The 72,089-nt window shown below is 42.8% G+C and overlaps 1 protein-coding gene across 1 annotated transcript; it reads right to left on the bottom strand.

The window, feature by feature from the left end:
- Window positions 1-27,649: 27,649 nt before the first annotated feature.
- LOC120993241 (venom peptide SjAPI-like) lies at window positions 27,650-35,193 on the bottom strand. Its single transcript, XM_040421789.1, has 4 exons — window positions 35,050-35,193; window positions 34,133-34,196; window positions 31,780-31,818; window positions 27,650-28,099 (listed from the first exon to the last, which is right to left on the bottom strand). The coding sequence occupies exons 2-4, from the start codon at window positions 34,167-34,169 to the stop codon at window positions 27,771-27,773; spliced, it is 405 nt and encodes a 134-aa protein (XP_040277723.1). The 5' UTR covers window positions 34,170-34,196; window positions 35,050-35,193; the 3' UTR covers window positions 27,650-27,770.
- Between the last annotated feature and the right edge of the window lie 36,896 nt (window positions 35,194-72,089).

A 72,089-nucleotide genomic window follows, 5' to 3' on the forward strand; every position in this document is an offset into this window, starting at 1 on the left:
GAAAGGGAATTTGATCCAAAGTTCAGGGAAAATTTGTTTTGTTGCGAAGCCGAATTTCCTCGTGCTTTGTGGTAGCGAATTGATTTTCCCTGAATGGCGGTAAAAAAATCATACTTACCTAAACTATTTGAGCGTGAAGAGCTGGCCATCTTGATTAAGGACCCTGCTCAAAATCCCATGCCCGGTGACGTATGACGGCACCACGTCGGCCGACTTGGTGACATCATCATGGGCTGCTCGAGATTTTGCACTGGATCTGCAATCAAGATGGTGGTGGCGATATCTTCACGATCAAATGGATGAGTTATTTTATTTATATATTTTCTTATTTTACTCTTTAATATTAATGTCAGATGCAGCAATCAGCTATGATTTTGGCATCTGAGGGGTTCAATGACAGAGGACGGTGCAATCGCTGCTCCCTGTCATTGCACCCACTACTTACACAGAAATGCGCTTTATGACAAAGTAATTCATCACAAACCAAATTTTTTTTTTAAGATTCAGTGAAGCGCGTTAGATGCACACCTACCAAAATAACTGTGGTGCAAAGAGACTGTTCAGCAAGCGGGGTCAAAACCTGGAGAGACAAATAGTGAAAACACATGTGATGCGGGGTTAATCCAGAAACAAGCAACAGTAAGTGAATGGTTAATACAGAAAGCAAGCCACAGTCAAATTACCATGAGTTCCAAAGCAGTAGTACTGAGTAGAAAAAACACAGGAGCCATGAGAAACAAAATCACAGGCAATTGCAATCGCCTCTAGTCTGGAGCTTAATATGCACTGTCTAAGCAAAAGTAGTTTAGAACAATAAATGGGTGTCACCTGGTAAAATGAACATACTTCATGGGAATACATTTCAATTTAATTCTCTTCTTAGAAAAACATTCCGGTGAAAGGAACTAGCAGCCAAGTTATTGTTATAAACATAGAGTATACCTGTAATTCTGTAACTCTTCTCAGTATTAAACTGATGCAAAAATTAGTGGAAGAAGGTGAAGGATAATTAGACTTTGCTTGATTCAGCCATGCTGTGTTTGGTCAACCATCTTGACTATCCTATTGAGCATTGTATAATGTTCAAGCTCACGTACATGAAGTATTTCATGTTGGCATATTCCCATCTTTGTATTAATTAGTTGTCTTGTAAATCCTCTCCTGAGCCAAGCGCCAAGAAGGAATTATCTTGTTCCTGTATCTTCAGGCTTCTACACTGTATTTCTACATGTGCCTGATGGGACCTCGAAGAAGCATTATTGTGAGAAACAGAAGATCACAACCCTTTTTTAGTGTGGCTCTGACAACCAGCCAACATTTGACAGGTTGGCCAATCAGAGATTTGAGACACTAAGCCATTAAGGGCTCTGGCTTGGCATCCAGTAAGGGAGAGTGGAGGGTATATGCCAGGAAATACTAGGTCAGTGCCTGTGATTGTGTATTGTGTCCTGGCTCCCTTGTGTGTTTTTGTGCTTTACTGCATTCTGATGACCCTGTCAACAGTGATGTGTTTTTATGCTTTCTCCCTAAACTCTGTATCTGCTTGTTAACCCTCTGCATACCAAACTCTTCTGTTTTGAACTTCAGCTTGTTTTGCTTCTAACCTCTCGTCTGCTGATTTGACTGTATCCTTTCCTTCCTGGTTTTAATTTTGACTTGTTTACTTGTTCTCTCTGCTTTCTGTCACTTTACTTTGCAGACACAACTTGGGTCCCTAACAATGAAATCCATCCTGTTTTGCAGCGGGCTCTGGTGAATGCCAAGGAGTAGCTTAAGTCTTCTTCTACATGAGCGATACAGATTGTGTCAGGATCTGTTCAGGAAGAAACTGATGGATTTGCACGCATGTTCAATCAGTTGTGCCTGTGATTGCATCCAGTGTTTGCGTTTTTTTCTTCCAGATGTTATTTAGATTGCATGCGTTTTTACGCCCATGGAAAAACAATTGAAGAATAACAATCTACTGTACATCTCCTAGCAAAAAATCAGTGAAAAACGCATTGCATCTGGAAGCCTACTGTTTTTCACACAAGACTCATTTTTTATAAGGATTCAGAGCTGCAAGAAAAACTTACAATATAGAACATGCTGCGATTTTTTCTGAACCAGTGAAGATCAGTAATGAATACTGTAATGCTCATGTGCACAGACCCATTGATATAAGTGGGTCAGGAATCAGTCTAGATGCTATGCGTTCATCCAGACAGAAAACTCGCTTGTGCGAAACAGCGCAAAGGCCTGTATCAGATTATCAGACAGTTTTTCTGACCAATCATTGGTCAGATGGCCTATTTACACACAAAGATCTTCTGTTAGACACACCAACTATTGTTCTGATTGGACAGATATTGGTCAGATAATCTGTTGGTGTAATACAGGCCTTAGCCTCTGCTAACCGGATTGGTGTCTGATGACAGATAGCTGCTTTGAGTTTGTTGGCTATTGTTCTGGCCAGTGGTTGCTAGTTCATTAATTACATAATCACAGTCACAAATATTTTCTCCATCACTGAACAGATTTGAATGTTGTTTGAGGAAACGTAGGGATTGACACAGTTGGTCCAATAACTTGCTCAGAGGGCTCAAGCCCAAGAGGCTGCGTAAGCACAAGGTGTTACTCCTATGAACTTGCCAGCCCCAGTAGAACCCAATGTAAATCTTCCTGATATTTCTTCTGGAAATAAAAAATACTTTGTTACTTTCTGGGAATGCTGCAAATTATATTTTTGTCTAAAGGTGGATATAGATGGAGCAATTCTGCAGTCTTCCCAACAGTCAGCTGCTCGTTCAGTGGAGGAGACACATTTACATGCAGCGATCTCCTTCACTGTATGAGGACAAGGAATCACTATTGCGATCTCTCGTCCTCATATAGATTCATGGTTTCTGAGCAGCAGATCGCTGTTTAGAACGCACGATCTGCTGCCCAGAAACTATGATCGGTGGTGCCCGCATGTACGACCGGATAAGCCGATGAACGAGCATTTCTTGATCAGTGGCACATTTACACGGGCAGATTGTCAGGAACGACCATTCGCAGGAACGGTTGTTCCCGATAATCTGGGCTATTGTTGGCTCGTGTAAATGCAGAAAGTTGGGGCTCACCATGTCTCTTCTGCAGGGAGATCTGGAAGCCTGGGACTTCTCCTTGAAACCTTTTGCTCCTGAACTTTCATCTGTAGAAACATTTTTTGCAGCTTTAGGACTTTCCAGATCGGATTGATGTAGCTGAAGATAGTCTCCACACCCTTCGTTAGGATCATCGTCCTGTCGAGAAGTTTTGTTCTGACTTTAGAAGATGGCCAATAGCCAAGAACCCTGCTTCCGTTTTTGCTAAGGTCTGTTGGACATACTAAAAATCTTCTGGTAAATTGTTTACAACCCATGTCTTTTGAGAAGGTCATGACTTTAACCATCTAACTTGGCTGACATCTAAGAGAGTTCAAGAAGCCGGTACTCCATTGTCTTTCACTTAGTCTAAACCTATGACATATCCTGAGTCATCTGAGGAACCCATGTTTTTGGATTCCACCTTGTCTTTCCAGGTTCAGAGAATTTAGTAGGGACATTGGGGACTGTGCCTCTATAGAATCAAGAACTGCACCAAAATCATATGATGTTAAACTCCAGCGCCTAGGTGATTCTTAGGAAGAACAACTAAATGGGTGGGTATTTCTGATTTATTGTAAGAGACTTATTTTGCCTATTAGTATTCCATATGTTATCTATTATCTTATGACATTTATTTATTGTGGGTCTGCAGCTAATCTTCCAAGAAGGCTGTGGTGGCGATAAGTGGGCCATAATCCCTTCGGCCAAGACTGCATTGGTTGGCGGAGGCTTGGGGCCTCCTGTCTGGCGGTGGCTGGGGTGCCTTTCATGGTTAATGGTTGGCAGGGTGCAAGGCACGAGGGCAGGTTTCGGGGGGCAGCGGATCATGGAGGCAATGACCCGACTAGCAGGCTAGGACAAACAACAGGCTCTTTACTGATGATGATGGGTGGCACAGTGCAAATGTAAGCACAGTTCTGACATATATAACAATGCAGGGTATACACTCACCTAAAGAATTATTAGGAACACCTGTTCTATTTCTCAATAATGCAATTATCTAGTCAACCAATCACATGGCAGTTGCTTCAATGCATTTAGGGGGGTGGTCCTGGTCAAGACAATCTCCTGAACTCCAAACTGAATGTCAGAATGGGAAAGAAAGGTGATTTAAGCAATTTTGAGCGTGGCATGGTTGTTGGTGCCAGACGGGCCGGTCTGAGTATTTCACAATCTGCTCAGTTACTGGGATTTTCACGCACAACCATTTCTAGGGTTTACAAAGAATGGTGTGAAAAGGTAAAAACATCCAGTATGCGGCAGTCCTGTGGGCAAAAATGCCTTGTGGATGCTAGAGGTTCAGAGGAGAATGGGCCGACTGATTCAAGCTGATAGAAGAGCAACGTTGACTGAAATAACCACTCGTTACAACCGAGGCATGCAGCAAAGCATTTGTGAAGCCACAACACGCACAACCTTGAGGCGGATGGGCTACAACAGCAGAAGACCCCACCGGGTACCACTCATCTCCACTACAAATAGGAAAAAGAGGCTACAATTTGCACGAGCTCACCAAAATTGGACTGTTGAAGACTGGAAAAATGTTGCCTGGTCTGATGAGTCTTGATTTCTGTTGAGACATTCAAATGGCAGAGTCCGAATTTGGCGTAAACAGAATGAGAACATGTATCCATCCTGTGATGGCTACTTCCAGCAGGATAATGCACCAAGTCACAAAGCTCGAATCATTTCAAATTGGTTTCTAGAACATGACAATGAGTTCACTGTACTAAAATGGCCCCCACAGTCACCAGATCTCAACCCAATAGAGCATCTTTGGGATGTGGTGGAACAGGAGCTTCATGCCCTGGATGTGCATCCCTAAAATCTCCATCAACTGAAAGATGCCATCCTATCAATATAGGCCAACATTTCTAAAGAATGCTATCAGCACCTTGTTGAATCAATGCCACGTAGAATTAAGGCAGTTCTGAAGGCAAAAGGGGGTCCAACACCGTATTAGTATGGTGTTCCTAATAATTCTTTAGGTGAGTGTATATTGTGAGGGGTTATGATCGTGATCGCCTTCGCCGCGGTCAAAGGACACTTGTCTGTTCCATCCAATTTAGATCAAACAGCGAGGAATAAGCTGACTTGTAGCCAGGTTTATTGATAACAGCAAAAGAAAACCTTGCCTGTCCGGCACTTACTATACATTTGATGACCGTGCCTACCTGCTGGAGGGCTTCTCCCTCTCAGCTCACAAAACAAGACTTTCAGCAACCTTTTAGTCACGTTTGGCTCACACACCCCAGGCAGAGAGAGACTGACTGACCTCCTGGCTCTGTTATATCCCCACCCTCAGTGCAGCTTCATTAATTATCTCATAGGTGAGAGTCTTCCACCTGCTACTTCACATAGGAGAGGAATCTTGTGAAAATATACCTCCATTCCACCACCAATCCTGCATTGGTGTCACATACCCCCCCCCCCCCCCCTCTGCTCAGGAAAGTGGTACTGAGCAACTGAAACCAACAGACGTTGCGGCAACATATAGATGCTGTGTGTAGGGGTGACAGAGAGGTTCACATGATGTTCCATTGCAAGTTTTATCACTAGAGAAAAGGAGACCTGGAACAAGATACAGTAGCATGCTATACAGTTTGGGCACTACTGGTCAAAATTACTATTACAGAGTGTGAACAGTTAAGCAAGTTGAAGACGAAATGATCTCCTAAAGGCATTACGTTAAAGATGAAACACTCTTTTAAGCAACAACAGTGTATTATTTTGGTTTTGTACAATTTTAGGGTCCATTCACACGTCCGTACTGTATTGCGGATCCGCAATACACCCGGCCGGCACCCCCAACAGAACTGCCTATTGTGGACAAGAATAGGACATGATTTATTTTTTTGCGGAGCCGCGGCCCGGAAGTTCGGGGCCGCGGCCTGCAAATGCGGATGCGGACAGCACACTGTGTGCTGTCTGCATCTTTTCCATCCCCATAGAGAATGAATGGGTACGCACCCATTCCGCGAAATTGCGGAATGGATGCAGACTTATTTGCGGACGTGTGAATGGACCCTTAGAGTGAAAAAGGAAAGGGGTACCTTGCAAAAGTGTGGGAACCCAAAGAGATTTCAGCACTCAGATAACTGTGAACGAGGTCTCAGACCTTAAATAGCCTCTTAGGGTTAAGGCTTGTTCAGGATCATCGGAAAGGCCAGGTGATGAAAATTTCAAAACTTTATATATACCCATAATAATAGAACTCTTTGCCCACAATAAGCAACGGAATATTTGGAGAAAAAAGAGCAGAGAATTTCTCAAAAAGAACACCTCTCCAACCATTAAGCATCATGCTGGATCAGTCATGCTTTGGGGTTGTGTTGCAACCGATGGCTTCACGGGTGGCGGGAAGAACGGATTCAAAGAAATTCCAGCAAATTCTAGAAGCAAACATAACACCAACTGTAAAAAAAGCTGAAGTCTAAATGAGAATGGCTTCTACAAATGACAATGATCCTAAACATACCTCAAAATCCACAATAGACTAACTCAAAAAGCACAAGCTGAAGGTTTTTCCATTGCCCTCATCTGAACATTGATCGCAAAACAGCAGTACATGCAAGACAGCCCAGGAATCTCACAGAACTGGGAGTCTTTTGTATGGAAGAATGGATGAAAATCCCTCGAACAAAAACTGAAAGATTCCTGACTGACTAAAAAAAACTTTACAAGCTGTGATACTTGTCAAAGGGGGTGCTACTAAGTACTAACCATGCAGGGTGCTCAAAGTTTTGCTTTGGGCCCTTTTCCTTTTTTGTTATTTTGAACAAATAAAACATGAAATGCAGTGTAATGAAGATAAAGCGGTGCTTGAACAGAGAGCCGCCTTCTCTTCCAACAGCTGATCGCCAGGGCTGCCAGGTGTCGGACCCCCGCCGATCAGATATTGATGACCTATCCTAATGGCCGTTCATCAATATTAACGTCTGGACAGCACCTTTAACTGTTCACAGTAACAGTCATTTTGACCAGGGGTGCCCACCCTTTTGCTTGCCACTGTACAGAATATGACGGGATGTATCTTGCTTCATCAATTATAATACACATTGCGTATATTGGTGCATAATAAGAAAGTCTAGTAATAATCAGTGTACATGAGAGCAATGAGCCAGTCTGCAGTGACGTAGGCTTGTACTTTGTATATCACATTAATATGGTAATATCATATAACTAGTGCAACACCCTGTTCTCTTCCGGGTCTGTGCTTCTTCTGCAATGATGTCAGTGCTCGGCTTTGCATAGTAAATGTTGCAATAGGAACATTTCTTAACACAGATTTAAAGGGTTGGTCTAGTTTAGGCTGGTCAAGTCCTTCTCATGTCTTCATTTAGGACAGGAATGCCCAACCCGCAGCCCTCCACCTGTTGCAAAGCTACAACTTCCAGCATGCCCGGACAGCCTACAGTTATCAGGGCATGCTGGGAGTTGTAATTTTGCAACAGCTGGAGGGCCACAGGATAGGCATCCCTGCTTTAGGATATATGAATATAATAAAGATGAGATCCATTAAAGGGAGCCTGTCACTGTGAACTTCACTGATAAACTAGGCACAATACCTTTCACGACCACATCTGTGTTATGGTATCGCTCCCTGCAGGTTTTCTTCAATAAAGACGGGAGCTGATGGCCTCTCCGTGACCAAGTGGATGAGGTGAGTATCATTTTTTTTTGTAACCCCTGAATTTAGACGATCCCTTTAATTTTTAATAACTTTCTTGGTGGTTGAGAAAAAACATCAATACTTTCACTGAATTTATACGTTGTATATTTTGTGACATTCAGTTTGCGGAGTAAATAACATGATAACTACTCTCTGAGGCAATATGATTTATATATATATATATATATATATATATATACACACAGGTGAAACTCGAAGTATTAGAATGTCGTGCAAAAGTTCATTTATTTCAGTAAAGCAACTTAAAATTTGAATATTGTGAAAAGGTTCAATATTCTCGGCTCAAAGTGTCACACTCTAGTCAGCTAATTAATCCATACCCCCTGAGCAAAGGGGACCTGAGATTATGACATTGGGGTTTTCATAAGCTGTAAGGCTTGGAATATCTCGCTTTGCATGTAATGAGTCTATCTCATATATTAGTTTCACCTTTTACATAGTAACATAGTACATATGACATAAGGCCGAAAAAAGACATTTGTCCATCCAGTTCGGCCTGTTATCCTGCAAGTTGATCCAGAGGAAGGCAAAAAACCCCTGTGAGGTAGAAACTAATTTTCCTCACTTTAGGGGAACAAAAAATTCCTTCCCGACTCCAATCATGCAATCAGAATAACTCCCTGGATCAACGACCCCTCTCTAGTAGCTATAGCCTGTAATATTATTAAGCTCCAGAAACACATCCAGGCCCCTCTTGAATTCCTTTATTGTACTCACCATCACCACCTCCTCAGGCAGAGAGTTCCATAGTCTCACTGCTCTTACCGTAAAGAATCCTCTTCTATGTTTGTGTACAAACCTTCTTTCCTCCAGACACAGAGGATGTCCCCTCGTCACAGTCACAGTCCTGGGGATAAATAGATGATGGGAGAGATCTCTGTACTGACCCCTGATATATTTATACATAGTAATTAGATCTCCCCTCAGTCGTCTTTTTTCTAAAGTGAATAACCCTAATGTTGATAATCTTTCAGGGTACTGTAGTTGCCCCATTCCAGTTATTACTTTAGTTGCCCTCCTCTGGATCCTCTCCAGCTCTGCTATGTCTGCCTTGTTCACAGGAACCAATAACTGAGTGGGGCTAATAATTACAAAAGCCTCACCGATATTTCAAGATTCTATATGTGAAGGGGCCCACCACAGAAGGTGTGGGGAAATATCCTTATTAAAATTTAACTTTTATACGGTATGCAATAAAATACAATACACCAGAGGATGCATCAACATAACACACATACAAACATGTAAAGGGGTCCATACATAGCAAGGATAGAAAAATTGATCTGCTGCGCCTGTGTGGACGCAAGCAGTCTTACCCGACCAACCAGATGGCTAGGATCAGCTTGGCTGTGGTAATGCCTGAGTATTAGTACTGTACCCTATCTCACCCTGGACACTTGGCGGAAGGGGACTGCTCCCATACTGCCTGTCTACACAGAGCACTCGCCCTGAAAAGGGCTACCCCGTCAGGATACCTGTCCCTAGTTATGGACCTGATCACTGGCCTAAAAATGCAGATTCTTCAGACCTCCCGACGTGGCACGTTTCTGTCGTGTCGACTCCTCAGGGGAAGTTGGTATATATAGGAAAAACAGCATATAACATATGCGACCGCGGGTGCAAAAGGGAAGATAGACCCTGCAGTCAAAAAGGTTGCAAAAAGGCTCTATCAACTTGGAGTGAGAGCCTGTGGGCAAACATCCCTGGTGTTGGAGTGCCGTGCTGCAGAGTAATAGATGTTCCTCTGCACCTTGGTGTGTGGGGATATGGTGATCCTCACTGAGGATGTCCCTCTAGTTCTGGGGGTTCCTTGACATCTACCAGCCACCCACACAGGCGCAGCAGATCTATTTTTCTATCCTTGCTTTACCAGCAGTGGGGTACCTATGTATGGACCCCTTTACATGTTTGTATGTGTGTTATGTTGATGCATCCTCTGGTGTATTGTATTTTATTGCATACCGTATAAAAGTTAAATTTTAATAAGGATATTTCCCCACACCTTCTGTGGTGGGCCCCTTCACACTTGTTCACAGGAACCCACAACTGTACACAGTACTCCATGTGTGGTCTGACTAGTGATTTGTAAAGTGGTAGGACTATGTTCTCATCACGGGAATATTTGCCCCTTTTAAAGCAACCCATTATCTTTTTGGCCTTGGCAGCAGCTGCCTGACACTAGTTTTTATAGCTTAATTTGCTGTTTATTAGAATTCCTAGATCCTTTTCCATGTCAGTGTTACTGAGTGTTTTACCATTTAGTATGTATGGGTGTCTTGCATTATTCCTTCCCATGTGCATAACCTTACATTTGTCAGTGTTAAACCTCATCTGCCACTTCTCTGCCCAAGCATCCAATCTATCCAGATCCCTCTGTAGTAGTATACTGTCCTCTTCAGTGTAAATTACTTTACACAGTTTAGTGTCATCTGCAAAAAAAATTATTTTACTATGCAAGCTTTCTACAAGATCATTAATAAATATATTGAAGAGAATAGGGCCCAGTACTGACCCTGAGGTACCCCACTAGTGACAGTGACCCAATCTGAGTGTGTACCACTAATAACTACCCTCTGTTTTCTATCATTGAGCCAGTTACTTACCCACATACAGACGTTTTCTCCCAGTCCGAGCATTCTCATTTTATATACTAACCTTTTATGTGGTACAGTGTCAAATGCTTTGAAGAAGTCCAGATATACGACATCCATTGATTTGCCGCTGTCAAGTCTAGAACTTACCTCCTCATAGAAACTGATTAAATTAGTTTGACATGACCGATCCCTCATGAAGTCATGCTGATATGGCATTATTTGATTATTTTTATTAAGGTTCTACAAACAGTTTACCCACGACAGATGTTAAACTTACCGGCCTATAGTTTCCAGGCTCTGTTTTTGGACCCTTTTTGAATATTGGCACCACATTTGCGATGCGCCAATCCTGTGGAACACTCCCTGTCAGTATAGAGTCCGCAAATATCAGAAATAAGGGTCTGGCTATGACATCACTTAATTCTCTTAGGATACGGGGGTGTATGCCATCTGGGTTCGGCGATTTGTCTATTTTAATCCATTTAAGACGCCGATGTACTTCATCCTGGGTCAGACAGGACACTTTTATTGGGGAATTTACATTCTGCATTTTATGTAAAGGGCCGACACCTTCAGATTTATACTTTTTACCATTTATATAATTGAAGAACATTTTAGGGTTAGTTTTACTCTCTTTGGCAATTAATCTCTGTCTCTAGTTTGGCTGCTTTTATTTGTCTTTTACATATTCAATTTTTTCCTTATAGTTTTTCAGTGCTTCCTCCCGTTTTAGTGATTTAAATGCTTTCTTCTTGTCATTTATTGCTTTCTTTACAGTTCTATTTATCCACATAGTTTTTTTCTTGCTCCTTAACCTGTTATTCCCATAAGGTATGTACCTCTCACAATTAGATTTTAGGATGCTTTTAAAAATATCCAATTTTGAGGCTGTATTTTTATTTTTGAGTACTTTGTCCCAGTTAGTTAGGCCTATGGCCTGTCTTAGTTGGCTAAATTTTGCTGTTTTGAAATGTGGTATTCTTGTTCCTCCCTGAAGAAACAATATTTTGAATGACAATTGGAAGGTTATTACTTTATGTCATTTATTTTCAAAAACCGCAGCACTCACTTGTCTTCAATTATGCAGGATTTATTCACCAACACAATGCAACGTTTTGACCGTCGCATCGAAACGTCGCATTGTGTTGGTGAATAAATCCTGCATAATTGAAGACAAGTGAGTGCTATGTTTTTTTTTTATATAAATGACATTTTGAAGGGGAGCTTCAGACTGGCTCCCAACACTGCCGGCACCACCACTAGAAAGGTTCCGTATTCACCATTTTTTCATTGTGCTGCTACAAACTTTTCTTTTTTTCTATTATAACTTTATGGTCACTATTTCCCAGGTGTCCCCCAACCTGCACATCTGTTGGTTTTGTCCGGTCTATTGGTTAATACTAAGTCCAGTATGGCCGTCCCTCTAGTCGGGTCCTGAACCAGTTGAGAAAGGTAATTGTCTTTAGTTATTGCCAAGAACCTGTTTCCTTTATGAGATGCACAGCTTTCAGTTTCCCAGTCTATATCTGGGTAGTTGAAGTCCCCCATAATAACGACATCATTGTGATCTGCCGGCTCGTCTACTTCTCTTAGAAGTATATTTTCTGTGGACTCTGGTATATTAGGTGGCTTATAATACAAACCGGATTCCAAAAAAGTTGGGACACTATACAAATCGTGAATAAAAACTGAATGCAATGATGTGGAGGTGCTAACTTCTAATATTTTATTCAGAACAGAACATAAATCACGGAACAAAAGTTTAAACTGAAAAAATGTACCATTTTAATGGAAAAATATATTGAATCAGAATTTCATGGTGTCAACAAATCCGAAAAAAGTTGGGACAAGGCCATTTTCACCACTGTGTGGCATCTCCCCTTCTTCTTACAACACTCAACAGACGTCTGAGGACCGAGGAGAGCAGTTTCTCAAGTTTAGAAATAGGAATGCTCTCACATTCTTTTCTAATACAGGCCTCTAACTGTTCAATCGTCTCGGGCCTTCTTTGTTGCACCTTCCTCTTTATGATGCGCCAAATGTTCTCTATAGGTGAATGATCTGGACTGCAGACTGGCCATTTCAGTACCCGGATCCTTCTCCTACGCAGCCATGATGTTGTGATTGATGCAGAATGTGGTCTGGCATTATCTTGTTGAAAAATGCAGGGTCTTCCCTGAAAGAGATGACGTCTGGATGGGAGCATATGTTGTTCTAGAACCTGAATATATTTTTCTGCATTGATGGTGCCTTTCCAGACATGCAAGCTGCCCATGCCACACGCACTCATGCAACCCCATACCATCAGAGATGCAGGCTTCTGAACTGAGCGTTGATAACAACTTGGGTTGTCCTTGTCCTCTTTGGTCCGGATGACATGGCGTCCCAGATTTCCAAAAAGAACTTCGAATCGTGACTCGTCTGACCACAGAACAGTCTTCCATTTTGCCACACTCCATTTTAAATGATCCCTGGCCCAGTGAAAACGCCTGAGCTTGTGGATCTTGCTTAGAAATGGCTTCTTCTTTGCACTGTAGAGTTTCAGCTGGCAACGGTGGATGGCACGGTGGATTGTGTTCACTGACAATGGTTTCTGGAAGTATTCCTGAGCCCCTTCTGTGATTTCCTTTACAGTAGCATTCCTGTTTGTGGTGCAGTGTCGTTTAAGGGCCCAGAGATCACGGGCATCCAGTATGGTTTTACGGCCTTGACCCTTACGCACAGAGATTGTTCCAGATTCTCTGAATCTTCGGATGATGTTATGCATAGTTGATGATGATAGATGCAAAGTCTTTGCAATTTTTCGCTGGGTAACACCTTTCTGATATTGCTCCACTATCTTTCTGCGCAACATTGTGGGAATTGGTGATCCTCTACCCATCTTGGCTTCTGAGAGACACTGCCACTCTGAGAAGCTCTTTTTATACCCAATCATGTTGCCAATTGGTCTTCTAGCTCTTCGTTATGCTCAAATTTACTTTTTCCAGCCTCTTATTGCTACTTGTCCCAACTTTTTTTGGGATTGGTTGACACCGTGAAAATTGGAATCAACGTATTTTTCCTTTAAAATGATACATTTACTCGGATTAAACGTTTGATCTGTCATCTACGTTCTATTACAAATAAAATACTGACATTTGCCATCTCCACATCATTGCATTCAGTTTTTATTCACAATTTGTTTAGTGTCCCAACTTTTTTGGAATCCGGTTTGTAAACTCCTAATAGTATATTATTATATTGTTTTCCTCCAGGTATTTCTACCCACAGTGACTCTACATGTTCATGTCCCTCACTTATATCTTCTCGGATTGTGGGCTTTAGACAGGATTTAACATAAAGGCAGACCCCCTCCCCCTCTCCGGTTTTCACGATCCTTTCTAAACAGACTTTAACACTGTACATTAACTGCCCAGTCATAGTTATCATCCAACCATGTTTCATTTATTCCCACTGTCATATCTATCATCCAGCCATGTCTCAGTTATTCCCACTGTCATAGCCATCATCCAGCCATGTCTCAGTTATTCCCACTGTCATAGCTATCATCCCGCCATGTCTCAGTTATTCCCACTATGTCATAGTCCTCCTCACACATCACTAATTCCCGCTCACCAGTTTTATTAGTCAGGCACATTTCTTAAGAGAGATTTAAAGGCTTGGTCTAGTTTAGGCTGGGCAAGTCCTTTCCATGCCTTAATTTAGGATATATGAAGATAACAGGAAAGAGATGTATCAAAGGGAGTCTGTCTCTGTGAACTTCACTGATAAACCAGGCACAATACCTTTCATTTAGGCTACGACCCTATCTGTGTTACAGTATTCCGATAGTCTGTTCCGGCAGAGGAGCGTACCGTATCATGGCCAGACACTGCCGGGGGCTGTCAGATCCACGTTCACTATAATGGTCTCTGATGAGTTCCCAGCATTAATGCCCTGCAGAGTGTAATAAACCTGAAACTGCTCCCAAAAAAGCAATTCGGAAGATACTATAGGGGGGTCATTTATTAAACAGAAATATTTATTAAATTAGGCGTATTTCTGGTGCAAATTGTAACACAAAGGTTCTTCCAGCAATCTGCGAGTTTTCCTCGCTCACGCCAGGTCTAGAAAGGTGGCGTGGTGTGGGCGGGCCCATCTCATTTACCATTTTCTATGCCTGTTTTAGGCGTAGAAAATGGTCTAAATGTAAGACGGCTAGGAAGCTCTCTTACATTTAGAAGTGGCAGAGGCTCATGCACACGAACATATTTTCTTTCCGTGTCTGTTCTGTTTTTTTGGGGGGGACTATATGCGGAACCATTTATTTCAATGGGTCCGCAAAAAAAAACGGAAGTTACTCCGTGTGCATTCCATTTCCTTTTGTCCATTATTGTCTGCAAGGACAGGACTGTTGTATTAGGGGCCAGCTGTTCCGTTCCGCAAAATACGGAATGCACACAGACGCCATCCGTATTTTTTGCGGATCTGTTTTTTGCGGACTGTAAAAAAAATACGGTCGTGTGCATGATCCCTTAATCTGGCGGATCCACCACTAGTTCAGGGCTTTATTAAGACTGGTGTCTTAAACGCCGGTCTTAATAAATGTGTCCTTATGGAAAGAGCCTAATCACCGTGAGGAGTCTTATATGCCAGACAACCCTCCTCTGGAATTCTGGGAAGAGAGTATGCAAATGAGCTCTTATCTATATCTGACTCCACCAGATGTAAGGGACCTATCCTATAAGTCAATGTGCGACCTTTTAAACAGGCTTTGGGGCATGAACATTGACTTATAGGATAGCTGCCTTACATCTGGTGACATCAGAGGCGGAGCTTGCTAAGAGCTCATTTACATACCCTCTTCCCATATTACACAGGGATGTGTAGACTTTTTATATCCACTGTATATTTTATTGAAAATAACACTAAGCCTGTCAGAATTTTCTGCTCTTCATCTGTCTACTGGTACTGTATCTATTATACATGACTGTGCTTACACTTTGTATTATTGTATTACTTTTCTATTTGTATGAATAAAATAATTTGTTTCGCAACAAGGGATAATTTTAGAACTTTTTGTTTGAAACAAACCATAGCTTCTTCCGTTACCTCTGCGAGTGCATAAGTACCGGCATAAATCTGCCCCCAATAACATAACAAATAGGACAGTACAGTGTGTTATTAACCCCTTGAGAAGACTGTTTTGGGCCTTAGTGACCAAGCAATTTTTTCATCATCGCATTCCAAGCAGGGGCGTAGCTAGAAATGACTGGGCCTCATAGCAAAAAAATTTTATGGGGCCCCCCCTCCCGGATCTCCCACCCCCACATACCTCTCGGACCTCGCCGCCACTCCCGCAGCTCCTCATGCATTGCAACGGTTACGCGTAGGTCTGAGCACAGACAGGTGGTCACTGGCAACGCAGTGTAGGAAATGTATGAATCTAAATGTCTGTGTATTAAAGAAGATTGATAAATTGTACAGGGGTCTGTAACACAAGAAGGTGAAAGAACATATTGTGGGGTGTGTATATGTATTAGACAGAAGGTAGGGATATGTATCTTGTGTAGTTTGGGTATTAGGGAGAGTAAGGGGTATATATCTAGTGCTGATACACGTGTAGGTGAAGAGCCGCTCTGACATAATTTGTCTCTTTCATATTATAAGCTCCCCTTATATATAATTTACTTACAGTTCTGAAGACTCAGGGGTGCTGGCTAGCTTAGCCTCAGGGGTGCTGGCAGGCTTGGCCTCAGGGGTGCTTTATAGGCTTGGCCTCACGGGTGCTTTGCAGGCTTAGCCTCAGGGGTGCTTTGCAGACTTGGCCTCAGGGGTGCTGACAGGCTTGTCCTCAGGGGTGCTGACAGGCTTGGCCTCAGGGGTGCTGACGGGCTTGGCCTCAGCTGTGCTGACAGGCTTGGCCTCAGGGGTGCTAGCAGGCTTGGCCTCAGGGGTGCTTTGCAGACTTGGCCTCAGGGGTGCTGACAGGCTTGTCCTCAGGGGTGCTGACAGGCTTGGCCTCAGGGGTGCTGACAGGCTTGGCCTCAGCTGTGCTGACAGGCTTGGCCTCAGGAGTGCTGGCAGGCTTGGCCTCAGGGGTGCTGACGGCTTGGCCTCAGCTGTGCTGACAGGCTTGGCCTCAGGGGTGCTTTGCAGACTTGGCCTCAGGGGTGCTGACAGGCTTGGCCTCAGGGGTGCTGACAGGCTTGGCCTCAGCTGTGCTGACAGGCTTGGCCTCAGGGGTGCTGGCAGGCTTGGCCTCAGGGGTGCTGGCAGGCTTTGCCAGGCAGAAGGAGTGTGGGAGATTGTGAGGCCTTTTTTCTCCAAGCTGCTCCGGAAGAAATATATTTTTCATTACACCTCAGGTCAGACCACCAATCAGACCCCCCAATGTTAATCAGACCTCAGCTAACAACCCCAATAAGATCCCCAATGTTAATAAGACCCCAATAAGACCTCAGATAACACCTCAGCTCAGACTCCAATATGAATGACCCCCAATCAGACCTCAGATAAGAGCCCCTCATAGCAGCCCCCAGTAGCCTTAAAGCAGCCCCCAGTAGCATTATAGCATGCCCAAGTAGCCTTATAGCAGCCCCCAGTAGCCTCATAGCAGCCCCCAGTGCCTCTCACCAGCCCCCAGTGCCTCTCCATCAGCCCCCAGTGCCTCTCACCAGCCCCAAACCAGTACTCCACCTCCACCTTGCTGGCGTCTGAGTCGGACTGGAGCTCTCTGCCCTTTACCAATCCAGCCACGGGCCCATCAAGACTCACTCTCATTTCATCAGTCCATAAAACCTTAGAAAAATCCGTCTTGAGATATTTCTTGGCCCAGTCTTGACGTTTCAGCTTGTGTGTCTTGTTCAGTGGTGGTCGTCTTTCAGCCTTTCTTACCTTGGCCATGTCTCTGAGTATTGCACACCTTGTGCTTTTGGGCACTCCAGTGATGTTGCAGCTCTGAAATATGGCCAAACTGGTGGCAAGTGGCATCTTGGCAGCTGCACGCTTGACTTTTCTTAGTTCATGGGCAGTTATTTTGCGCCTTGGTTTTTCCACACGCTTCTTGCGACCCTGTTGACTATTTTGAATGAAACGCTTGATTGTTCGATGATCACGCTTCAGAAGCTTTGCAATTTTAAGAGTGCTGCTTCCCTTTGCAAGATATCTCACTATTTTTGACTTTTCTGAGCCTGTCAAGTCCTTCTTTTGACCCATTTTGCCAAAGGAAAGGAAGTTGCCTAATAATTATGCACACCTAATATAGGGTGTTGATGTCATTAGACCACACCCCTTCTCATTACAGAGATGCACATCACCTAATATGCTTAATTGGTAGTAGGCTTTCGAGCCTATACAGCTTGGAGTAAGACAACATGCATAAAGAGGATGATGTGGTCAAAATACTCATTTGCCTAATAATTCTGCACGCAGTGTATCTTAGACCTATAACTGACATTATAGTTTTAGTTTCCGATTAGCTAGGATTCCATTTCCTGTTTATATGTTTTTCCTGCATAGCAGTAGTTATTTAGGTAGTGACATAATAATTATGCCAGACAGGGAGTGTTCTGCTCATTTTGTGCATAATAAATGGATGTAATGTACTGTAAAGATTATACTGAAATGTTATGTTTGACGTTGCTGCCATCTAGTGGTCAAAGTTAGTTTCTACTTCGCCAGAACTTTACAGGAAGTGTATTGTCAGAGGCAGTAACCTTTAACCTGGAACTGTATTTCCTCCATTTCATCACTGCTCCTGGATGTTGCAGGCTGCATGCAGAGGAGCTCTTGACCTATTCCTGGACTAATGATGGAATTGTCTGTGAGTACTCTCACTGATGGAGTGAGGCTGTTGTATTATATGTAATGTACTGACACATATGTTTTGTTTATGTTTATATTGTAGTTTTACAAAGTTATTCAGAAAAGAGAATACATACAGATGACTAGTCTGACTAGTGTTATACAACAGTTCAATAACGCGAAGCAGAACAGTGCCCTTAGAAGCCATCACAGCCATGCCTACTAATGGCATGGCTGTGATTGGCCAGTGCAGCATGTGACCCAGCCTCTATATAAGCTGAAGTCACATAGCTCTGCACGTCACTCTGCTGTTACTAGTGTAGGGACAGGATGCGGCTGTTGATTTCAGGGAGAGAATAGGACTGAATCTTTGTTCAAAATGTGAATCTAACTCAGCGATCTACATACATTTTGTGGTCACACAGAGCCACCAGCACAGCAGAAGAGGGAGCAGGGTGCAGAAGCGGAGCGGCCGTCCTCTAGACAGTACGCCTCCTACTGCCCACCGCAGCAAGGGACCGAGCACACCAAAGCCAGCTCCAAGGAGTTCCCTGGCGTGGCAGTTCTTCAGACAATGTGCTGACGACAAGACACGAGTGGTTTGCACGCTGTGCAATCAGAGCCTGAAGCGAGGCATAAACGTTCTCAACCTGAGCACAACCTGCATGACCAGGCATTTAAGTGCAAAGCACAAGCTGCAGTGGAGTAGACACCTCAAAAACCAAGAAAGGTCTCTGGCTCCTCCTACTTCCTCTTCTGCTGCAGACTCGGCCTCTTCATCCACCTCTGGAGTGACAGTGCCACCTGCCACCCTGCAAACAGAGGATCTGCCAGCAACACCACCACCTGGGTCACCAAGCATCTCCACAATGTCCCACAGAAGTGTTCAGCTCTCCATCTCCCAAACACTGGAGCGGAAGAGGAAGTACCCCCCTACCCACCCACGATCCCTAGCCCTGAATACAGGCATTTCTAAATTACTGGCCTTTGAAATGCTGTCATTCCGTCTGGTGGAGACAGATAGTTTTAAAGGCCTTATGGCGGTGGCTGTCCCACAGTTCGTCATGCCCAGCCACCACTACTTTCCAGGCGAGCCATCCCTTCCCTGCACAACCAAGTAGGGGACAAAATCAGGTGTGCACTGCGCAACGCCATCTGTGGCAAGGTGCACCTGACTACGGATACGTGGACCAGTAAGCACGGTCAGGGATGTTATATCTCCCTAACTGCACACTGGGTAAATGCAGTGGCGGCTGGGCCTGAGGCGGATAGCAGTTTGGCACTTGTGCTTCCACCACCGAGGATTGCAGGGCGCTTCAGTTTGCCTCCTGTTGATTCCTCCTCCTACTCTGCTTCCTCATCCTCTACCGGCTCCTCATCCGATCAGCGTAACACCTTCACCACCAATTTCAGCACAGCCAGGTGTAAACGACAGCAGGCAGTTTAAAAAAGTTTAAAACGTATCTCTTTGGAGGACAAACCCCACACTGCGCAGGAGCTATGGACGGGCCTTGAACAACAGACCGATGAGTGGTTTGTGCCAGTCAGACTTAAGCCCGGCCTGGTGGTGTGCGATAATGGGCAAAATCTCGAAGCAGCTCTGGGACTAACCGGTTTGACGCACATCCCTTGGCTGGCGCATGTGCTGAATTTGGAAGTGCAGAGATTCCTTAAAAATTACCCCGATATGTCAGAGCTGCTGCATAAAGTGCAGGGTGTCTGTGCGCGCTTTCAGCGTTGTCAACCTGCTGCCTTGTCAGCGCTGCAGCGTAACTTCGGCCTTCCCGCTCACCGCCTCATATGAGACGTGCCCACAAGGTGTAACTCCTCCTTGCACATGCTGGCCAGACTGTGCGAGCAGCAGCAGGCGATAGTGGAGTTTCAGCTGCAGCACGCACGGGTGAGTCGTTCGGCGGAACAGCACAACTTCACCACCAATGACTAGGCCGCCATGCGAAACCTGTGTTCCTTGTCGCGCTGTTTTGAGTACTCCACCAACATGGCCAGTCCCGATAATGCCGCTCTCAGCATTACTATCCCACTTCTATGCCTTCTTGAAAAAACTCTCCTGGCGATGATGGAAGAGGATGTGGCACAGGAGGAGGAGGAGGAAGAGGGATCATTTCGTAGGGTTTCCGGCCAGTCATTCACAAGTGGCTCCGAGGGTGGGTTCCTGCACCCATAAACGCCAGGTACACAATTGTCCAGCCAGGGCACAGTTCTGGAGGATGACGAGGTGGAGGATGAGGAGGAGGAGATGGAGGAGGAGGAACCATGTTCACAGCAGGGTGGCACCCAGACCAGCTCATGGCCATCACTGGTGCGTGGCTGGGGGGATACAGAGGACACATAAATATCTTGGTCAAATGCCAACTTTGTATAAAAAAATGGGAAAAGTTGTCTTTTGCCAAGATATTTCTCTCACCCCAATGACACCCCAAAACACATTGCCCAACTTCTCCCGAGTATGGAGATACCAGATGTGTGACACTTTTTTGCAGCCTAGGTGGGCAAAGGGGCCCACATTCCAAAGAGCACCTTTCGGATTTCACCGGTCATTTTTTACACATTTTGATTTCAAACTTCTTACCACACATTTGGGCCCCTAGAATGCCAGGGCAGTATAACTACCCCACAAGTGACCCCATTTTGGAAAGAAGACACCCCAAGGTATTTCTTGATGGACATAGTGAGTTCATGAAAGTTTTTATTTTTTGTCACAAGTTAGTGGAATATGAGACTTTGTAAGAAAAATAAATAAATAAAAATTAATCATCATTTCCACTAACTTGTGACAAAAAATAAAAAATTCTAGGAACTCGCCATGCCCCTCACGGAATACCTTGGGGTGTCTTCTTTCCAAAATGGGGTCACTTGTAGGGTAGTTATACTGCCCTGGCATTCTAGGGGCCCCCCTAATGTGTGGTAAGTAGGTAAATGACCTGTGAAATCCGAAAGGTGCTCTTTGGAATGTGGGCCCCTTTGCCCACCTAGGCTGCAAAAAAGTGTCACACATCTGGTATCTCCGTATTCAGGAGAAGTTGGGCAATGTGTTTTGGGGTGTCTTTTTACATATACTCATGCTGGGTGTGAGAAATATCTCGGCAAAAGACAACTTTTCCCATTTTTTATACAAAGTTGGCATTTGACCAAGATATTTATCTCACCCAGCATGGGTATATGTAAAATGACACCCCAAAACACATTGCCCAACTTCTCCTGAGTACGGCAATACCAGATGTGTGACACTTTTTTGCAGCCTAGGTGTGCTAAGGGGCCCACATTCCTTTTATGAGGGCATTTTTAGACATTTGGATCCCAGACTTCTTCTCATGCTTTAGGGCCCCTAGAATGCCAGGGCAGTATAAATACCCCACATGTGACCCCATTTTGGAAAGAAGACACCCCAAGGTATTCAATGAGGGGCATGGCGAGTTCATAGAAATTTTTTTTTTTTTTGGCACAAGTTAGCGGAAATTGATTTTTTATTTTTTTTTCTCACAAAGTCTCCCTTTCCGCTAACTTGGGACAAAAATTTCAATCTTTCATGGACTCAATATGCCCCTCACGGAATACCTTGGGGTGTCTTCTTTCCGAAATGGGGTCACATGTGGGGTATTTATACTGCCCTGGCATTCTAGGGGCCCTAAAGCGTGAGAAGAAGTCTGGAATATAAATGTCTAAAAAATTTTACGCATTTGGATTCCGTGAGGGGTATGGTGAGTTCATGTGAGATTTTTTTTTTTGACACAAGTTAGTGGAATATGAGACTTTGTAAGAAAAATAAATAAAATTTCCGCTAACTTGGGCCAAAAAAATGTCTGAATGGAGCCTTACAGGGGGGTGATCAATGACAGGGGGGTGATCAATGACAGGGGGGTGATCAATGACAGGGGGGTGATCAGGGAGTCTATATGGGGTGATCACCCCCCTGTCATTGATCACCCCCCTGTAAGGCTCCATTCAGACGTCCGTATGTGTTTTGCGGATCCGATCCATGTATCAGTGGATCCGTAAAAATCATACGGACATCTGAATGCAGCCTTACAGGGGGGTGATCAATGACAGGGGGGTGATCAATGACAGGGGGGTGATCAGGGAGTCTATATGGGGCGATCACCCCACAGTCATTGATCACGCCCCTGTAAGGCTCCATTCAGATGTCCGTATGTGTTTTGCGGATCCGATCCATGTATCAGTGGATCTGTAAAAATCATACGGACATCTGAATGCAACCTTACAAGGGGGTGATCAATGACAGGGGGGTGATCAATGACAGGGGGGTGATCAATGACAGGGGGGTGATCAGGGAGTCTATATGGGGTGATTACCCCCCTGTAAGGCTCCATTCAGATGTCTGTATGTGTTTTGCGGATCCGATCCATGTATCAGTGGATCCGTAAAAATCATACGGACATCTGAATGCAGCCTTACAGGGGGGTGATCAATGACAGGGGGGTGATCAATGACAGGGGGGTGATCAGGGAGTCTATATGGGGTGATCACCCCCCTGTAAGGATCCATTCAGATGTCCGTATGTGTTTTGCGGATCCGATCCATGTATCAGTGGATCCGTAAAAATCATACGGACATCTGAATGGAGCCTTACAGGGGGGTGATCAATGACAGGTGGGTGATCAATGACAGGGGGGTGATCAGGGAGTCTATATGGGGTGATCAACCCCCTGTCATTGATCACCCTCCTATAAGGCTCCATTCAGATGTCCGTATGTGTTTTGCGGATCCGATCCATGTATCAGTGGATCCGTAAAAATCATACGGACGTCTGAATGGAGCCTTACAAGGGGGTGATCAATGACAGGGGAGTGATCAGGGAGTCTATATGGGGTGATCACGCCCCTGTAAGGCTCCATTCAGACGCCTGTATGTGTTTTGCGGATCCGATCTATGTATCCGTGGATCTGTAAAAAACATACGGACATCTGAATGCAGCCTTACAGGGGGTTGATCAATGACAGGGGGGTGATCAATGACAGGGGGGTGATAAGGGAGTCTATATGGGGTGATCACCCCCGTCATTGATCACCCACCTGTAAGGCTCCATTCAGACGTCCGTATGCGTTTTGCGGATCCGATCCATGTATCAGTGGATCTGTAAAAATCATACGGACGTCTGAATGGAGCTTTACAGGGGGGTGATCAATGACAGGGGGGTGATCAGTGACAGGGAGGTGATCAGGGAGTCTATATGGGGTGATCAGGGGTGATCAGGGGTTCATAAGGGGTTAATAAGTGACAGGGGGGGTGTAGTGTAGTGGTGTTTGGTGCTACTTTGCTGAGCTGCCTGTGTCCTCTGGTGGTCGATCCAAACAAAAGGGACCACCAGAGGACCAGGTAGCAGGTATATTAGACGCTGTTATCAAAACAGCGTCTAATATACCTGTTAGGGGTTAAAAAAATCACATCTCCAGCCTGCCAGCGAACGATCGCCGCTGGCAGGCTGGAGATCCACTCGCTTACCTTCCGATCCTGTGAACGCGCGCGCCTGTGTGCGCGCGTTCACAGGAAATCTCGCGTCTCGCGAGATGACGCGTATATGCGTGACTCTGCGCAGCGCTGCCACCTCCGGAACGCGATCCTGCGTTAGGCGGTCCGGAGGTGGTTAATTGATGCGCGCCACCTCCTTTGATTCAATGCTTAAACTGTTGTCCCACATTTGCGCTTCAATAATTTGTCACACATTTCCGCTTTACTCTTTTGGCCCACATTTGGGCTTCTGTAATTTGGCACACATTTGCGCCTCAATAACTTTTCCCATATTTACGCTTTACTCTTTTGGCCCACATTTGGGCTTCTGTAATTTGCCCCACATTTGCGCCTTAATAACTTTTCCCATATTTCCGCTCAATCCAAATTTTTTTTTTATTAATTTATCTCCCCTAAATTTGGTCTCTTTTCTCACGCTCCCTCTCCGGCGTGGAACCCTGATTCGCCGATAACCGTGATCAACATGGTAGGCTCAGAAAAGAACATCGAAAGTTGATAGAGAAGATATCCAAATGGATGGTGGATGTCACTGGGGCACCTCTACATAGGTGACAGGAACATAAATTTAAAAAAATCGTCAATTACATTGTCAGGTGACATTTTTAAATTTTGCAGGATAGAAACCCCTGCTCTGCATAGTTGAGAGGGAATAAAATTTAATAAATTCTTCATTAATTAATGCGCGCCACATCCTTTCATTCGATGGTTAAACTTTAAAAAGTTGTCCCACTTTTACGATTTATTAATTTGTCCCATAATTCCACTCTATAATTTTTAATTTTAAAAAATTAATCCTCCCTTTGATGTGGTCTCTCATTCTCACGCTCCCTCTCCGGCGAGGAACCCTGATTCCCTGCCACCCGTGATCACCATGGTAGGCGCATAAAAGAACATCGAATGTTGATAGAGCAGATATCAACTTTAATCGTGAACATCACAGGGACGTGCGACATGGTGGGGCAGTAAGTGTGCACACGACTACACAAACTGACTGTCAGGGGTCAGCCACTGCAACTTCTGGGTCTCCAAATTGGGCACATGGCCTGAGCTTGTCGTTTACCCCTTGGAGGTGCTGGCCTGCCCTGCAGCCAGTGTATTGTCTGACTTTGTGTTTAGCACGACTGAAGGGGGTTATCACAGGTTATATTTCCCAATATTTTGGGGTGTACCCTAATTAAAAAAAAAAAAAAAAAAAATTAAAACCAAAAAGCAGTGTAGGCTACCTCCTCCACCGCCACTTCCACCTACACCGCCACATCCACCGCCTCCTCAACCTCCTACTCCATATGGACCTCGTCCTCCTAGATCAAGATTATTATTTTTTATTTTTACGTATTTTATGCTATTTAAAGTCATTTCCCTATCCACATTTATTTGCAGAGCACTTGCCATGCTCTTAACCACATTTTGATGCCATTTGCAGCCCTCTGGCCCTGTCCGTGACATTTTTACAGCCATTTTAGTGCTCAAAAGTTCGTGTCCCCATTGACTTCAATGGGGTTCGGTGTCAAGTTCGGTTCCCGAACTCAAACTTTTTTTTGAAGTTCGACCGAACCCGTCAAACCCGAACATCCGGGAGTCTGCTCAACTCTACTTTTGACCTATGGGATAAATATTTTTATATTTTAATAGTACAGGCTTTTTCGCCCACAGAGATGCCCATGATGTTAATTATTTAAATTATTCATGTATTTTTTTTTCAGTTTTGGGGAAAGGGGGTGGGGGTGATTTTTTTATATATATATATATATTTTATATTTTTACAAACTTTTCTCTTTTTAATAGTTCCCCTAGGGATCTATACCAAGCAATCATTAGATTGCTTTACTGATAGACTCGAATGCATTAGCAGCGGCGGTCGTGCGAGCAGCATAAGAGACACGGTTCCCCGAAAGCGAGGTAAGTATAGTCTGTGTGAGGAACCCGGGCATTTGGTGGGAGCGGCATTTTTGGAAATGGATAACCTCTTTAGCTCTTTCTTGTGGGAGGATAGGAAAAACTTCAAAACTACCATTGATTACCATTTTTATTGAACTTACAAGTGATCTTCTGATCGCTTCTATAATGCACAGTACTTCTTCACCAGTACAGTATATTATACTGTCAGTACTATACTGACAGACAATCTATCAGGCTGCGCCTAAGAGGGCCTACACTGTAAGCAGACCTGGGAACCTTATTAGTCCCCCGACTATCATGCTAAGTCACAAGCACCCGCGAAAGAGGTGAGCTTCCTCACTTTAAACCACTTAGTTGCAATGGTCACTATTGGCTTCAGCATCAAAGGGGTTCAATGGCCAGGATCGGTGCTTCTGGTGATCTGGATCTTTAGAGCAGGTGACTGACACTCATCTGAAAGCCGAGCTCCTGATCTACGCTGCAAGGGAAACTTGTGCAGCCCAAAAAAAGTCAGCCCAGCCTAAAGCCCCTTAGTGACCACCATAAAAATGCCTTTGGCGGTGACTAAGGGATTAAACAGGCTGTTTGTTACCTCTGGCTACCATTCGTTTACCTGTAGAAATATATGTTACTGTCAGTTTGCCATAACTAATTCTGTCTTAGTGTTAAAGAGCTTGAAAGGGGTTGGGTCCAGTCCAAGGAGACCACATACAGTACAGACCAAAAGTTTGGACACACCTTCTCATTCAAAGAGTTTTCTTTATTTTCATGACTATGAAGGCATCAAAACTATTAATTAACACATGTGGAATTATATACATAACAAACAAGTGTGAAACAACTGAAAATATGTCATATTCTAGGTTCTTCAAAGTAGCCACCTTTTGCTTTGATTACTGCTTTGCACACTCTTGGCATTCTCTTGATGAGCTTCAAGAGGTAGTCCCCTGAAATGGTTTTCACTTCACAGGTGTGCGCTGTCAGGTTTAATAAGTGGGATTTCTTGCCTTATAAATGGGGTTGGGACCATCAGTTGCGTTGAGGAGAAGTCAGGTGGATACACAGCTGATAGTCCTACTGAATAGACTGTTAGAATTTGTATTATGGCAAGAAAAAAGAGCTAAGTAAAGAAAAATGAGTGGCCATCATTACTTTAAGAAATGAAGGTCTGTCAGTCAGCCGAAAAATTGGGAAAACTTTGAAAGTAAGGGCTATTTGACAATGAAGGAGAGTGATGGGGTGCTGCGCCAGATGACCTGGCCTCCACAGTCACCGGACCTGAACCCAATCGAGATGGTTTGGGGTGAGCTGGACCGCAGAGTGAAGGCAAAAGGGCCAACAAGTGCTAAGCATCTCTGGGAACTCCTTCAAGACTGTTGGAAGACCATTTCAGGGGACTACCTCTTGAAGCTCATCAAGAGAATGCCAAGAGTGTGCAAAGCAGTAATCAAAGCAAAAGGTGGCTACTTTGAAGAACCTAGAATATGACATATTTTCAGTTGTTTCACACTTGTTTGTTATGTATATAATTCCACATGTGTTAATTCATAGTTTTGATGCCTTCATAGAATTGAACCTGATATGAATTTCAGGGAATTTGCTTATCTCTAGTAAACAGAAGCTAACTGTGATACACTCCTGGGAGATGCATGATGATCACATGTGATGAGTTGCTGCCCACAAATACAAGGGGAACAGACCAGAGCTGCAGAGATGTGAGTATAGAAGCTAAAAAGAGTGAAAATGACACTGGAGAGCAGAATTTTTTTATTTTTTGTATTGATATACTTAACATAACGGGCCACATTTGTATTTGCTGGATAGCTCCTTTCAGAAGTAATAGTCTCTATATGTACTTTGGATGTTGCTGAAAGGAACTGGATTGGGCTGGAACCACTGTGCACATTCACTGTCTCTCCTCAGCACTATAGGCCACTTGCCCTCTCTTTACCTCCTCATGCTCTCGGCATTGGAGTCCACCAGATGCCCTTTTCAATCTGGGTGGCCGTGATCTGATCAGAGATGCTGAGCGTTTTGTGAATCAGTGTGAAGAGATAAAATCAATGTCTGCAATCACTTTATTTATATCAGACACCTCTCCTTATAATTGGATGAGGTCACATAACATTTTGACAATTGTTAATAAGACACACATGAGACGGTTTAAATGTTGTATCTACTTTAGGGGAGATCCCGAGGAAGGACACATCTGTCACTGTTAGGTAGGGACACATAGCCGTGTTTACAGACGCACTTCTCAACACAGACTGCTAGGCATTTTACCGGAATGTTAGGGTTTGGTTGAGGGGGGCAGTCACTGCCGCATGAGATATATGTTGTGTTCCCGCTGCAGAAATCACACTTTACTATTTCCACACATTCACCTAAGCCACTATCTACAGTGCCGCTTCCACAGACACATCCTGGAGAACTCTCTTTAGGGCAGTCAGGCTTCAAGTTATGACAGGTTGGTGTACAGGACTCATATTCTCCGCCTTCTAAACATAAGGCTACAAAAGAAAAAAAAGAATAAGAAGAAGTAAAAACAGTGTTATACCTTCCCGGGGGATATTTGTAGTATCAGTTCCATTCAGCTCAATGAAGATGAATACCAGATGCAACTCATGGCAGGAGAGGTGATGGTTTTGAAAGAAAGCAGCCATGGTTATGTCATCTAGTCCAGACCCTTAGCCACCACAGAGGCTTAGCGGTCACATACTGGTTGGGCACATATTACTGCTGAGGTCAGTCAATGGCTACACCAGTGCATATCACCATGGATGGTTCACAGAGGAGCAGAAGGAGCATATACCGGAGCCCCATTGCTGGAATAGAACAGCATTGACTAACTTAAAGGGGTTGTCCGAGTTATTTTTTTGTTCTTTCTATGTTCCTAACTGGGCAAATGTAACAGCTTTCCAATTAACTCACTTTATCTCTGGTGGCTGGTTTCTCAGATTTCACTGAGGGTCACATGACCTGTGATGTCAGCTTCTCTCCCTGCTCTGATAAAGGTCGTTTACAAGCCTGTAAACGAGAGTCACTGTGCTGGCCACGCCCCCTTCACTGCTGATTTTCACCACGCACAGTTGCTAGGAGACGATCGGGATGGGGACCCGGTCATTATTATTTTCCCTTATAACATGGTTATAAGGGAAAATAATAGCATTTTGAATACAGAATGCATAGTACAATAGGGCTGGAGGGGTTAAAAAAATAGTATAATATAATAATAATAATTTAACGTCTTCTTCTTTGAGGAATAGGACCTTTGATGACGTCACTGTGCTCATCACATGGTCCATCACATGATCTTTTTACCATGGTGATGGATCATGTGATGGACCATGTGATGAGCGTAGTGACGTCATCAAAGGTCCTATTCCTCAAAGAAGAAGACAGAAGAGATGCCGGCTGTGCGAACAAGTGGATTAAGGTGAGTTAAATTATTATTATTATATTATACTATTTTTTTAACCCCTCCAGCCCTATTGTACTATGCATTCTGTATTCAAAATGCTATTATTTTCCCTTATAACCATGTTATAAGGGAAAATAATAATGACCGGGTCCCCATCCCGATCGTCTCCTAGCAACTATGCGTGGTGAAAATCGCACCGCATCCACACTTGCTTGCGGATGCTTGCGATTTTCCCGCAGCCCTATTCACTTCTATGGGGCCTGCGTTATGTGAAAAACGCACAATATAGAACATGCTGCGATTTTCACGTAACGTAAAAGTGATGCGTGAAAATCACTGCTCATGTGCACAGCCCCATAGAAATGAATGGGTCAGGATTCAGTGCGGGTGCAATGTGTTCACGTCACGCATCGCACCCGCGCGGAATACTCGCTCGTGTAAAAGAGGCATAAGTGTGCAGCCTATTTGGAAAAGTAATGACGGCTTGGGGCTCGCCACCTTGGCTCAGCACGAGCCATCAGTTCTCTGAAATGTGCAGAGTCAACCACCTGGAAAGGGCAGGATTGAAGTAACAGCAACGTGGCCAGGAGCAGGTTCAGCTTCTGCACTGTTGGTTGAGTGCCTGCATACAGTTGTTTCTTTGCAATCGCCTCAGTCATTGATTGCTGGCGAAAGGAGTGACGAGGAGTAGGAGAATCAGGACCAGTAGATGATGAAAAGGAAACACAGCTCCCTTCTGCTGAGGTGGTGGAGCCCTCACTGCTTAAAAAGAGGTGGGGGCCGCTGGGAGATGTGTCAGACTGTACCGCTACATTAAAGCCACAATTTATTGATGCAGGGCCGTGGTGCCAATATTGGCACCCTGGCTGCGCTTCACCTTCTGCCCACAGATCCTACATACAGCCATGCTGACATCCTCTGGCGGAATGAAAAATTTCAACAACGGCAAAAATGGCAGTTTAGCCCCACCACTGCGTGATGATTGCCTGCCTCTGCCTCTATGAAGTCATGCACGACTAGTTGTTTCTGGACAGGTGGGCTCTTGACTAGCAGACTGTCTACCGTTTGGCTCCAGATATCACACTGCTACCACCCTGCTGGCTCACGACCATGCTTGCACCCTGCTGGCTCAGCAAACCACTTCTACTCTGCCACTGTCTCATTGGCAAGCTGCCACGCTCACTCCATGATGATGTAACCCCCTCTTCACCTGGCTCCCACGTGCAATCAGCTACATCATCATCCACTACTGTCTGCTTTTCACTTATGTCACCCTCACCAGTCTCATGGCCGCGTCCCTTACCGCTCGCAACACCTGCTCCCCCGTGACTCTCATTGTCGCTTTGTGCATGCCTACAGGAAGAAGCAGCGGACCTCTCCTCCAAATTTGGGCTGGGCAGTAGCTGCTGACTGTTCTCAAGCAGAAGGAGCAGAAACAGAAAGAGGCAGGTTCAGGACAGGTGAGGGCACATGCCTACTAAGTGTGGTGTCAGAGGAACCCACCAGCTCCTGGCCGTGGTTGTGTGATGTCAGTTTAGATGATTTTGAAGACTGAGTCAACCATTCCAGAACAGTAGGATTGGTTGTCAAAACATGACTACTGGATGACACTGGCAGCTACCACCACTCCTTCTTCTGCTTCTACTTCTGCTGGCTCCAGTAACATTTTTGCCACTGCCTGTTCCTTTGAGGGGCCCCGGCACCTCTTTGTACAGTAACTGAATATGCAAAATAAGTTATTCAATATCAATGTGGACACCCCAACAACAGTTATATTACACAGGTTATTCAAGGCATGATAGAATTGCTTATCTATTAAACAAGGTAGACGCCGTTCAATTAGATATATATATATATATATATATATATATATAATATCTGAGCCCTACACAGGGGATTGATGCAAACTGCATCCTATGGATCCCTTCAGATTACAGAGCTTGTACTGTGCTGCAGTCTCCCTATGCTCTCCCTACAGTGTCTGAAAACTCTCCCTACAATCTCCCTACAATCTCCCTGTAGTCTCCCTATGCTCTCCCTACAGTGTCTGAAAACTCTCCCTACAATCTCCCTACACTGTCCCTATCCTAGATTATACTATTAAAAACTTTGTAAAACACTTTCTCTAGCACTTGTCAAGTCTCTTCCTATGCTCAGTTCACTGTAAAATGGTGGAGACCAGGCAGGATGAGGCTTTTTATAGGGCTGAGACATCACTGGCTATTTGCTGATTGGCTGGCTGCACGGCATTATGGGTTATCCCTTGGTCCCGGACTTCTTACTTTCACTTTGTAACATGTGCAGAAGCGACTTAAGAAAAAAAAAATGGATTTTACCACGAAATTCGGATTTGTGGCAAATCAAATTTTTCCTGAAATTCAAATCAAATTCCAGTTTGTTAACTCTGATTCACTCAACACTAGACATCACTCACATGGTGAGGGGACAACTTGGATTTTGTTACTCAGTAATGCTACCAGCTGGGGCTTCTCCGCTATGAAACCCCGATCGGTGGATTAGTGTCTGGTGGCACATCCTTTACTTGGAGTACCCAGCCATTCTACCTTCCCCTTATGCTAAGTCAGAGATGAGAATGTAGTGTCTCCCGCACTCCCCTTGGGTTTCTGTAGGAGGACCCGAGGACTATATATGGAGAATATGTATGGTAAAATCTAAGACTTATATAGTAACAGTTATAATATAATGTAGAATATCACATGGAACAAAACGGAATACAATGAACAAGTCTTTATCGGATTAAATCCTTACGTTTGATTGATCGTGCAGCAATGAGTGGGAGGAGGACACCTACAAAATAAAAATGAAACATTCTTGATCTGTACATTCTACAGAAGAATCGAAAGACTATACAATTGCAGGGTTTATAAAGAAACTGGTACTGTATATTGTGGTGTCAGCATTGCATCAAGATGAAAGAAATTAGTGGGACTAGTGAGGTAGCGACTTCAATGGTGTCTGGAAACTGTAGGATCCCTCATTGAACGATAGCTAGGTATCCACAATACTATGCCCCCTCCTACGTGAAACATATTCAATATTAATTTGGAAGTATCTGTCTTCTAATGAGCAGACAGAAGACATTACTGAGTATATCCATTACCAACTAAAGACCAGACATTGACTACACTGCGTGCAGAATTATTAGGCAAATGAGTATTTTGACCACATCATCCTCTTTATGCATGTTGTCTTACTCCAAGCTGTATAGGCTCGAAAGCCTACTACCAATTAAGCATATTAGGTGATGTGCATCTCTGTAATGAGAAGGGGTGTGGTCTAATGACATCAACACCCTATATTAGGTGTGCATAATTATTAGGCAACTTCCTTTCCTTTGGCAAAATGGGTCAAAAGAAGGACTTGACAGGCTCAGAAAAGTCAAAAATAGTGAGATATCTTGCAGAGGGATGCAGCACTCTTAAAATTGCAAAGCTTCTGAAGCGTGATCATCGAACAATCAAGCGTTTCATTCAAAATAGTCAACAGGGTCGCAAGAAGCGTGTGGAAAAACCAAGGTGCAAAATAACTGCCCATGAACTGAGAAAAGTCAAGCGTGCAGCTGCCAAGATGCCACTTGCCACCAGTTTGGCCATATTTCAGAGCTGCAACATCACTGGAGTGCCCAAAAGCACAAGGTGTGCAATACTCAGAGACATGGCCAAGGTAAGAAAGGCTGAAAGACGACCACCACTGAACAAGACACACAAGCTGAAACGTCAAGACTGGGCCAAGAAATATCTCAAGACGGATTTTTCTAAGGTTTTATGGACTGATGAAATGAGAGTGAGTCTTGATGGGCCAGATGGATGGGCCGTGTCTGGATTGGTAAAGGGCAGAGAGCTCCAGTCCGACTCAGACGCCAGCAAGGTGGAGGTGGAGTACTGGTTTGGGCTGGTATCATCAAAGATGAGCTTGTGGGGCCTTTTCGGGTTGAGGATGGAGTCAAGCTCAACTCCCAGTCCTACTGCCAGTTTCTGGAAGACACCTTCTTCAAGCAGTGGTACAGGAAGAAGTCTGCATCCTTCAAGAAAAACATGATTTTCATGCAGGACAATGCTCCATCACACGCGTCCAAGTACTCCACAGCGTGGCTGGCAAGAAAGGGTATAAAAGAAGAAAATCTAATGACATGGCCTCCTTGTTCACCTGATCTGAACCCCATTGAGAACCTGTGGTCCATCATCAAATGTGAGATTTACAAGGAGGGAAAACAGTACACCTCTCTGAACAGTGTCTGGGAGGCTGTGGTTGCTGCTGCACGCAATGTTGATGGTAAACAGATCAAAACACTGACAGAATCCATGGATGGCAGGCTTTTGAGTGTCCTTGCAAAGAAAGGTGGCTATATTGGTCACTGATTTGTTTTTGTTTTGTTTTTGAATGTCAGAAATGTATATTTGTGAATGTTGAGATGTTATATTGGTTTCACTGGTAAAAATAAATAATTGAAATGGGTATATATTTGTTTTTTGTTAAGTTGCCTAATAATTATGCACAGTAATAGTCACCTGCACACACAGATATCCCCCTAAAATAGCTAAAACTAAAAACAAACTAAAAACTACTTCCAAAAATATTCAGCTTTGATATTAATGAGTTTTTGGGTTTATTGAGAACATGGTTGTTGTTCAATAATAAAATTAATCCTCAAAAATACAACTTGCCTAATAATTCTGCACTCCCTGTATACCATTTCCCATCATGATGCAGACATTGTACTACACATCTCAATCGACTATAGTCTGTAATGGAAAGGTCTATGTTTACACATTAGCAGATGGTATTGACCTAAGGGACATCATTATATATTCATCAGCTTCAGAAACATACAGAGGCAAGTGTAGCGTTGTATGTAGCTGATTGGTGTTATTTAGTTTATCAGATAAATTGTTCTTGAGATTGTGCTGAGACTTCCTGCTCTGAAAGGGAGAGAAAGAGCTGCTAGAGTCTGAAATCTAAACTGTTCATTATCTACAGAGACCTCACTGACAATGAAATACTAGTGATATAAATAGTAATAATGGATGCGCTTTCACATGGATGGGTATTGCAGTAAGACACCATAGTTTATATATATATATATATCATATGTGCAACTCACCCAGGCATATACACAGCAATGTGATGGCTCGTGTCATGTTTAGCTGGGAGGTCTAAACTTTTTCCTGTAAATGATGACTTAAATTGATTAGAGTGATAAACATTATCAGAGGTCTGCAGATATATTCACAGGATTCATACACTGTCTGTTCTTGAACCCAGTTGCGTCCTCAGCCCCAACATACACACCATGATGGCACATTGAGTAAATCTATTGACATGTTCGAAATGTGACAATCTCTTCTCAGAATGAAGTCACCTCCACAATCAACTGATCCATGTGGGTGCAGCTACTTTAATCGCTGGTGATCAACATTTATCTCTAGGGGAAGCTCCATGTGTTTCCCTGCAGTGGCCACCTCAGGGGAAATGTGGTTCTACATGCCAGACTTTCAAATGTATAGGCAACCATGCAACACATGGTCACAAAGAGTTTTTTATGGTGGGTAAATGTTCCATGAGATCCATATGCCCCAAATGAACGGATTAATCTTTTAAGAAAGCAAGAACATAAAAGACAAGTCAGCTATGAGGGGGACTCTGTTGAAGGTTGACCACATTTGGGTTCCCATAGACAATGCTTTCTCAGTAAAAGTATCTTCCCTTCCCTCATTTCTCCTAGAAGGGGGTGGTAAAAACAAGCACTAGATCCTTCATAATCATGAGCTCCATGTGCAGCCCCAAAGTGATGCCCCACTGAGATGATAGAACAGGGATGCTCAACCTGCGGCCCTCCAGTTTTTGCAAAACTACAACTCCCAGCATACCCTAATAACTGTAGGCTGTCCAGGCATGCTGGGAGTTGTAGTTTTGCAACCGCTGGAGGGCCGCAGGTTGGGCACCCCTGTGATAGAACATTCCCTTCATATTGGGCCAATTATATCTTTTATGGATAAGAGAAGAAGCTTTGGTACCTACCTGGATGATGCACGTGTGATGATGAGTATGGTCTTCTGGTGATGCAGAGATACTACCGGTGCTCTATTATATATACATTGAGGGTTTAGGTGTGTTCAGAATGTGACCTCAGATCTATTTTTGTGTATAATGTATAATACGACAGTCATCCGAAGAGATGGCGCAACTTTATGCAAACACTGTACCTTTACTCTAAGCTAAAATTATAGGTGTACCAGCAGAAGGATCCGGCTTCTCACGGGTGTATTTCATCTATTTCATTCAATGTTTGTGTGTGTCGTTAAAAGAAAACGACAGTATCCCCCATAACTGTGACCTCTACAGCTCCCCGCACCCTCAACAGCGAACTCCACTGCCCCTCACTCCTTAACACTGACCCCCCACAGTGCCCTGCCTCCTTACAATGGGATGTCTACAGCAGCCCGTCCCCTTAACTTTGAGCTTCACAGCAGCCCACCCCTTTAACAGTGAGTTTCACAGCACCTCACTCCCTTGACACTGACATTCTCAGGGGCACACCCCCTTAACAGTGTCCTATACAGCACCCCGTCCCTTTTACAGTGACCTCCACAGTGTCTGCCCCTTTAACAATGACCTGCCCAGTGTCCATCCCTTTCTCAGTGAGCTCCCCAGTGTCCATCCCTTTAACAGTGACATCCACAGTGCCCGCCCATTTAAGTGACCTCCACAGTGCCCGCCCCTTAACAGTCATCTCCACAGTGCCCATCCCTTTAACAGTGACCTCCACAGTGCCTGGCCATTTAACAATGACCTCCACAGTCCCCACCCCTTTAACAGTTAACTTCCACAATGCCCGCCCCTTTAATAGAGACCTCCACAGTGCCTTCCCCTTTATGTGACCTCCACAGTGCTCATCCCTTTAACACTGATCCTCACAGTGCCCGCCCATTTAACAGTGACCTCTAGAGTTGCAGCCCCTTTAACAGTGCCCGCCCCTTTGACAGTGACCTACATGGTGCCCACCCCTTTAACAGTGACCTCCTCAGTGCCCGCCCCTTTAACAATGATCTACACAGTGCCCGCCCCTTTAACAGTGACCTCCACAGTGCCCGCCCCTTTAAAAATGATCTACACAGTGCCCGCCCCTTTAACAGTGACCTCCACAGTGCCCGCCCCTTTAACAGTGACTTCCACAGGGCCCTGCCCCTTTAAGGCTGGGGCTACACGACGACATGTGTTCTGCGACATTTTGTCTCAACAACTTTTATAATGATAGGCTATGGTCTCGCACTGCGACATGCGACATGTTGTGACTGCGACACGACAGTCGCAAAAAAATCCATCCAAGATGGATGCCTGTAGCAGTGTAGTTGTGCCCTATGTGTCGTGTGACTTGGGTTTGCTGGGTTGTTATGGAAACCTGGAGTAAAGCTGTGTGTGAAGAGTAAGGGCCTGTGAGCTTCTATTGGCTGATAAGGGATCATGTGACCGTGTGTATGGCAGTTGGGATATGAAGAGAAAGACTTGCAGGCTTGTATTGGTTAATGCAGGTCATTTTTTGGGAATATCTCAGGAACGGTACGTCCTAGAGAGCTGAGACCCCCACAAGATTTATTTCCAGGTAGCAAGGGATGTGTATACCAAGTTTTATTGAAATCGATGGTTGGGTTTTTGAGTGATCGCGGAACATACACAGATACATGTATACATATATACGTCCTTCTTTCTATATATAGTTTACAAAACAACCTCTGTACATAAGGCCTAATAGTGTAAATAGACGTCATAATTGGGGGGGGGAAGGGGGTAGAATCCATTTCTTGCTTCATTAGAATGTCCTCTAAGCCAGCGGTCCCCAACCGCCGGGCCGTGGCCCAGGACCGGGCCCTGGAAGATGGTTTGCCGGGCCACGGCGATCAGGGCAGTCTTTAACGCTGTACTAATGAAGCGCTTCATTAGTACAGAAGGACCAGGAAGCGGTGAAGGATCTGTACTCACCACTTCCTGGTCCTCGGCTCGGCTATCGGCTGTGCAGGGCTGCGCACAGCGTGAGGTCACTCTGTGACCTCACGCTGTGCGCCGCTATACACAGCCAGCCGACAGCAGAATGAAGAGGATCGCGATGGTGACCAGGAGCAGGAGAGGTAAGTGTTTTTTTTAATTTTATTTTATTTGCACTGGGTGCTGATGGCTGACCTGGGGGACATGATGCAGACATGAGGGGCTAATGGGGGGCTTATGGCGGACATGAGGGGCTAATAGGGGCTTATGGCTGACATGAGGGGCTAATGGGGGGCTTATGGCTGACATGAGGGGCTAATGGGGGGCTTATGGCTGACATGAGGGGCTAATGGGGGGCTTATGGCTGACATGAGGGGCTAATGGGGGCTTATGGCTGACATGAGGGGCTAATGGGGGCTTATGGCTGACATGAGGGGCTAATGGGGGCTTATGGCTGACATGAGGGGGTAATGGGGGCTTATGGCTGACATTGGGGGGCTAATGGGGGCTTATGGCTGACATGAGGGGCTAATGGGGGCTTATGGCTGACATGAGGGGCTAATGGGGGCTTATGGCTGACATGAGGGGCTAATGGGGGCTTATGGCTGACATGATGGGCTAATGGGGGGCTTATGGCTGACATGAGGGGCTAATGGGGGGCTTATGGCTGACATTGGGGACTAATGGGGGGCTTATGGCTGACATTGGGGGGCTTATGGCTGACATTGGGGGGGTTTATGGCTGACATTGGGGAGGTTTATGGCTGACATTGGGGGCTGATAGATGGCTAAAGGTTTGGGGGTCTGATCTGAGGTCTGATTAACATTGGGGGTCTGATTGCTGGTCTGACCTGAGGTGTAATGAAAAATATTTTTTTCTTATTGTTCTCCTCTAAAACTAGGTGCATCTTATAGGGCGAAAAATACGGTACAGTGCAGCACAGACCCTAGTCAGTTTATATAGTCGTTATATAGTGTTATATATTTTAATATGCACCTTGTGTTTTGTTATGCGCGTGAATCAGTCAGCCCCGCCCACCCCCTAGCAGAATAGTGAGTGCAGCTCTGGAGTATAATACAGGCTGTAACTCAGGATCAGTGCAGGATAAGTAATGTATTTATACAGTGACTCCACCAGCAGAATAGTGAGTGCAGCTCTGGAGTATAATACAGGATGTAACTCAGGATCAGTACAGGATAAGTAATGTAATGTATGTACATAGTGACTACACCAGCAGAATAGTGAGTGCAGCTCTGGGGTATAATACAGGATGTAACTCAGGATCAGTACAGGATAAGTAATGTAATATATGAACACAGTGACTGCACCAGCAGAATAGTGAGTGCAGTTCTGAAGTGTATTACAGAATGTAACTTGGGATCAGTACATGTGATGCAATGCAATGTATGAGCATAGTGACTCCAGCAGAATAATGAATGCAGCTCTTAAGTATATGTATATATATATATATATATATATATATATATATAAAAACACTGCTCAAAAAAATAAAGGGAACACAAAAATAACACATTCTAGATCTGAGTTAATAAAATATTCTTCTGAAATACTTTGTTCTTTACATATTGAATGTGCTGACAACACAACAAAAATTTAAAAATGGAAATCAAATTTTTCAACCCACGGAGATCTGGATTTGGAGTCACACTCAAAATTAAAGTGGAAAAACACACTACAGGCTGATCCAACTTTGATGTAATGTCCTTAAAACAAGTCAAAATGAGGCTCAGTAGTGTGTGTGGCCTCCACGTGCCTGTATGACCTCCCTACAACGCCTGTGCATGCTCCTGATGAGGTGGCGGACGGTCTCCTGAGGGATCTCCTCCCAGACCTGGACTAAAGCATCTGCCAATTCCTGGACAGTCTGTGGTGCAATATGACGTTGGTGGAAAGAGCGAGACATGATGTCCCAGATGTGCTCAATTAGATTCAGGTCTGGGGAACGGGCGGGCCAGTCCATAGCATCAATGCCTTCGTCTTGCAGGAACTGCTGACACACTCCAGCCACATGAGGTCTAGCATTGTCTTGCATTAGGAGGAACCCAGGGCCAACCGCACCAGCATATGGTCTCACAAGGGGTCTGAGGATCTCATCTCGGTACCTAATGGCAGTCAGGCTACCTCTGGCGAGCACATGGAGGGCTGTGCGGCCCTCCAAAGAAATGCCACCCCACACCATTACTGACCCAATGCCAAACCCGTCATGCTGGAGGATGTTGCAGGCAGCAGAACGTTCTCCACGGCGTCTCCAGACTCTGTCACGTCTGTCACATGTGCTCAGTGTGAACCTGCTTTCATCTGTGAAGAGCATAGGGCGCCAGTGGCGAATTTGCCAATCTTGGTGTTCTCTGGCAAATGCCAAACGTCCTGCACGGTGTTGGGCTGTAAGCACAACCCCCACCTGTGGACGTCAGGCCCTCATATCACCCTCATGGAGTCTGTTTCTGACCGTTTGAGCAGACACATGCACATTTGTGGCCTGCTGGAGGTCATTTTGCAGGGCTCTGGCAGTGCTCCTCCTGTTCATCCTTGCACAAAGGTGGAGGTAGCAGTCCTGCTGCTGGGTTGTTGCCCTCCTACGGCCTCCTCCACGTCTCCTGATGTACTGGCCTGTCTCCTGGTAGCGCCTTCATGCTCTGGACACTACGCTGACAGACACAGCAAACCTTCTTGCCACAGCTCGCATTGATGTGCCATCCTGGGTAAGCTGCACTACCTGAGCCACTTGTGTGGGTTGTAGACTCCGTCTCATGCTACCTTTAGAGTGAAAGCACTGCCAGCATTCAAAAGTGACCAAAACATCAGCCAGGAAGCATAAGAACTGAGAAGTGGTCTGTGGTCACCACCTGCAGAACCACTCCTTTATTGGGGGTGTCTTGCTAAATGCCAATAATTTCCACCTGTTGTCTATCCCATTTGCACAACAGCATGTGAAATTGATTGTCACTCAGTGTTGCTTCCTAAGTGGACAGTTTGATTTCACAGAAGTGTGATTGACTTGGAGTTACATTGTGTTGTTTAACTGTTCCCTTTATTTTTTTGAGCAGTGTATATATATATCATCCTGAGGACAGCCACAAGAAGGAAGAGATGGGACCAAGTACTTCACTGGAGCAGATACTTATACAGTGAGGGATTGGATGGTTTGAACCACCAACACTAGTGAAGAGTAGTAGGCAAAATGATAGCCTTCCCCTTTAACACTCACCATTCAATTCAAATAAAGGATAGTCTCAGTTTTATATTTCACCAATGACATCATTTGCAGACATGCATTTTTTTTATTTTTTTTATGTGCATCTGTTTAAGAGCAGTTATAGACATTCACACACTTCAACTGTTTACATATATTTATTTGATTGTAATTAATATTAGAAAATTTAAAAGTCACATTTTCAGCAGTAGTCATTAAGTAGGAAAGTACAATATCAATATCAATCATAGAGTAATATATTGTAATTACGTGTTACCTTACAAGATTAGCTTGTAGAAGATCTTAATGTAAATTAATACTGAATACATAGCTCGAGAAGAGCGACAAATGACTCATATGATAACACATAGAAAATATGGGTTACTGCTTTTGATTAGGGCAGGGCCAAGGGTGAGTAAGAAGTGTATTCTCTTGACATGCTGGTCTTTTACCTTTTGACTTGGTGGAAGTGAAATCTTGAACTGCATTGGATATACATTAGTGTTGAGCGAATCAAACTCCACGAAAGGGAATTTGATCCAAAGTTCAGGGAAAATTTGTTTTGTTGCAAAGCCGAATTTCCTCGTGCTTTGTGGTAGCGAATTGATTTTCCTTGAATGGCGGTAAAAAAACTAACAAAAAATCATACTTACCTAAACTATTTGAGCGTGAAGAGCTGGCCATATTGATTAAGGATCCCGCTCCAAATCCCATGCCCGGTGACGTATGACGGCACCACGCCGGCCGACTTGGTGACATCATCATAGGCCGCTTGAGATTTTGCACTGGATTTGCAATCAAGATGGTGGTGGCGATATCTTCACGATCAAATGGATGAGTTATTTTATTTATATTTTGTTTTATTTTACTCTTTAATATTAATGTCAGATGCAGCAATCAGCTATGAACAAGGCATCTGAGGGGTTCAATGACAGGGGACGGTGCAATCGCTGCTCCCTGTCATTGCACCCACTACTTACACAGAAATGCGCTTTATGACAAAGTAATTAATCACAAAGCAAATTTTTTTTTAAGATTCGGTGAAGCTCGTAGATGCACACCTACCAAAATAACTGTGGTGCAAAGAGACTGTTCAGCAAGCGGGGTCAAAACCTGGAGAGACAAATAGTGAAAAGACATGTAATGCGGGGTTAATCCAGAAACAAGCAACAGTAAGTGAGGGGTTAATACAGAAAGCAAGCCACAGTCAAATTACCAGAAGTTCCAATGCAGTAGTACTGAGTAGAACAAGCACAGGAGCCATGAGAAACAAAATCACAGGCAATTGCAATCGCCTCTAGTCTGGAGCTTAATATGCACTGTCTAAGCAAAAGTAGTTTAGAACAATAAATGGGTGTCACCTGGTAAAATGAACATACTTCATGGGAATACATTCTAATTTAATTCTCTTCTTAGAAAAACATTCCGGTGAAAGGAACTGGCAGCCAAGTTATTGTTATAAACATAGAATATACCTGTAATTCTGTAACTCTTCTCAGTATTAAACTGATGCAAAAACTAGTGGAAGAAGGTGAAGGATAATTAGACTTTGCTTGATTCAGCCATGCTGTGTTTGGTCAACCATCTTGACTATCATATTGACCAATGTATAACCTACCATATATTAAAGCTCACGTATATGAAGTATTTCATGTTGGCATATTCCCATCTTTGTAATAATTAGGTGTCTTGTAAATCCTCTCCTGAGCCAAGCACCAAGAAGGAATTATCTTGTTCCTGTATATTCAGGCTTCTACAAAGTATTTCTACATGTCCCTGATGGGACCTCGAAGAAGCATTATTGTGAGAAACAGAAGATCACAACCCTTTTAGTGTGGCTCTGACAACCAGCCAGCATTTGACAGGTTGGCCAATCAGAGATTTGAGACACTGAGCCATTAAGGGCTCTGGCTTGGCATCCAGTAAGGGAGAGTGGAGGGCATATGCCAGGAAATACTAGGTCAGTGCCTGTGATTGTGTATTGTGTCCTGGCTCCCTTGTCTGTTTTTGTGCTTTACTGCATTCTGATGACCCTGACAACAGTGAGGTGTTTTTATGATTTCTCCCTAAACTCTGTATCTGCTTGTTAACCCTCTGCATACCAAACTCGGCTTGTGCAACTAATAGCCCCTTGTCTTCAAATTTGACTATCTTTGTACCCTTCTGTTTTGAAGTTCAGCTTGTTTTACTTCTAACCTCTCGTCTACTGATTTGACTGTATCCTTTCCTTCCTGGTTTTAATTTTGACTTGTTTACTTATTCTCTCTGCTTTCTGTCACTTTACTCTGCAGACACAACTTGGGTCCCTAACAATGAAAACCATCTTGTTTTGCAGCGGGCTCTGGTGAATGCCAAGTCGTAGCCTAAGTCTTCTTCTATATGAGCGATACAGATTGTGTCAGGATCTGTTTGGGGAAAAAACGGATGGATTTGCACGCATGTTCAATCAGTTGTGTCTGTCTTACAATATAGAACGTGCTGCGATTTTTTCTGAACCAGTGATGATTATTAATGAATACTGTAATGCTCATGTGCACAGACCCATTGATATAAAAATTGGGTCAGGAATCAGTCTAGATGCTATGCGTTCATCCAGACAGAAAACTCGCTTGTGCAAAACGGCGCAAAGGCCTGTATCAGATTATCAGACAGTTTTTCTGACCAATCATTAGTCATATGGCCTATTACACACACAGATCTTCTGTTAGACACACCAACTATTGTTCTGAATAGACAGATATTGGTCAGATAATCTGTTGGTGTAATACAGGCCTTAGCCTCTGCTAACCGGATTGGTGTCTGATGACAGATAGCTGCTTTGAGTTTGTTGGTTATTGTTCTGGCCAGTGGTCGCTAGTTCATTACTTACATAATCACAGTCACAAATATTTTCTCCATCACTGAACAGATTTGAATGTTGTTTGAGGAAAGGTAGGTATTGACACAGTTGGTCCAAGAACTTGCTCAGAGGGCTCAACCCCAAGAGGCTGCGTAAGCACAAGGTGTCACTCCTATGAACTTGCCAGCCCCAGTAGAACCCAATGTAAATCTTCCTGATATTTTTTCTGGAAATAAAAAATCCTTTGTTATTTTCTGGGAATGCTGCAAATTATATTTTTGTCTGAAGGTGGATATAGATGGAGCAATTCTGCAGTCTTCCCAACAGTTAGCTGCTCGTTCAGTGGAGGAGACACATTTACATTAGTGTTGATCACGAATATTCGAATTTCGAATTTTTATCGCGAATATAGGTACTTAGAAAATTCGCTAATATTTCGAATATAGTTATATATACTCGTAATTTCTAATATTCAAATTAATTTTTTCCCTTTTTTTTATTTTTTATTTAGATTTTTTGATTTTTTTTAATCAGTACACATGATCCCTCACTGCTTCTAGCTTGTGGGCCAATAAGAAGGCTGCAATATACTTGACTTTAGGAGTAGTAGTGTTTGCGAATTTCGCTCTATATTCGTTTTTTTCGAATATTCGCTATATTGCTATATATTCTTGTTTTAGAATATTACGAATATTCGAAAAAACAAAGTTATAGCAATATAGCGAATATTCGAAAAAAAATCGAATATAGAGCAATTTAGCTAATATAGTGCTATAATCTTCTTTGTCTAATAGTTCTAAGTTAAAAAATTAGCAATAAAAAATTTTAATCCGAAAATTTGAATTTGCTAATATTCGACGAATATCCTACAAATTATTCAAAATATTCGAATATGACCCCTGCCGCTCATCACTAATTTACATGCAGCGATCTCCTTCACTGTATGAGGATAAGGAAACACTATTGCGATCTCTCGTCCTCATATAGATTCATGGTTTCTGAGCAGCAGATCGCTGTTTAGAACACACGATCTGCTGCCCAGAAACCATGATCGGTGATGCCTGCATGAACGACCGGATAAGCCGATAAATGAGCATTTCTTGATCAGTGGCACATTTACACGGGCAGATTGTCAGGAATGACCATTCGCAGGAACGGTTGTTCCCGATGTTGGGTCGTGTAAATGCAGAAAGTTGGGGCTCATCATGTCTCTTCTGCAGGGAGATCTGGGCCTTCTCCTTGAACCCTTTTGCTCCTGAACTTTCATCTGTAGAAACATTTTTTGCAGCTTTAGGACTTTCCAGATCGGATTGATGTAGCTGAAGATAGTCTCCACACCCTTCGTTAGGATCATCGCCCTGTCGAGAAGTTTTGTTCTGACTTTAGAAGATGGTCAGTAGCCAAGAACCCTGCTTCCATTTTTGCTAAGGTCTGTTGGACATACTAAATATCTTCTGGTAAATTGTTTAAAACCCATGTCTTTTGAGGACGTCATGACTTTAACCATCTAACTTGGCTGACATCTAAGAGAGTTCAAGAAGCCGGTACTCCATTGTCTTTCACTTAGTCTAAACCTAAGACATATCCTGAGTCATCTGAGGAACCCATGTATTTGCATTCCACCTTGTCTTTCCAGGTTCAGAGAATTTTGTAGGGACAATGGGGACTGTGCCTCTATAGACTCAAGAACTGCACCAAAATCATATGATGTTAAATTCTAGCGCCTAGGTGATTCTTAGGAAGAACAACTAAATGGTTGGGTATTTCTGATTTATTGTAAGAGACTTATTCTGCCTATTAGTATTCCATATGTTATCTATTATCTTATGTCATCTATTTATTGTGGGTCTGCAGCTAATCTTCAAAGAAGGCTGTGGTGGCGATAAGTGGGCCATAATACCTTCAGCCACGACTGCATTGGTTGGAGGAGGCTTGGGGCCTCCTGTCTGGCGGTGGCTGGGGTGCCTTTTATGGTCAATGGTTGGCAGGGTGCAAGGCAGGAGGGCAGGTTTCGGGGGGCAGCGGATGATGGAGGCAATGACCCGACTAGCAGGCTATGACAAACAACAGGCTCTTTACTGATGATGATGGGTGGCACAGTGCAAATGTAAGCACAGTTATGACATATATAACAATGCAGGGTATATATTATGAGGGGTTTTGCTCGGGATCGCCTTCGCCGCGGTCAAAGGACACTTGTCTGTTCCATCCAATTCAGATCAAACAGCGAGGAATAAGCTGACTTGTAGCCAGGTTTATTGATAAGGTTGCAAATAAAATAACAAAACAGCAAAAAAATACCTTGCCTGTCCGGCACTTACTATACATTTGATGTCCCTGCCTACCTGCTGGAGGGCTTCTCCCTCTCAGCTCACAAAACAAGACTTTCAGCAACTTTTTAATCACGTTTGGCTCACACATCCCAGGCAGAGAGAGACTGACTGACCTCCTGGCTCTGTTATATCCCCAACCTCAGTGCAGCTTCATTAATTATCTCATAGGTGAGAGTCTTCCACCAGCTACTTCACATAGGAGAGGAATCTGGGGAAATATACCTCCATTCCACCACCAATCCTGCATTGGTGTCACATACCACATGCAAATGCGGATGCGGACAGCACACTGTGTGCTGTCTGCCTCCTTTCCATTCCCATAGAGAATGAATAGGTGCGCTCCCATTCCACAAAATTGCGGAATGGATGCGGACCCATTTGTGGACGTGTGAATGGACACTTAGAGTGAAAAAGGAAAGGGGTACCTTGCAAAAGTGTGGGAACCCAAAGAGATTTCAGCACTCAGATAACTGTGAACGAGGTCTCAGACCTTAAATAGCCTCTTCGGGTTAAGGCTTGTTCAGGATCATCGGAAAGGCCAGGTGATGAAAATTTCAAAACTTTATAAATACCCATAATAATAGAACTCTTTGGCCACAATAAGCAACGGAATATTTGGAGAAAAAAGAGCAAGAGCAGAGAATTTCTCGAAAAGAACACCTCTCCAACCATTAAGCATGGGGGTGGATCAGTCATGCTTTGGGGTTGTGTTGCAGCCGATGGCTTTACGGGTGGCGGGAAGAACGGATTCAAAGAAATTCCAGCAAATTCTAGAAGCAAACATAACACCAACTGTAAAAAAGCTGAAGTCTAAATGAGAATGGCTTCTACAAATGACAATGATCCTAAACATACCTCAAAATCCACAACAGACTAACTCACAAGGCACAAGCTGAAGGTTTTTCCATTGTCCTCATCTGAACATTGATTGCAAAACAGCAGTACATGCAAAATAGCCCAGGAATCTCACAGAACTGGGAGTCTTTTGTAAGGAAGAATGGATGAAAATCCCTCGAACAAGAACTGAAAGATTCATGACTGACTACAAAACCGTTTACAAGCTGTGATACTTGTCAAAGGGAGTGCTACTAGGTACTATCTATGAAGGGTGCTCAAAGTTTTGCTTTGGGCCCTTTTCCTTTTTTGTTATTTTGAACATATAAAACATGAAACGCAGTGTAATGAAGATAAAGCGGTGCTTGAACAGAGAGCCGCCTTCTCTTCCAACAACTGATCGCCAGGGCTGCCAGGTGTCGGACCCCCGCCGATCAGATATTGATGACCTATCCTAAGGGCCAGTCATCAATATTAATGTCTGGACAACACCTTTAACTGTTCACAGTAACAGTCATTTTGACCAGGGGTGCCCACACTTTTGCTTGCCACTGTACAGAATATGACGGGATGTATCTTGCTTCATCAATTATAATACACATTGCGCATATTGGTGCATAATAAGAAAGTCTAGTAATAATCAGTGTACATGAGAGCAATGAGCCAGTCTGCAGTGACGTAGGCTTGTACTTTGTATATCACATTAATATGGTAATATCATATAACTAGTGCAACACCCTGTTCTCTTCCGGGTCTGTGCTTCTTCTGCAATGATGTCAGTGCTCGGCTTTGCATAGTAAATAGGTACATAGTTGCAATAGGTACATTTCTTAACATAGATTTAAAGGGTTGGTCTAGTTTAGTCTGGTCAAAACCTTCTCATGTCTTCATTTAGGACAGGAATGCCCAACCCGCAGCCCTCCAGCTGTTGCAAAGCTACAACTCCCAGCATGACCGGACAGCCTACAGTTATCAGGACATGCTGGGAGTTGTAATTTTGCAACAGCTGGAGGGCCACAGGATAGGCATCCCTGCTTTAGGATATATGAAGATAATAAAGACGAGATCCATTAAAGAGAGCCTGTCACTGTGAACTTCACTGATAAATAGTGTTGAGCGCGAATATTCGAATATCGATTTTTTTTAGAGAATTTTCGGCACTTTGCTAATTCACGATTATTTCGAATATAGCGCTATAAATTCGCTATTTCGAATATTAGTTTTTTTTTATTGTTGTATTTTTTTCTTTCCCACTTCCCAAAAGTAGTTCTTGGGAATTCCTGGCTTCCTGGCTGCTCCAGTCAGTGCCCGTTGCCGCTTCTGCCGACTTCCGTGTTTATGGAGCGTCCCCATCACCATGGGAACGCCTCCATACTTGAATGTACTGTCGGATGTGAGAATTAAGTTGAAATCGCAATTCGATTATTATAACTTGAATTAATCGAATTGCGATTTCAACTTAGCACTGCTATATTCCATATTCGTTATTAACCTCGTTAATTCTAGCAAGCTGACCCATTAGAAACAAAGCTCTAAGTTGAAATCGCGATTCAATTATTATAACTTGAAGTAATCGCATTGCGATTTCAACTTAGACCTGGTGGACTATGGTTGGCTTGGTAGAATTAGCGAAGATGACAAATATAACGAATGTATTCGTCATATTCCTCAAAACGAAGATAACGAAATATTCTCCATCTTCGTTTTAGCTCCATATTCCTCAACTTCGCTAATTCTAGCAATCAAATAGGAAAGTTAACTATAGAGACAGCTGTGTTTAATTCGCTATGCGATTATATTACTTTGCTTTTTTTTAAATAAATAGAATAATTATAATAATTATCAAGTATTATAATTATTTTATTTATTTTTAAAAAAAGCAAAGTAATATTATCGCATAGCGAATTAAAAACTTAAATGGAAAATGAAGATGCAGCACACTTTCTTGATCGGGTGCAAAATCAGGCCAATGTGAACCGTGCATGGTCCAATTCAATACAGCGAAAAAAAGCCAGCAGCCCACCATGGAGTTCAAAGAAACACATGCGGTTTATTCACCCAGTGTCATGTAGCAGCGACGTTTCAACCGCTTGTTGCGGTCTTTCTCAAGCTATGTGCACATGTGTTACAACCACAGAGTATATAGGTGTGTCAATTAATAATACAATAAAATCAATCAAATACAAAAGTGAACAAAATTCATAATGATAACATTTGAAGCATATAAAAGTCTCATTGTCAGTGTCCAAAATCCATAAATAAAATAAATTTGCAGTGCTATATAATCAAATACATGATATATTGTGAACATACATGATAGAATGTAATTAATCATTACACAGTACAGGTGCGCCCATTACATAGTGTAAATTAAAAGACTCACACAATCAGCTGATAAACTGCACGCATGGAGCACCGCGGTCTTAGTGGCGTCCCCATTCAGCTTCTGTGCATGAGCGGGAACACTAAATGTCGCGATCCTTCAGGCGCAGAAAAACTCGATAGAGCCCATATCAAAGATGGCTCGATCCGGCCATGCTCAGATGTGCGCATGTCTATGCAGTAGAGGCCTCCCACTTAGAGTCATGTGATCATTATCACGTGATCCAGACAAAGCCAGGTAAACAAACTCATAGAGAAACTAAACGGATGACTGTGGGTCAGGATCGCATGCACACCCAAGTTCACCAATAATATGTGGATCTCGCACATATGGGAACTTAGGGTCAGGCGTCCTGTCAACCCTCATGTCTTACTACAAATCCATTCAACCAGTGCACGTTACGGGAAAGGATGGTGTCCCACAGCTAAGACCAACCGGACCAACAGTAAGGTCATGGCCGTGACCGGGCAACGGCTGCGTCGCCGAGAATCACCGCGGCGAACCGCCCCCGTCCCCCATGTGACACCGCACCAATCCACCAAGTGCACTAAGTGGTTAGAGCAAACCGTGGTGTAATCCTTTGTAAAGAAGGAACAAGACCTTATTCAAATATCAAAAATATTCACTATGTGGGTGAACCTACAACTGCCATATAACAAGCGCCACATATGCAGCAAAATTCAGATCGGGCCATCATGCAAGATGTTTTTTGAAAAATATAACTTAGCTGTCTCTAGTCAACTTTCCTATTTGATTGCTAGAATTAGCGAAGTTGACGAATCTGGAGCTAAAACGAAGATGGAGAATACTTCTTTAACTTAGTTTTGAGGAATATGACGAATACATTTGTCATATTCGTCATCTTCGCTAATTCTAGATATCAAACCAATAGGACAGTTGCATTAAATTTAAATCGCAATACGCGATTATTTAAATCGCATATTAATCGCGATAACTAGAATAATGACGAATATTCATTTTAGATGAATATGAGATGAATATTGTAGCGAATTTTCGCGAATTTAGTCGAAATCGAATATGGCACCTCCCGCCCATCACTATTGATAAACCAGGCACAATACCTTTCACGACCACATCTGTGTTATGGTATCGCTCCCTGTAGGTCCTTTGGCAGGTTTTCTTCAATAAAGACGGGAGCTGATGGCCTCTCCGTGACCAAGTGGATGAGGCGAGTATAATTTTTTTTGTAACCCCTGGAGTGAGACAATCCCTTTAATTTTTAATAACTTTCTTTGTGGTTGGGAAAAAACATCAATACTGTCACTGAATTTATAAGTTGTAAATTTTGTGACATTCAGGATAGATAGATAGATAGATAGATAGATAGATAGATAGATAGATAGATAGATAGATAGATAGATAAGGAAAATGAAGACGCAGCACACTTCCTTAGTTGGGTGCAAAATCAGGCCAGTGTGAACCAGCACCACAGTTCAATTCAATAAAGCAGAAAAAGCCGGCAGCACACTATGAGATTCAAGGAAACACGTGCGTTTATTCACCCAGTGTCATGTAGCAGCGACGTTTCAACCGCTTGTTGCGGTCTTTCTCAATCTTGAGAAAGACCGCAACAAGCGGTTAAAACGTCGCTGCTACATGACACTGGGTGAATAAACGCACGTGTTTCCTTGAATCTCATAGTGTGCTGCTGGCTTTTTCTGCTATATATATATATATATATTCACAGGTGAAACTCGAAAAATTAGAATATCGTGCAAAAGTTCATTTATTTCAGTAATGCAACTTAAAATTTGAATATTGTAAAAAGGTTCAATATTCTCGGCTCAAAGTGTCACACTCTAGTCAGCTAATTAATCCATAACCCCTGAGCAAAGGGAGATCGTGACTTTGGGGTTTTCATAAGCTGTAAGCCATAATCATCTAAATTATAACAAATAAAGGCTTGGAATATCTCGCTTTGCATGTAATGAGTCTATCTCATATATTAGTTTCACCTTTTAATTAGTAACATAGTAACATAGTACATAAGGCCGAAAAAAATACATTTGTCCATCCAGTTCGGCCTGTTATCCTGCAAGTTGATCCAGAGGAAGGCAAAAAAACAACTGTGAGGTAGAAGCCAATTTTCCCCACTTAAGGGGGAAAAAATTCCTTCCCAACTCCATTCAGGCAATCTGAATAACTCCCTGGATCAACGACCCCTCTCTAGTAGCTATAGCCTGTAATATTATTACACTCCAGAAATACATCCAGGCCCCTCTTGAATTCCTTTATTGTACTCACCATCACCACCTCCTCAGGCAGAGAGCTCCATAGTCTCACTGCTCTTACCGTAAAGAATCCTCTTCTATGTTTGTGTACAAACCTTCTGTCCTCCAGACGCAGAGGATGTCCCCTCGTCACAGTTACAGTCCTGGGGATAAATGGATGATGGGATAGATCTCTGTACTGACCCCTGATAGCATGGTTATTAAATCTTCCCTTAATCTTCTTTTATCTAAAGTGAATAACCCTAATGTTAATACTGTAGTTGTCCCATTCCAGTTATTACTTTAGTTGCCCTCCTCTGGACCCTCTCCAGCTCTGTTATGTCTGCCTTGCTCACAGGAGCCCATAACTGTACACAGTACTCCATGTGTGGTCTGACTAGTGATTTGTAAAGTGGTAGGACGATGTTCTCATCATGGGCATATTTGCCCCTTTTAAAGCAACCCATTATCTTTTTGGCCTTGGCAGCAGCTGCCTGACACTGGTTTTTACAGTTTGCTGTTTATTAGAATTCCTAGATCCTTTTTTCATGTCAGTGTTACCGAGTGTTTTTCTATTTAGTATGTACGGGTGACTTGCATTATTCCTTCCCATGTGCATAACCTTACATTTGTAAATGTTAAACCTCATCTGCCACTTATCTGCCCAAGCCTCCAATCTATCCAGATCCCTCTGTAGTAGTATACTGTCCTCATCAGTGTTAACTACTTTACCCAGATTAGTGTCATCTGCAAAAATTGATATTCTACTATGCAAGCCTTCTACAAGATTATTAATAAATATATTGAAGAGGATAGGGCCCAGTACTGACACCTGAGGTAGTCCACTAGTGACAGTGACCCAATCTGAGTGTGTACCGTTAATAACCACCCTCTGTTTTCTATCACTCAGCCATTTACTTACCCACATACAGACGTTTTCTTCCAGTCCGAGCATTCTCATTTTATATACTAACCTTTTATGTGGTACAGTGTCAAATGCTTTGGAGAAGTCCAGATATACAACATCCATTGATTCACCACTGTCAAGTCTAGAACTTACCTCCTCATAGAAACTGATTAAATTAGTTTGACATGACTGATTCCTCATGAAGCCATGCTGATATGGCGTTATTTGATTATTTTTATTGAGGTTCTACAAGATAGCATCTCTTAGAAACCCTTCAAACAGTTTACTCACGACAGATGTTAAACTTACCGGCCTATAGTTTCCAGGCTCTGTTTTTGGACCCTTTTTGAATATTGGCACCACATTTGCGATGTGCCAATACTGTGGGACATTCCCTATCACTATATAGTCCTTGAATATCAGAAATAAGGGTCTGGCTATGACATTATTTAATTCTCTTAGGATACGGGGGTGTATGCCATCTGGGTTCGGCGATTTGTCTATTTTAATACTTTTAAGATGCCGATGTACTTCCTCCTGGGTCAGACAGGACACTTTTATTGGGGAATTTACATTCTGCATTTCATCTGACAATTTATTTTCCTTAGTGAATACAGTGGAGAAAAAAAATTTAATAGCTTTGCTTTCTCCTCATCGCTCTCTGCGACTCCCCCCTCATTTCTTTGCAAAGGGCCGACACCTTCAGATTTATACTTTTACCATTTATATAATTGAAGAACATTTTAGGGTTAGTTTTACTCTTTCGCAATGAATCTCTCGGTCTCTAGTTTGGCTGCTTTTATTTGTCTTTTACATATTCTATTTTTTCCTTAGTTTTTCAGTGCTTCCTCCCGTTTTAGTGATTTGAATGCTTTCTTTTTGTCATTTATTGCTTTCTTTACAGTTCTATTTATCCACATAGGTTTTTTTCTTGTTCCTTAACCTGTTATTCCCATAAGGTATGTACCTCTCACAGTTAGATTTTAGGATGCATTTAAAAATATCAAATTTTGAGGCTGTATTTTTATTTTTGAGGACTTTGTTCCAGTTAGTTAGGCCTATGGCCTGTCTTAGTTGGCTAAATTTTGCTGTTTTGAAATTTGGTATTCTTGTTCCTCCCTGAAGAAACAATCTTTTGAATGACAATTGGAAGGTTAATACTTTGTCATTTATTTTCAAAAACCGCAGCACTCACTTGTCTTCAATTATGCAGGATTTATTCACCAACACAATGCGACGTTTTGACCATCGCATCGAAACGTCGCCTTGTGTTGGTGAATAAATCCTGCATAATTAAAGACAAGTGAGTGCTAATTAAAAAAAATATATAAATGACATGTTGAAGGGGGAGCTTCAGACTGGCTCCCAACACTGCCAACACCACTAGAAAGGTTCCGTATTTACAATTTTTTCATTGTGCTGCTACAAACTTTTCCTTTTTTTGATTATTACTTTATGGTCACTATTTCCCAGGTGTCCCCCAACCTGCACATCTGTTGTTCTGTCAAGTCTATTGGTTAATACTAAGTCCAGTATGGCCGTCCCTCTAGTCAGGTCCTGAACCAGTTGAGAAAGGTAATTGTCTTTGGTTATTGCCAAGAACCTGTTTCCTTTATGAGATGTACAGCTTTCAGTTTCCCAGTCTATATCTGGGTAGTTGAAGTCCCCCATAATGACGACATCATTCTCTTAGAAGTATATTTTCTGTGGACCCTGATATATTAGATGGCTTATAATAAACTCCTAATAGTATATTATTATATTGTTTTCCTTCATATATTTCTAACCACAGTGACTCCACATGTTCATGTCCATCACTTATATCTTTAGACAGGACTTTACATAAAGGCAGACCCCTCTCCCTCTCCGGTTTTGACGATCTTTTCTAAACAGACTTTAACCCTGTACATTAACCAGTCATAGCTATCATCCAGCCATGTCTCAGTTATTCCCACCATGTCATAGTCCTCCTCACACATCACTAATTCCAGCTCCCCAGTTTTATTAGTCAGGCACATTTCTTAAGAGATATTTAAAGGCTTGGTCTAGTTTAGGCTGGGCAAGTCCTTTCCATGCCTTCATTTAGGATATATGAAGATAATAGAGAAGAGATCTATCAAAGGGAGTCTGTCTCTGTGAACTTCACTGATAAACCAGGCACAATACCTTTCATTTAGGCTACGACCACATCTGTGTTACAGTATTCCGATAGTCTGTTCCGGCAGAGGAGCGTACCGTATCATAGCCAGACACTGACGGGGCCTGTCAGATCCACGTTCACTATAATGGTCTCTGATGAGTTCCCAGCATGAATGCCCTGCAGAGTATAATAAACCTGAAACTGCTCCTAAAAAAGCAATTCGGAAGATACTATAGGGGGGTCATTTATTAAACAGAAATTTTTATTAAATTAGGTGTATTTCTGGCGCAAATTGTAACACAAAGGTTCTTCCAGCAATCTGCGAGTTTTCCTCTAAAAAGGTGGCGTGGTGTGGGCGGGCCCATCTCATTTACCATTTTCTATGCCTGTTTTAGGCGTAGAAAATGGTCTAAATGTAAGACGGCTAGGAAGATCTCTTACATTTAGAAGTGGCAGAGACTCATGCACACAAACGTATTAAGTGTCCGTTCAGTTTTTTTGGGGGGACCGTATACAGAATCATTTATTTCAATGGGTCTGCAAAAAAAACTGAAGATTACTCCGTGTGCATTCCATTTCCTTTTGTCCATTATTGTCTGCATTACGGACAAGGATAGGACTGTTGTATTAGGGGCCAGCTGCAAAATGCCGAATGCACACAGACGCCATCCGTATTTTTTGTGGATCCTTTTTTTGCGGACTGTAAAATAAATACGGTCGTGTGCATGATCCCTTACTCTGGCGGATCCACCTTTAGTTCAGGGCTTTATTAAGACCGGTGTCTTAAACACCGGTATTAATAAATGTGTCCCTATGTGTTCTTATGGAAAGCGCCTAATCACAGTGAGGAGTCTTATATGCCAGACAACCCTCCTCTGGAATTCTGGGAAGAGAGTATGCAAATGAGCTCTTATCAATGTCTGACTCCACCAGATGTAAGGGAGCTATCCTATAAGAAGTCAATGTGCGACCTTTTAAACAGGCTTTGGGGCATGAACATTGACTTATAGGATAGCTGCCTTACATCTGGTGACATCAGAGGCGGAGCTTGCTAAGAGCTCATTTACATACCCTTTTCCCAAACAAGCGTTATTTTTATTTTTTTTACAGCATTTGTAAAAAAACATTGCTTCTTCATTTTCCAAAGGACAATATACAGTGGATATAAAAAGTCTACACACCCCTGTTAAAATGTCAGGTTTCTGTGATGTAAAAAAATTAGACAAAAATAAATAATTTCAGAACTTTTTCCACCTTTAATGTGACCTATAAACTGTATAATTCAATTGAAAAACAAACTGAAATCTTTTAGGTGGAGGGAAGAAAACAAAAAAAACAATAATAATGTGGTTGCACAAGTGTGCACATCCTCTTATAACTGGGGATGTAGCTGTGTTCAGAGTTAAGCAATCACATTCAAAATCATGTTAAATACACCTGCCATCATTTAAAGTGCCTCTGATTAACCCCAAATAAAGTTCAGCTGCTCTAGTTGGTCTTTCTTGAAATTTTCTTAGTCGCATCCCACAGCAAAAGCCATGGTCCACAGAGAGCTTCCAAAGCATCAGAAGGATCTCATTGTTAGAAGGTATCAGTCAGGAGAAGGGTACAAAAGAATTTCCAAGGCATTAGATATACCATGGAACACAGTGAAGACCGTCATCATCAGGTGGAGAAAATATGGCACAACAGTGACATTACCAAGAACTGGACGTCCCTTCAAAATTGATGAAAAGACGAGAAGAAAACTGGTCTGGGTGGCTACAGAGAGGCCTACAGCAACATTAAAGGAGCTGCAGGAATATCTGGCAAGTACTGGCTGTGTGGTACATGTGACAACAATCTCCCATATTCTTCATATGTCTGGGCTATGGGGTAGAGTGGCAGGATGAAAGCCTTTTCTTACAAAGAAAAACATCCAAGCCAGGCTATGTTTTGCAAACACACATCTGAAGTCTCCCAAAAGAATGTGGGAAAAGGTGTTATGGTCTGATGAAACCAAGGTTGAACTTTTTGGCCATAATTCCAAAAGATATGTTTGGCCCAAAAACGACACTGCACATCACCAAAAGAACACCATCCCCACAGTGAAGCATGGTGGTGGCAGCATCATGCCAAGAGGCTGTATTTCTTCAGCTGGAACTGGGGCCTTAGTTAAGCTAGAGGGGATTATGAACATTTCCAAATACCAGTCAATATTGGCACAAAACCTTCAGGCTTCTGCTAGAAAGCTGAACATGAAGAGGAACTTCATCTTTCAGCATGACAACGACCCAAAGCATACATCCAAATCAACCAAGGAATGGCTTCACCTGAAGAAGATTAAAGTTTTGGAATGGCGCAGCCAGAGCCCAGACCTGAATCCAATTAAAAATCTGTGGGGTGATCTGAAGAGGGCCGTGCACAGGAGATGCCCTCGTAATCTGACAGATTTGGAGTGTTTTTGAAAAGAAGAGTGGGCAAATCTTGCCAATTAAAAATGTGCCATGCTGATAGCCTCATACCGAAAAAGACTGAGTGCTGTAATAAAATCAAAAGCTGTTTCAACAAAGTATTAGTGTGCACACTTATGCAACCATATTATTTTATTTTTTTATTTTTTCTTCCCTCTACCTAAAAGATTTCAGTTTGTTTTTCAATTGAATTGTACAGTTTATAGGTCACATTAAAGGCGGAAAAAGTTCTGAAATTATTTATCTTTGTCTAATTTTTTTACATCACAGAAACCTGACATTTTAACAGGGGTGTGTAGACTTTTTATATCCACTGTATATTTTATTGAAAATAACACTAAGCCTGTCTCTACTGCACTATGTGATTTGTATAATTTTCTGCTCTTCATCTGTCTACTGGTACTGTATCTATTTTACATGACTGTGCTTATACTTTGTATTATTGTATTAATTTTCTATTTGTATGAATAAAATAATTTGTTTCGCAACAAGGGATAATTTTGGGATTTTTTGTTAGAAACAAACCATAGCTTCTTCCGTGTGCATAATTACCGGCATAAATCTGCCCCCAATAACATAACAAATACGACAGTACAGTGTGTTATTAACCCCTTGAGCAGAATGTTTTGGGCCTTAGTGACCAAGCAATTTTTTCATCATCGCATTCCAAGAGTTATAACTTTTTTTTATTTTCCATCGATATAGCCGTGTGATGGATTGTTTTTTGCGGTTTGTTCTTTTTAAACCGACTTTCCGGGATTACTATCGTTTGTAACAGGTACAGTGTGCGTACGTAGTTGCTTACCTCATGTACATCATACCCATACTATTTTTTAATTTGGACTCTCCTGATTATTTTTTTACAATGTCAACAAATCAATCTGGATTGTTTCCATCCTGTATGTAGCACTTCCTGTTGCTGGATCCAACCAAACCCATGATGCACTTCTCCTTCCTCTGCCACTGCTCCAGCACCGCCCCTAACAACACCAAGCTAGTTTATAGCTCCTCCCACCCAGCTAGTAACATAGACACTCCCCTATAACTGCCCTGGAATGGAATGCAAGACAACAGGCTAAAAAATAAAGCTTTAATCACAGCTAAGACGATATCCCGTCAGAGGGAATAATAACCACAGGTGTTGTATAATCCAATATATGTAATCACAGGGAACGACCTGTTTAAAACGTAGCCTTTAATCTAATTTAGATATAAAATAACAAAAACTCCCACAAAACATACATAGAAAAGAACAAAAAGAGGATATATCCTTGATGACATGGAAGATGATACTTGCGATCGTCCAGAATAATACGGGTCAAAGATGGACGGTATGGACAGAGGTGGAATCTAGTCTGACCCTATTCCTGGCCCTGGGCTAAATAGCCCTGCCTGCAAACGGAATAGCCGCCCTGATAAGAGCGATCCCGTATTCTGGAACCTCCTTGTAACACCTGAGTAGACCCTGTGATCCTGAGGGTTCCCTACCGTGGGGTCTGCTCTAGGTACACAAAACAAAAAAACAAGTATAGATAACCAGTAAAGAGAGCAGCGAACCAGCCACATTTATAGATACTCAATGGTGTGGGTGGAAGGCCGCCCTCAATAAATATGTCATAAAGGATGCACAGGTAGCCCAAGATATGGCTATCTGTAACTGTGCATCATCCAATGGACGAAATCACTGTGCAGACCCCACACACCACAGTCGATGTGCGACGTCAAAGCCCAGTGAGTCGCCGTTCACATTTGTACATATCAGTGTATACTAAGGTATGTATACACGTACGGCACCAGAAGCACTACATATATCAGTATGCAATCAGGTGCCAGTGTCCCAACGCGTTTCACCCTGATTGATATTCGGGTTCCTCAGGGGACATATATAAAAGTACAAAGCTGTTGTTTGGTATCAGAGAGAGGTAACCAAACCAGTGGTAAGGTCCTCACTTATGATAGCACCTTTTGACCAGATCATTCACTGGTCGCCTTACGTTCAATCACCTCATAGCTTTACGTGATCAAACACAAGGACCAAAAAACAGGGGGCATATGGAATAAGTCCGCCAGTGTGGATATATGTCCACATAGATATCCAGGCGTAAGTGATTACCACGGAAAATACTGGTCAAAGTGACAAACACCTATAAGCAGTCACAAATGTGTGATACCAAATATGATGTCATGGCCAACAGGTAACAAGATACTACTTGCGTGCCCAAATGCAGTCACAGATGGCCCAGGCTGTCAGTGGAGATGATCGTATATCCGCTGTCATTTTAGCCATAGCCCGCATATACAAGATGGTGGTGCCTCACTGGTCCTGTGTGTGAGGTCATAAAAAATAAAGCTTTAAAAAATATATTGTTATGCCCATGGACATAACATCTCAGGAAGTGAGATAGAGCTACGTGGACATGGTCATGTGATCACAACCCAGAGCGGGAGATACAATAAAGTTAAAAGAAATACATGACAAAATTAAAGACTCCTTCATAAATTATTATTTTAAGGGATTTTACTCTCCATCATCCCAAATCTATAACTTTTTTATTTTTTCATTCACATAGCCGTGTGAGGGCTTGTTTTTCACAGAACAAGAAGTACTTTGTAATAGCACCATTTACAGTCATATTAAATGTGTTGGGAAGAGGGAAAAATATTACAAATGTGGTGGCATTATAAAAAAAACACTATTCTGCCACAGTTTTATGGGTGGTTTTTATACACCATTTCCTATGGTTTAAAACTGACCTGTTAATTTTATTCTCTGGGTCATTACATTTACAATGATACCCCACATGTGTAGTTTTTCTTGAGTATTAATACCGAAAAAAAATAATAATATTCCGATGCCCATAACTTTTATTTTTATGTATACAGAGCTATGTGAGGGCTCCTTTTTTACAGGGCAATCTGTACTTTTCACTGATACCATTATGTGGTGTGTATGACATGATCACTTTTTATAAAAAAAATTGTGGGGGGGGTGAAGCTAATTGGCCATTTTGACTTTTTTTCCATTTTGCCGTTTGACCTATGGGATAAAAATTTTTACATTTTAATAGTACAGGCTTTTTCGCCCACAGAGATGCCCATGATGTTAATTATTTAAATTATTCATGTATTTTTATTTCAGTTTTGGGAAAAGGGGGTGGGGGTGACTTGAATTTTTTTATATATATAATTATTTTAATATTTTTACAAACTTTTTTCTTCTTTTGTTTATACTTTTTAATAGTTCCCCTAGGGATGTATGCCAAGCAATCATTAGATTGCTTCTCTAATAGACTCAAATTCATTAGCTGCGGCAGCCGTGCGAGCAGCAGAAGCGACGCGGGTGCCCGGAAGTGAGTAAGTACAATATATGTGGGGGGCATTTGGTGAAAGCAGCATTTTTGGGGATAACCCCTTTAACTCTTTCTTGGGGGAGGATAGGAAAAACAACAAGACTACCATTGAGTGCCATTTTTATTTAACTTACAAGTGATCTTCTGATTGAACACTTTTAACCTCGTAACTTTTATTCTTAATTTTTAAATAATTAATCAATGATCCACCCGTTTAGGACAAACTACGATACGAACCAACAAAAAAAAAGAATGGTGGGAGAAGCGCAGAGTGAGGGAGAGGACAAACGCGAGGGACCCCACTAACCCTATGGGAACCCTCACTATCACCTCAACCCACAGGAACACCCTGATGGTGGATGGCCTGTGGTCCCGTACCTACCCTGACTCTCCCTAGAAAGACCCTAAGACCTCCCAACACGTTTCCCCTAGAAAAGGTTCATCAGGGGAGAGATAGTGGGTGAAGAAACATATAAACACACACAATGAACATATACGTCATAGATAAAAATATGATAAACCACCCAATGCCGGGTACACAAATTTTTCTTGATCACAGGCTATTAAATTAGATAATTGATCACCTATGGCACCAGCCTATATAGTTATAGCAAATGTACACTGATGCAATAACTCCAAGGGTCCCCCTACCCGAAGGGAGTAGATACAAAGACGTCAATTGATAATCGCTCAAACGCCAGGTTCCCCAAAGTCACAGGTACAAGATTAACGATGTCATATAATGTGAACCGTGTCTAGAAAACACATATATATAAGGATAACGATGTAATATAACGTGAACCGTACTTATATGCAGATAACAATGTCATATACCGTGAACCGTTCTTATATGCAGATATCACCACTCCCCATCCATAGGACTAAAAAAGCTGATCTGATTATCACCATTAATTCTGTTACAGAATATGCCTCAGATGAACACTGCTCCTATTACCAACCCAAGGAAATATATCTCAATGTGTTAGATAGTTAAAGCATAGGTAGCACAACAGTCCAAAGGACCTCTTACTTATCTCTGGGTGAGGAGGTGATAGATCACCTGTATGGCCGCCGCTGGTAGGGGGAACCTGGTGCCATGCCTGACATCCTGGGAGCAAAATTGCTAATGGGGCAGAGACCTGATCTCCTTTTTATAAGGCTTGCTTTTCTTTTTCTTTTCAATTCTCTTTTTATTGATTTTTTCTTTTAAAGAATGCAGAAAATTGGACAAGTTGTACATTTTTGATTAGAAAATTCATTTGGCATGAATAATAAAGAAACCATATTTCCAGATGTATTGACAATGCACATATATATATTTGTCATGTTGTACCAAAATGTTATAAGATATTATGGATGGAAAGGTGGGGTAAGGATAGTTATGGAGGGGGGGAGAGGGAAGGGGGAAGGAAAGGAGGGTAGAGGGCTCAAAGTGAACAGATATCTAAAGCTAGTTAGTCTGTTGTTTCTTGAGGTTCCTCAGTTAATTGTTGTAGGGCATATGAAGTAGAGCGGAAAGTAACCCAATCTTTCCATATAGATTGGAACTTTGTGTGTGATTGTAACTCCCAAGACGAGAATTCCTCCATGAGGAATATGTAGTTGACCTTTTGTAGCCATTGAGATATACTGGGAGGACATTGCTGATTCCAATGCAACGGGATTACAGATTTCGCAGCTGCCGTGAGATGTTGGAATAATATCCGTTTTGTGTGCGGTATGTCTCCTAATCTAATATTTAGTAAAATAGCGATAGGGGAGGGATCTTTGTCTAAAGAGCAAATTCTCTTGGTTAATTTTATCACTTCAGACCAATAGGGTGTTAGCACGGGACAGGACCACCACATGTGAAAATAAGAGCCTTGCGACTGATGACACTTCCAACATAAATCAGAGCTGAGACAGTTCATCTGTTTAAGCCTCATTGGAGTGTGGTACCATCTGGAAATTAGTTTAAATGAATTTTCTTGGAGCTGGGTGCATCGGGATATACCGTGAGATTTACTGTATATTTGTTTAACCTCTAGTGGGGTCCAAGTGGTCCCAAAATCCTTACCCCATTCTAAAATATATCCCCTGACTACTGGTGATTTAATCATTTGTAAAATTCCATAGACATTTGAGAGTATATGTTTAGGGATGTTCTTTGAAGCTATCAATTTTTCGAAATCTGTGAGATCTCTAGGTGTAATACTTTGAGATAAGTAAGGCATTATTAACGAACATATGTGTGCCTTTTGTAAAAAATGGAAGGTGGAATCTGTCATGGGGTCATCCAATGTGTCAGTGTTTAGAAATGAGTATAGTAAAATGGATTTCGTATCTTGTATATTGATGGTGGTTTCTGGTGTTTTCTTCTGGTATAGTTCTGGGATATCAGCTATGGACATTAGAGGAGAGAGGTTTGGGCTAATATTTTCAGCATATGTGCGCCAAATCTTCAGTGTGGTTTGAGTGATAGCGTTTTGTGTAAGGTAGGCAGGAGATTTACGATGTATTTGGTCTTTTTCCCATATGAGGGAATTCAATGGGTATTTCGCTAAGTGTTCCTCAAGTGGAATCCATAGTTTGTTGGTGTCTTTACGTAGCCAGTATATTACTCTGGACAAGTGTACTGCCTCATAATATTGTTTCCAGTCTGGTAAAGATATACCACCCCTCCGTTTGTGCTGAACCAGGAGGTTGTGACTTTGTCTAGGTCTGCCGTCTCGCCAGAGATAGTTGCTTATTATTCTCCTGATTTTTGTAAAGAATTGAGCTGGGAGTGGGATTGGGAGAGTTTGAAAAAGATATAATAGTTTGGGGAGTAGTATTGCTTTTATGAGATTTTTCCGTCCCATCCGTGATAAAAAAGAGAGAGACCAGGATTCTAGTGTTCGTTTGAACTTCTGTGGGATGGGAGCATAGTTAAGAGAGAATAGTTCACTTCATGTAGAGCTAAGTTTAAGTCCTAAATACGTAATGTGCGATTTTGGCCAATGGTATTGGTAGTGTGACTTTAAGAGGTTTAGTTCTTTTGTGTCTATATTGAAGTCTAGGGCTTCTGATTTAGAGGCGTTTATTTTGAAATTAGAGATAGCACTGTATTCTTGAAGGAGAGATTGTAACGCAGGAAATGCTGAGGCTGGATCAGATATTATTAGTAGAATGTCATCTGCGAAGGCAGCTGAGCTGTGTATATATTTTCCGTCATCAAACCCGTTGATGTCTGGGTGAACTCTGATCGAGTGTCACGGCCTATGGTGTGCTTAGTGACGTTTTCCTTCACTTGGTTGCCCGTGACTACGTTTGGTGTTGTATGCATGTGGTGGCAGTGTCTCGGCCTTCTGGCTGATCCCCAGGACATGGTTGCCACGCATGCCGTTGCCCGCAGCAACAGGTGAAGTCTGTGTTTATGTGTGTACTTCCCCTTTAAGTGGCCATCTTCCCTTGCGTTGTGTTGGAAGGGTTAACTTCTTTCCTAGTGTGTGTGCACTGGGTGTGTCTGTGTGTGGGTGTGGCTACAGGGGCTATAAAGCCTCAGTTTAGATCAGTAGTCTGAGGGGTACTTCAGCCATGGCTAGCTGGAGTCATCCTCCTGCGATATACCATCTGCCAGTGGGGGCCACCCTTGTGGTCATAGCCTATGTTACATGGTGTTATGAAGGTGTGTGTTTGGTCTCTTTATTTATTGCAGCTTATGGTTTCCTGGGTTCCCGTGTGATGTGTGGTGTGTGCTGTGTCCCTTGTGTTGTTGTGGACAGCAGCACTTGCACATGGGTTCCAGGCTGTGTGTCTGTGGCAGGTAGGTCTGGTTCTTGTTTCACTTACCTGCCATTGCCATATGTCTGTTTATGTTTCCCCTTTCTTTATAGCTTGGCCGTATCCTGAAGGAACAGGTAGTCTTACCCTTCTCCTAGTCCAGGGCCACCCTGAGGGCGAGTAAGAATATTAGGTTCCGGAGTATGAGCCCTCCCACCATCAGGGTTGGCTCATACGGCTAGGAGACAGGGTCAGAATTAGGGATTGATAGGAGGTGACCTGCTCCCTGATTCCTGTCCTGGCCTTGCATCGACCATCCATCTTCTGGCATCGCACGGCTGAGGGTTTTCCCCATCCTCAGCCGTGACATCGAGGCTAAGAGGGGTTCTAATGAGAGCACAAATAAGATCGGTGAAAGGGGGCATCCCTGACGGGTACCATTCTTTATCTGAAAAGGGGCAGTTAGAGATTGGTTTATACGTAGTATGGCCGTGGGTCGTGAGTACATGATAAAAATGGCATCTATAAAAGGTTGTGGGAAGTCAAAGTTTAGTAACACCTGTTTCATATAGCTCCAATCTACCCTGTCGAAGGCCTTTTCTGCATCTGTTCCTAGCAACACTAATGTAAGTTTGCTACGTGATGCTATTTGTGTCAGAGACAGGACTCTCATAGTGTTATCTTTTCCCTCTCTGCCAGACACAAATCCCACCTGTTCCGGAGAGATTAATTTTGGAATTAGAGGTTTAAGTCTGTTAGCGAGGAGGCTAGCATATATCTTCAGGTCTACGTTTAATAACGAAATAGGTCTATAGCTGCCACATTGAGTAGGGTCTTTTCCCTCTTTGTGAATGAGTGTGATATACGCTTCTAAAGATTGTTGTGGTAATTCAGTACCTGACAGGTAAGCATTATATGTGTCTGTCAGATGGGGAAGGAGAACCGATGAGAAAGTCTCATAATATGAGGTTGGGAAGCCGTCTGGGCCTGGGGTTTTACTCTTAGGGCTTCTTCGCAGGGCAGATCGGACCTCTTCTAGTGAAAATGGCTTCAATAAGGAAGGGTATGATTCAGGATGTAGTTTTGGGAGATTTGCTCGAGTTAAAAACTCTGAGATTGTCGATAGATGTTTTGGTGAGTCTGGTATTCGGTCAGGATTATGTATTTGATATAGAGAAGTGTAGAATTTTATGAACTCGTTTTCAATCTCAACGAGTTCATAATTTGCTTATCTCTAGTAAACAGAATTTGCTTATCTCTAGTAAACAGAAGCTAACTGTGATACACTCCTGGGAGATGCATGATGATCACATGTGATGAGTTGCTACTCACAAATACAAGAGGAACAGACCAGAGCTGCAGAGATGTCAGTATAGAAGTTAAAAAGAGTCAAAAAATGACAGTGGAGAGCAGCATTTTTTATTTTTTTTTGCATTGATATACTTAACATAACGGGCCCCCCTTTGTATTTGTTGGATAGCTCCTTTCAGAAGTAATAGTCACTATATGTACTGTATATGTTGCTGAAAGGAACTGGATTGGGCTGGAACCACTGTGCACATTCACTGTCTCTCCTCAGCACTATAGGCCACTTGACCTCTCTTTACCTCCTCGTGCACTCGCCATTGGGGTCCACCAGATGCCCTTTTCAATCTGGGTGGCCGTGATCTGGTCAGAGATGCTGAGCGTTTTGTGAATCAGTGTGAAGAGATAAGATCAATGTCTGCAATCACTTTATTTATATCAGACACCTCTCCTTATAATAGGATGAGGTCACATAACATTTTGACAATTGTTAATAAGACACACATGAGACGGTTTAAATGTTGTAGCTACTTTAGGGGAGATCCCGACGAAGGACACATCTGTCGCTGTTAGGTAGGGACACATAGCCGCGTTTACAGACGCACATCTCAACACAGACTGCTGCGCAAATTTGTTGAGGGGAGCAGGATCTGCCGCATGGGATATATGTTTGGTTCCTGCTGCAGAAATCACACTTTTCAATTTCCACACATTCACCTAAGCCACTATCTACAGTGCCGCTTCCACAGACACATCCTGGAGAACTCTGTTTAGGGCAGTCAGGCTTCAAGTTATGACAGGTTGGTGTACAGGACTTATATACTCCGCCTCCTATACATAAGGCTACAAAAAGAAAAAAGAAGAATAATTAAGAACAAGTAAAAACAGTGTTATCCCTTCCCGGGGGATATTTGTAGTATCAGTCCCATTCAGCTCAATGAAGATGAATACCAGATGCAACTCATGGCAGGAGAGGTGATGGTTTTGAAAGAAAGCAGCAATGGTTATGTCATCTAGTCCAGACCCTTAGCCACCACAGAGGCTTAGCGGTCACATAATGGTTGGGCACATATTACTGCTGAGGTCAGTCAATGGCTACACCAGTGCATATCATCATGGATGGTTCACAGAGGAACAGAAGGAGCATATACCGGAGCACCATTGCTGGAATAGAGCAGCATTGACTAACTTAATGGGTTTTTCTTTACTTTCATTTAGACACTTTCTCAGCCCTGGTTTACATTTTTTACCTAAAAAAAACTATGAACTTACAAAATAATGTACAGTACAGACCAAAAGTTTGGACACACCTTCTCATTCAAAGAGATTTCTTTATTTTCATGACTATGAAGGCATCAAAACTATGAATTAACACATGTGGAATTATATACGTAACAAACAAGTGTGAAACAACTGAAAATATGTCATATTCTAGGTTCTTCAAAGTAGCCACCTTTTGCTTTTATTACTGCTTTGCACACTCTTGGCATTCTCTTGATGAGCTTCAAGAGGTAGTCCCCTGAAATGGTCTTCCAACAGTCTTGAAGGAATTCCCAGAGATGCTTAGCACTTGTTGGCCCTTTTGCCTTCACTCTGCTGTCCAGCTCACCCCAAACCATCTCGATTGGGTTCAGGTCCGGTGACTGTGGAGGCCAGGTCATCTGGCGCAGCACCCCATCACTCTCCTTCATGGTCAAATAGCCCTTACTTTCAAAGTTTTCCCAATTTTTCGGCTGACTGACTGACCTTTATTTCTTAAAGTAATGATGGCCACTTGTTTTTCTTTACTTAGCTGCTTTTTTCTTGCCATAATACAAATTCTAACAATCTATTCAGTAGGACTATCAGCTGTGTATCCACCTAACTTTTCCTCAACGCAACTGATGGTCCCAACCCCATTTATAAGGCAAGAAATCCCACTTATTAAACCTGACAGGGCACACCTGTGAAGTGAAAACCATTTCAGGGGACTACCTCTTGAAGCTCATCAAGAGAATGCCAAGAGTGTGCAAAGCAGTAATCAAAGCATAAGGTGGCTACTTTGAAGAACCTAGAATTTGACATATTTTCAGTTGTTTCACACTTGTTTGTTATGTATATAATTCCACATGTGTTAATTCGTCGTTTTGATGCCTTCAGTGTGAATCTACAATTTTCATAGTCATGAAAATAAAGAAAACTCTTTGAATGAGAAGGTGTGTCCAAACTTTTGGTCTGTACTGTATATATTAAAGGCATCCAATGTACAGTATGAATATAGAATGAGTTGAAAGTGACCAAAGAGCAAGGATGGTTTGATAACCTGGAAGTACAGTATAATCTGAGGATACTCCAGGTGCCGCCAGACAGTAATCAACGGCCAGGTCTTCACAATTGAGAGGACTACGTCGGTAGCGCTACTCTGAGATACCAGGTGTGTGATGTCGCCAGGTGCAGAAAGTGCATACATAGAAATTATTGGGCCCCATAGCAATCATTGGGCCCCCTTATTCCGCCCACTCATGGCCCATTCCACCACCTACCTTGGTTCCTCCCCTGCCACACCCCCATTGTATTCTTACTAACACAGAGAATGAAAGACACAGGTCAGTTTCGCCGCAAAGGGAACTTCGCAGTAACAAAACCCGTAAAATGGTGGAGAAATTGCGTTTTTTTATTTTTATTTCACCCCATTTGGAATTTTTTGCCCGCTTCCCACTACATTATATGCCATATTAAATGGTGGCATTAGAAAGTACAACTTGTCCCGCAAAAAATAAGCCATCATATGGACATGTGACCTAAAAAATAAAACAAATTATGGCTCATGGAAGATAGGGAAGAAAAATGAAAATGAAAAAATAAAAAAATGAAAAAACCTCTGGTATCCTAACGGTTAAAGGGGTATCCAACCCATATTATGCCCCCAAAAATGCCTGGCCACCACATACAGGTAATACTTATGCTCGGGTGGTGCAACCAATAGCAGCCGCAAAGGAAATGAGCCTCCCTAGCGTCACCCATGATGCTAAGGAGGCTCGTTCCCATTGTGGCCTGCTATTGACTGCCCCCCCACGTCTCCGGATGTTTTCATTTATACTATGGGGGGGATGCAGTGGCGGCCATATAGGCATCAGTGACGCGGGTGTCGGGAGCGGGCTAAGTATTATCTGTATGTGGTGCCCTGGCATTTTGGGGTCATTATAGGGATTGGATAACACCTTTAACTCCTTGCTGCTGATGCTTAGTTTTCCATGAGAAAAAATTGCCATTTCTCAGGAATAATGACTTTAGAGTATAAGTTGATATTGCTGTCATAACGTGTAAGAAATAAAGGAGTGAGCATCATATGTTATGCACAAAAAATATGATCTATTACACGTTACACACCAAAAATGTTGTTAAACCTTGCACACACCAGTAACTCCACCATATAGTGCGTCTCCCATACACTATGCACAAATAATAACATAATATGCTATACAGATAAATAATCCTGTTTATACAATGTACACAGATAAAGCCACCATATCCTGTACATATACTGGACACCGTGGGACAGGGCAGCTACTAACAATTTTTTGTCCCATCATCCACTACTGTCTGCTCGTCACTTATGTCACCCTCACCAGTTTCATGGCCACGTCCCTTACCACTCTCATCGTCGCTTCTTGCATGCCTACAGGAGGAAGCAGCAGAGCTCTCCTCCAAATCTGGGCTGGGCAGTAGATGCTGACTGTCCTCAATCAGCTCTTCCTTGCTGAAAAGTGGAGCAGAGTCGGCAGCATACAACACTTCCCAAACAGAAGGAGCAGAAACAGACTAAGGCAGGTTCAGGACAGGTGAGGGAACAGAGCTTGTTCCTGGGCCATGCCTACTAAGTGTGGTGTCAGAGGAACCAACAGACGCCTGGCAGTGGTTGTCTGATGTCAGTTTAGATGATTTTGAAGACTGAGTCAACCATTCCAGAACAGTAGGATCGGTTGTCAAAACACGACTATCAATGTGGACACCCCAGTTATATTACACAGGTTATTCACCTCAATTTGAGACTCAATGCGTAATAGAATTGCTTATCTATTAAACAAATGGCACCGTTCAATTAGATATCTCTGAGCCCTACGCAGGGGATTGATGCAAACTGCATCCTATGGATCCCTTTAGATTACAGAGCATGTAGTGTGCTGTAGTCTCCCTATGCTCTCCCTACAGTGTCTGAAAACTCTCGCTGCAATCTCCCTACACTGTCCCTTCACTGTCCCTGTAGTCTCCCTATGCTCTATCTACAGTGTCTGGAAACTCTCCCTACAATCTCCCTACACTGTCCATATCCTAGATTATACTATTAAAAGCTTTGTAAAACACTTTCTCATGTCTCATGTCTCTCCCTATGCTCAGTTCACTGTAAAATGGCGGAGACCAGGCAGGATGAGGCTTTTTATAGGGCTGTGACACCACAGCGGCTGGCTATTTGCTGATTGGCTGGCTGAATGGCATTATGGGTGATCCCTTGTTCCCTGGCTTCTTATATTCACTTTAGAATGTGTGCAGAAGTGATTTTAGAAACAAAATCAGATGTTACCATGAAGCGCAAGGAAATTCGGATTTGTGGCAAATCACATTTTTCCTGAAATTTTAATAAAATTCCAGTTTGTTAACTCCGATTCACTCAACACTAGACATCACTCACATGGTGAGGGGACCACTTGGATTTTGTAACTCAGTAATGCTACCAGCTGGGGCCTCTCCATTGTGAAACCCCGATCGGTGGATTAGTGTCTGGTGGCACATCCTATACTTGGAGTACCCAGCCATTCTACCTTCCCCTTATGCTAAGTCAGAGATGAGAATGTAGTGTCTCCCGCACTCCCCTTGGGTTTCTGTAGGAGGACCCGAGGACTATATATGGAGAATATGTATGGTGAAATCTAAGACTTATAGTAACAGTTATAATATAATGTATAATATCACATGGAACAAAACGGAATACAATGAACAAGTCTTTATCGGGTTAAATCCTTACGTTTGACTGATCGTGCAGCAATGAGTGGGAGGAGAACACCTACAAAATAAAAATGAAAAATTATTGGTCTGTACATTCTACAGAAGAATCCAAAGAATATACAATTGCAGGGTTTATAAAGAAACTGGTACTGTATATTGTGGTGTCAGCATTGCATCAAGATGAAAGAAATTAGTGGGATTAGTGAGGTAGCGACTACAATAGTGTCTGGAAACCGTAGGATCCCACATTGAACGATAGCTAGGTATCCACAATACCATTGCCCATCATGATGCAGACATCGACCATCGTCTGTAATGGGAAGGTCTATGTTTACACTTTAGCAGATGGTATTGACCTAAGGGACATCATTATATGTCGCTACAATGTAGTGAGGTTCACCAAACAGAGATGATTCTGTGGGTTGCACCTTTTGAGGACAATCTACTTGGTGCCACTGCTGTATTACTTGCTGGTCCTAGCCAGCACTGAGGAAGATTCATCAGCTTCAGAAACATACAGAGGCAAGTGTAGCGTTGTATGTAGCTGATTGGAGTTATTTAGTTTATCAGATAAATTGTGCTTGAGATTGTGCTGATATATAGGAAAGATCTTTGGCACACTGCTTATGATGATATTAAAGGTTTTTATTCACTGTCATCAGTTGACATACATCCTGCCTCTGTTGAACACATGGATTACAGATCCCTTGATAAAGGTCATACATGACCGAAACATCGGGACCATTGTAGATATTCCATGCTATGCCTTAAATAAAACTGGATGTAATGTGACACAAAGTGTTCAAAAATGAGTGAATAAAAAACCTTTAATATCATCATAAGCAGTGTGCCATAGATCTTTCCTATATATTGACTTTTCTCTCAATGAGCACCCACCTAAAATAAAAAGGTGTGCAGATCTCAATAACCAATTGAGATTGTGCTGAGACTTCCTGCTCTGAAAGGGAGAGAAAGAGCTGCTAGAGTCTGAAATCTAAACTGTTCATTGGTCATCTACAGAGACCTCACTGACAAGGAAAGACTAGTGATATAAAAAGTAATAATGGATGCGCTTTCACATGGATGGGTATTGCAGTAAGACACCATAGTTTACAGATATATATCATATGTGCAACTCACCCAGGCATATACACAGCAATGTGATGGCTCGTGTCATGTTGAGCTGAAACTTTTTCCTGTAAATGAAAAATGATGCAGATATATTCACAGGATTCATACACTGTCTGTTCTTGAACCTAGTTGCGTCCTCACCCCCAACACACACACCATGATGGCACATTAAGTAAATCTATTGACATGTTCGAAATGTGACAATCCCTTCTCAGAATGAAGTCACCTCCACAATCAATGATCGATGTGGGTGCAGCTACTTTAATCGCTGGTGATCAACATTTATCTCTAGGGGAAGCTCCATGTGTTTGCCTGCAGTGGCCACCTCAGGGGAAATGTGGTTCTACATGCCAGACTGTATAGGCAACCATGTAACACATGGTCACAAAGAGTTCGTTACGGTGGAAAGAAGACTTTAAAATACATTTTTGCTCTGGCACATGTTCTATGAGATCCATATGCCCCAAATGAACGGATGAATCTTTTAATAAAGCAAGAACATAAAAGACAAGTCAGCTATGAGGGGGACTCTGTTGAAGGTTGACCACATTTGGGTTCCCATAGACAATGCTTTCTCAGCAAAAGTATCTTCCCTTCCCTCATTTCTCCTAGAAGGGGGTGGTAAAAACAAGCACTAGATCCTTCATAATCATGAGCTCCATGTGCAGCCCCAAAGTGATGCCCCACTGAGTCGATAGAAAAGGGATGCTCAACCTGCGGCCCTCCAGTTTTTGCAAAACTACAACTGCCAGCATACCCTAATAACTGTAGGCTGTCCAGGCATGGGAGTTGTAGTTTTGCAAAAGCTGGAGGGCCGTAGGTTGGGCACCCCTGTGATAGAACATTTCCATAGAATATTCCCTTCATATTGGGCCAATTATATCTTTTATGGATAAGAGAAGAAGCTTTGTACCTACCTGGTTGATGCACGTGTGATGATGAGTATGGTCTTCTGGTGATGCAGAGATACTACCGGTGCTCTATTATATATACATCAAGGGTTAAGGTGTGTTCAGAATGTGACCTCAGATCTATTGTGTATAATGTGTAATATGACAGTCATCCGAAGAGATGGCGCAACTTTATGCAAATACTGTACCTTTACTCTAAGCTAAAATTATAGGTGTACTAGCAGAAGGATCCGGCTTCACACGGGTGTATTTCATCTATTTCATTTAATGTTTGTGTGTGTCGTTGAAAGATATAGACAGTTTCCCCCATAACTGTGACCTCT

This window comes from Bufo bufo, chromosome 1 (genome assembly GCF_905171765.1).
Source record: "Bufo bufo chromosome 1, aBufBuf1.1, whole genome shotgun sequence".
Taxonomy (NCBI): Eukaryota; Metazoa; Chordata; class Amphibia; order Anura; family Bufonidae; genus Bufo; species Bufo bufo.

Coding starts and splice junctions, on each gene's coding strand:
- LOC120993241 (XM_040421789.1), bottom strand. CDS start 34,169: ATGACACGAGCCATCACATTGCTGTGTATATGCCTGG. Junction 31,819..34,132: donor ATTGCTGTGTATATGCCTGG/GTGAGTTGCACA, acceptor TTTATTTTGTAG/GTGTCCTCCTCCCACTCATT. Junction 28,100..31,779: donor TGCTGCACGATCAATCAAAC/GTAAGGATTTAA, acceptor TTTCTTTTGTAG/CCTTATGTTTAGAAGGCGGA.